The sequence below is a fragment of the Oncorhynchus gorbuscha genome, linkage group LG18 (assembly GCF_021184085.1).
Source record: "Oncorhynchus gorbuscha isolate QuinsamMale2020 ecotype Even-year linkage group LG18, OgorEven_v1.0, whole genome shotgun sequence".
NCBI classification, from domain to species: domain Eukaryota; kingdom Metazoa; phylum Chordata; class Actinopteri; order Salmoniformes; family Salmonidae; genus Oncorhynchus; species Oncorhynchus gorbuscha.
Genome location: NC_060190.1, coordinates 64,238,942 through 64,295,338, shown reverse-complemented (window position 1 = coordinate 64,295,338; position 56,397 = coordinate 64,238,942). Strand labels below are relative to the sequence as shown.

Below are 56,397 nucleotides of genomic sequence, written 5' to 3'. Positions count from 1 at the left end.
TTTTTAAAATAAAGGGTTAAATACACCCCAGCTTAGACTCTTATGGATTAAACATGGTAAACATGTTTCAATGCGTCTCTTCCCAAACTTAGACAGCATTTACACAGGTAGCCCAATTCTAATATTTGGGCTGTCCCAGCCTTGATTGTGTTGGTATCGATGATAGCATGGTTTTAGGTTTCTAAAACAACATTTTGTAAAAAATTGATCTCGTGCTGTGTTGAGCGTGCTCAACTGAAGTAATGTTTTCTCAGTCCTGGATACTTGTAAATATGGAAATAATTGTATTGTAGGGCAACTTTATGGGTATATAAGTGTTTCAAAGTAATGCAGTTTGAATCTTCACACATCGTTCTCTCGTAAAGGTCTTAACACTGTACAAAAACAATTTAATCCACATTTATATCAAATTTGTCATACTCAAATGTAATAGAAAGGTCTAAATGTTTTCCTTTTGATATCTAAAGTTCACATGTCATTTTGCACTTACATCTATCAGTATTGGAGTTGTTTGTAACTGTGTTTGTCATGGTTGCGTTTGATTATCTGATCAATCAATAATGAATCTAAACAAGTTGACTCACACAAGCGAACAGATGGTTGGTGAGGTTGCAGAAATGTTTGTTTCCTATGATCTATTTTTCATAATATGTAGTCTACTGTCAACTCCTGTAGTTGTATTATAGGCTACTATTTTAAGAGTAGAAGCATGTGACGTGAATATGCATCACCATAGAAGAATCATACACTCGGGTTGTCTTATTCTCATGTCCAAAATGTTAAGAGGTACAGGATTTTTCTACTGAAACCTGATAATGTTCTGTGTGGATAACAAAATGTGTGAGAATCATTTTTTTTACTAATGTAAACAAACTAAAAATATTAAATTATATGAACAGTTTGTAAAATTGCCTGTGCATTTGCAATGTGTGATTGAAAAATATTAAATGTATGTTGTCTTTTTATTGACTTAATCGGTTGGTGAGCTATTGATTTTGTGATAAATCAAAGATGGGCCAGATTAGGAATTTTGATTGTGGTTTGTTTCTTGATGAGGGCCAATGAAAAACGGACACAATGCTTATGTGAACCTGCCCCTTTTTGTGTTGAGGGGCAGTCACATGAGCCCGGTAACGTTTGAAAGGCACTGAAATATAATGTGAATGTAAATGTATAATATTTGCACAGATTTTACCCGATCATTTGATCTACATTTTTTGTTTTGTTATTCTGGCCCGCATTTCCGACATGTCCAACAACCCTCTGGTTCTGATATCAGAACGCGTTCATTCATTTGCAGCATTTAGGTGTAACCAATTATACGAATAGGGGTAACGACACTAGCTGTCAGATTTGGCATTTCATAAAACAGCGTCTGAGGATATATGATTTTAAAATGTTATTTTATTGTAATATATTTGGGAAATAATACCTTGTGTGATAGGTGGTTGTTTAATAATAACACATACCAAGTCTGAAAATGCAATTACCACCCCATATCTTTGAAATTGTAGTCTCCAAGGCTTGGAACCCGGAAACAATTGCGGCTCTTAGGTGACGATACATTAGACGACAAGAGTGAGCCAATGATCTATCTATACATCATTGGAGTGGACATGGCCCAGCCTCGTAAGTATAAAGCGTTTTTTTTCTTCTAAATACGATCTAAGTAAACTTCTTATTACTGGTTGCTACGCATATGTAGTAATATAGTCTAGCGCTGATTTTGATATTGCCAAAGTCTACAAATGGTGCGTGCAAGTATGTAACGCCTGGACTCCAGGCTGGAGTGACAGGACCAATGTGGAAGCTAACGTTAGCTAGGATGTCGTAGACTCGTAGATAACTAGATATTGCTATACATGTACCTTGCATGTACATTATTACCATGAATTGGATTGTATACAAGTGTACGCTGTCTGTATTATGATTCCCAACGTTAGTTTTCCACAACGTTGTGTAAAATCTATCGCTCACGTTAGCTAGCTTTCTAGCTGGTTCCTCTAGTTAAGAAATGGGAGTGTTCTGCATCGGTTACTGTGCAATGGTTGCATGATCAAGACTACAAACAAGTCTACACTTCTAAAATGGGAAGTCAAATAGTTGAAATCTTCCCCCTCCTACTGACCTGGCTGTAACCATCATGCATGTGTCCCCACAGGTGTGTTCTGCTTGGTCCTTCTCACCGTGGCTCTCGGGGCTCAGGCTCTGACCCCATCCCATCACCTCTCCCTGTCAGACGTGGAGAGACTTAAAGGCCTCCTGAGCCAACCCTTCACAGACCTGGCATCAGCATACTACTCCATCGTTGGTTTGAGCAAGCTTGGAGCCTCAGTTGCTGATGAAAATGTAAGAAAATGAGCTTCTAATTATTGAAGGAAAGAGGCTTGACTGTTGTATCCAAAACGTGTAGCCTATGGCATGTTTAGTTACCTTAGGCTATTCACTTCTATAATCACCACAATGTTTACCTATGTGTTTTACTGTACAGCTTGTTGCCTTATTAAATCCTTGTATTTTTTATTTTGCAGGATGCCTGTCAGTTTCTGAAGGCCCAATTGGACCCCATGAGTGTCGACTCCCTCTTCTTCGCTGCTGAGGCCAGTCAGGCCATCTCAGACTGTGAAGTAAGTAGTCCTATAGAGACCTTACTTATGTATGACAAAAAAGCAGGTTATTTGCTCTTCCAGTAACATAAATGGTGGCTTGCATGGAATTAAGACAACATTTATGATGGTGGTTTTGGATGCTCTGCCAGTGATGTCCTTGCTTAGCTCTGTGTTCTCCCTCTTTATGAATGACTTATTTAGATGCCAGTATCCAACGAGACCCGTGACATCCTTCTGGCAGCAGTCAGCGAGGACTCTACAGTAACACAGATCTTCAGAGCTGTCAGCGCCCTCAGTTCCCTGGGGCTTCCTCTGGCTTCACAGGAAGTCGTCGCTGCCCTCGTCGCCCGTATTGCCAAGGAGGACAACGTCTTGGCGTGAGTAATACCCGCTGGCCTGGCAGATAGAACAGACTTGCTGCTGAATCGTTTCTTTGATCATTTGGGTTTTTGAACTTCATTGTTACTTTGTCCTTTCTAACAAACTTCGCTTTTGAACAGATAACGCATTGGACTTGACACTGTTTTGTCATAGTAAAGTGACTGTTTTTTTTCTTCTCTCTGTACAGGATCACTACTGCACTCCAGACTGCCACCCGTCTCTCCCAGCAGGCTGAGCTTGGAGGAATCCTGGAGGAGATTGAGGTGAGTTTCACAAGTTCACTAGGTGGTGCTGTGCTACAGGTTTTGTCAGATGAATTACTTTGCAAAGTTGCAAATTTCCCACATGTAAACTGGTTTCTCAAGCAGAGATGTTGTATTTGAACCTTTCTCTCCTTCGTAAGGATCTGGCAGCACGATTGGATGATTTGGGTGGAGTGTACCTCCAGTTTGAGGAGGGACTTGAGGCGACCGCCCTCTTTGTGGCAGCAGCCTACACACTGTCAGACCATGCGGACACTGAGCCTCCTCTGAAAGAGGTAACCTGCTGTCACCATTTATGTGGGTGGTAGAAGGGATGCAGGTTGCATGAGGCGGTGTGACTTTTTCCCGATCATGTGTTCTGTATTAGATCTCTGGAATGGAACTCCAGAGTATCTTGCATACTTTCTCATGTTTATTTTATATTTCTCGTGTCTTTTTTTGTTCTACTTGACTTTTACATAACAAATAGTACTACTGATATCGATTACTGCATTGTTGGGAAAGAGCAAGTAAGAAAGGTTTTTCAGTGTACTTGTGCACGTGACAATAAAAGTTGAAACCCCAGCTATCTTATCAGATTACTATAAATGTGAGCTTTTATCCCCACAGGACCAGGTGATCCAGCTGGTGAACTCTGTGTTCAGTAAGAAGTCCTGGGATTCCCGGTCTGAGGCGTTCAGTGTAGCCTGTGCTGCTGCAGCTCTCTCCAGCAACCGCTTCCACGTGCCAGTCATCGTCAGTACCCAGGGGCCTGCAACAGTCTCCCACAGCCAGCCAATCCTGCATGTATGCTCTCCTCTACTACTCCAGTGTTTATCATCCAGTGACATTTTTTACGTTTATGATTTAGGTGTCATCAATTGGAAACACGTTTGAAGGATGTCACATGAATAGTGTTTCTTACTTGAGCCCTAACCTTGTTGACATGAACCCTAGTGGACCTTGTTCAGTGCCCTTGCCTGTCCACCACTGGGTAATGGTCTCCACCCCATTTTCTTTTCACTGACCCTTTATCTGCCTCCTTGTCTTTACCCACAGCTTCTGGTGACAGACATCCTTTCCAATCCTCTTGCCTCAGCCAATCTGCTGGTGGAATCTGCACAAGCTGTTGCCTCTAAGAGTGTTGTACTCAGCCAGGCACCTTTCTCCCTCAGAAAGTAAGTATGATAGACAGACCGATTTTGAATTTGTCTGGGCAATAATTTTGTGTAGATTAATATTGAGTGTTATAGAATTCAAGCTTTAATTAAAGTGTTGCAGTCAAGTAAATATCTCTGCTGTTCATGCATGTTATTTGTATGTCAGCGCTGTAGTGTTTAATCATTATTTCCAACTGATTTACAGTGGCATTTTTGAACTTAACTTCATGGCTAGCCAGCCAGCCAGTGGATATTACCAGTTTACTGTGGCTGTCACCGGGGACAGCCGATTGGTTGCCAATCAGGTTGAGGTGAGCTCGTCTTTTATTCAAGAGAAATTTATTGGGAATCATTTGGTACCCACATAGATGTAACATAATCTTCTATATAGTATTTGGTAGTTTAGTATTTTCTTAAATGGGGGCATGGTACACACAATGCCAAGTAAAGAAGGTCTGTTATTTTGAGAACCATCAATTAGTCTAAATGTTGTTGGAAGTTAAGTCAGAGTTGCCTCTTTGGGATAGGTCAGAAGGTTAGCAGTTCATTGTGCTTGCCAAGGAAGGTTATTCCTACAAAGTAGCCTTTTCCATTAGCGTACATAACTTTTTATGTTACTTGACCAGGTATGAATACTATTAACCTCTAGCATTTACTTTAGCTTTCTCTGACTCACCATACATGTGACAATCACTCCGCTTCATTCGAATTTCTTCATATGAGTTCCATTTTATTCCTTAATTTCTCTCGCTCTCCACCTGCCTTCAGCTGAAAGTGAAGGTGTCCACTGAGGTAGCCGTCACTAATATGGACCTGTCTGTAGTGGATAAGGACCAGAGCATCGGCACCAAGACATCCAGGTCAGAGAGCCCAACCATGTATATGAAGGCATTTTAATACTGCCCTTGTGAGACCCATAACACAGAGGTTGTCCTTACTTTAGATGTATTTTGTGTGGCTATGGGTATGTCATTTTCAGGGTGGACTATCCCTTCAAGGCCAAGGGCTCCTTTACTGCAGACAGCCATCAGAACTTTGCCATGAATTTCCAGTTAGTGGATGCCAACACTGGAGTAGAGCTCACTCCCCACCAGGTATTTAGCTTTTTCTGTGTTAACAGTTTTATGTTCATGCTCTCATTCTGTCAACATTGCATTGTGCTACACCTCTTGAGGGTATTTTGTTTTTCTTTACAGACCTTTGTGAGGTTTCACAATCAGAAAACTGGCCAGGAGGTTGTGTTTGTTGCTGAGCCGGACAGTAAGAACCTTTATAAGTTTGAGCTGGACACAGCAGAGAGGAAGTCTGAGTTTGACTCCATGTCTGGGACCTATGTCCTCCACCTCATCGTGGGAGATGCCACCTTGGAGAACCCCATTCTGTGGAACGTGGCTGATGTTGTCCTGAAGTTCCTTGATGAGGAGGCCCCAGCAGCCATCCAGTCCAAGACCCTTTACATGCCCAAACCAGATATTCAGGTTAACAACAAGCCCAACACTTGCATATAATTGAACATTGTGATGAGTTATGTAACATTTTGTTTCGCTACTCTTGAGCCTACTAGTCATAGCTTGAAATGACTAATGAAGATGAGATAAATCTAACTCGGGTGCATAGTCGCTGATAGATAAACTAGTTAAGTGATAATGCCCGAGAAGCTGGTGTTTTGATATATTGGCAAACTGTGCCAATAATATATATATACTCCAAACACCGGCTTCGAGGGCATTATCACTTTGATACAACATATTAAAATACTGATTGACATATTTTCATTAACATTATTTTGATGAATTTATTCATAATATTTTATCCCTCCACAAGATTTAGTCCCAACACAAATCTAGGGTTGCTACCCAAGCCGGCTGGTCATTTGTTCTATCGGTTCGGTTGCTAGAGACGCGACCCAGTCCTTCTGTATCTATGGACGCAAGCCAGTTGTTTGTTCTAAATGTTCTATTTCCACACTGGCTGGCAATGTAATTATCCATTACTTGCTAGCTAGCAAACCAGGGCTAACTTAGTCACGTCAAAAAAACAGAATAACAGAGTAGCCGCATTTGTTTAAGCTGTTTCTAGTGACATTTATCTGGACACATCCATAAAAATGAGCTAATGAGGCGCGCATAGAAAATGTGCTCACTCATCAGGACAATTGTTTAGAGGAGCTAGTCAACAACACAGCTAACACAATAACTTTGAACTGAAACTGGAATGACTGCAAACTAGCTGCACATTGTTTAGTTTGATCTTTTTGCAATTGACATTTCTTTGTGTATATCTCCATAAAAATGATGCTGATTCATGATTGACTGGCTGAGAAAAGCTGTCTTCCTGTCTCTCATCCCGACTCCCGACACATTCATTACTATGGGACAGCTGGAGATCGATTTTGAATATTGAAACAATGTTGGAAATGTCGGAGAGACAGACGGCAAGGTTTATACAAAGCTTGGTTTTTGAAAGCTAAATGTTAGTCTAAAAGAAATGTGAGATAATGTTTAGATGCTTTTTACAGTGGAGATCAAGTTTATAAATTGCTTGGCTGGGCAATTGCGTAGTCAAATGGAACAGAGTAAATAGGCATTTTAACTTCATAGATTTAGCTGGTGGTAACTTGTGGAATAGACACTGGCTGCTATGCAGTTTTAACCAATCAGCATTCAGGATTAGACCCACCCGTTGTATAATAAATGGATAAATAACTGGACTTGAATGATGTTCTCCTCCTCTGTAGCACTTGTTCCGGGAGCCTGAGAAGAAGCCACCCACGGTGGTGTCTAACACCTTCACAGCCCTCGTCCTCTCTCCGTTCCTCCTGCTGCTTATTCTGGTGAGGCTCGCTTTACTTCTCTATGTTTGGAATTGTTCAATGGTAACCTTTTAGAAAGGGTTCAAATCTGCCTCTATTCAGTCTGAATGTTTTGTATTTACCCAGGCTTAGAATAAAGCCTTGGTACATCCTGAATGAGCCTAGGTTTTTGATTTAACTGAAAATTTGTAAGTCGCTCTGGATAAGAGCGTCTGCTAAATGACTTAAATGTAAATGTAAACACTGATTTTAATTTGAAATTGCAATAGCAATGCTGTATGACATAAAATGTATTTTCTATGACATTTACAGTTTTGAGTGACGACATTGTCCTTGCTGTGTAAGGCTTTGATCACTGCATTGTGTGCTACCTGGACAATCTATTTTCAGACCCTTTGTACTGTTGTGGTTTTTGTACTGTTGTGGTATAGTTTATTCGTCTCTCTCCCTCTCTTTTCAGTGGTTCAAACTCGGGGCCAACATCTCAAACTTCAGCCTCTCCCCCAGCTCTGTGCTCTTCCATGTGGGCCACGCATGTGAGTACTGAGCAATGATGTAGTTCTGAGTCTAGGGTTACAATGGAAACTACTGGCATTGTCACTCCACGGATACAGTGCCTAAAAGTATTTACACCCCTTAACTTTTTCCACATTTTGTTGTTACAAGGTGGGATTCAAATTGATTAAATTGACATTTTTGGTCAACGATCTACAAAAATGAATCCGCAATGTGAAAGGAAAAATTAGATACTTTTTTAATGAATAATAGAGCGCAAATATATCTTGATTAGATAAGTATTCACTCCCAGAGACAATACATGTTTGAAACGCATTTGGCAGTGATTACAGCTGAGAGTCTTTTTGTGTAAGTCTCTTAAGCAATTTACACACCTGGATTGTACAATATTTGCCCTTTTTTATTATTAAAAAAACTTCTTCAAGCTCTGTCAAGTTGGTTTTTGATCGTTGCTAGGAAGCCATTTTCATATCTTGCTCTAATTTTAAGTCAAAACTAACTATTCACTTGGGAAAGTTCAATGTTGTCTTGGTAAGCAACTCCAGTGTAGATTTTGCCTTGTGTTTTACATTATTGTCCTGCTGAGAGGTGAATTCGTCTCCCAGTGTCTGTTGGAAATAACATTTTCCTCTAGGATCCTTAGTCCTTGCCAATGACAAGTATACCCATAACATGGTGCAGTTACCACCATGCTTTAAAATTTTAAGAGTGGTACTCAGGGATGTTTTGTGTTGGATTTGCCCAAAACCATAACTCATTGTATTCAGGACAAAAAAATGTATTTCTTTGCCCAATTTTCTTTACAGTATTACTTAAGTGCCTTGTTGCGAACAGGATGCATGTTTTTGGAATATGTTCTAATCTGTACATGCTTCCTTCTCTTCACTTTGTCATTTAGGTTAGTATTGTGGAGTAACTGCAGTGTTGTTCCACCCTCAGTTTTCTCATATCACAACCATTAAACTCTAACGGTTTTAAAATCACCATTGGCCACATGGTGAAATCCCTGAGCAGTTTCCTTCCTCTATATAATAATAATGAATGACACAAGACATTTCAGCTTTTAATTGTTTATTCATTTTGAAAATGTTCAACGAACATTTCCACTTTCACATTATGGGGGATTGTGACAATCTTAATTAAAACCATTTATATTATTCAAGCTGTAACGCAACAATGTGTAAACAGTCAAGGGGGCTGAACTTTTTGAAGGCTGTGTATCTTTTTCCTAGTTGATCACCTTTACTCTTCTTGTTGTTTCAGGCATGCTGGGTCTGATGTACGTCTATTGGACTCACCTCAACATGTTCCAGACCCTCAAGTACCTGGCTATCATTGGCAGTCTTACCTTCCTGGCTGGAAACCGCATGTTGGCCCAGAAAGCAGTGAAGAGGTATGGCCAGAGCTCTACGCTGACCTTTTTTACAAGGAGCACGTGTGAAAATTAGAAAAATGTAGGCGCACAGTAAGAAATTTAGGAGCACAATTAAACATGTTTCAGGTACTTAAGCTAGAATCCTTCATTTCTCTAGGCACACTGGTGCTCATAAATAAAAAATGCCAGTCTGTGCAGCCAACTATTTCGGCGCATATGCAAGTAAAATGGTCGCACTGTAGAGCCCGAGGTTAGGTATGGCTCCTGTTAGCGATCGCAACACAGACTGTCAGTTTCTCTCTAGAGAGCTGTCTAACACATGTAGAAAGTTTGATGTCTTTTTAATATGACAAGGACTCTGGGGGGTTTAATATGACAAGGACTCTGGGGGGGTTAATATGACAAGGACTCTGGGGGGGGGTTAATATGACAAGGACTCTGGGGGTTAATATGACAAGGACTCTGGGGGGGGTTTAATATGACAAGGACTCTGGGGGGGGGTTAATATGACAAGGACTCTGGGGGGGGGGTTAATATGACAAGGACTCTGGGGGGGGGTTAATATGACAAGGACTCTGGGGGGGTTTAATATGACAAGGACTCTGGGGGGGGTTTAATATGACAAGGACTCTGGGGGGGGGTTAATATGACAAGGACTCTGGGGTGGGGTGTTAATATGACAAGGACTCTGGGGGGGTTTAATATGACAAGGACTCTGGGGGTTTAATATGACAAGGACTCTGGGGGGGTTAATATGACAAGGACTCTGGGGAGGGGTTAATATGACAAGGGGGGTTTAATATGACAAGGACTCTGGGGGGTTTAATATGACAAGGACTCTGGGGGGGGGTTAATATGACAAGGACTCTGGGGGGGTTAATATGACAAGGACTCTGGGAGGGGGTTAATATGACAAGGACTCTGGGGAGGGGGTTAATATGACAAGGACTCTGGGGAGGGGTTAATATGACAAGGACTCTGGGGGGGGGTTTAATATGACAAGGACTCTGGGGGGGGTTTAATATGACAAGGACTCTGGGGGGGGGGGTTTAATATGACAAGGACTCTGGGGGGGGGGTTAATATGACAAGGACTCTGGGGGGGTTAATATGACAAGGACTCTGGGGGGGGGTTAATATGACAAGGACTCTGGGGGGGTTAATATGACAAGGACTCTGGGGGGGTTAATATGACAAGGACTCTGGGGGGGTTTAATATGACAAGGACTCTGGGGAGGGGGGTTTAATATGACAAGGACTCTGGGGGGACTCTGGGGGGGGGTTTAATATGACAAGGACTCTGGGGGGGGGAGGGGGTTAATATGACAAGGACTCTGGGGGGGGGTTAATATGACAAGGACTCTGGGGGGGGGTTTAATATGACAAGGACTCTGGGGGGGGGGTTTAATATGACAAGGACTCTGGGGGGGGTTTAATATGACAAGGACTCTGGGGGGGGGTTTAATATGACAAGGACTCTGGGGGGGGGGTTAATATGACAAGGACTCTGGGGGGGGGTTAATATGACAAGGACTCTATGACAAGGGGGGGGTTAATATGACAAGGACTCTGGGGGGGTTAATATGACAAGGACTCTGGGGGGGTTTAATATGACAAGGACTCTGGGGGGGGTTTAATATGACAAGGACTCTGGGGAGGGGGTAATATGACAAGGACTCTGGGGAGGGGGTTAATATGACAAGGACTCTGGGGGGGGTTTAATATGACAAGGACTCTGGGGGGGTTTAATATGACAAGGACTCTGGGGGGGGGTTTAATATGACAAGGACTCTCTGGGGGGGGGGGGGTTAATATGACAAGGACTCTGGGGGGGGTTAATATGACAAGGACTCTGGGGGGACTTTTAATATGACAGGGACTCTGGGGGGGGGGTTTAATATGACAAGGACTCTGACAAGGGGGGGTTTAATATGACAAGGACTCTGGGGGGGTTAATATGACAAGGACTCTGGGGGGGGGTTTTAATATGACAAGGACTCTGGGGGGGGGTTTAATATGACAAGGACTCTGGGGGGGGGGGTTTAATATGACAAGGACTCTGGGGAGGGGGTTAATATGACAAGGACTCTGGGGGAGGGGGGTTAATATGACAAGGACTCTGGGGGGGGGTTTAATATGACAAGGACTCTGGGGGGGGGACTTTTAATATGACAGGGACTCTGGGGGACTTTTAATATGGGGGGACTTTTAATATGACAGGGACTCTGGGGGTTTAATATGACAAGGGGGGGGGTTAATATGACAAGGACTCTGGGGGGTTTAATATGACAAGGACTCTGGGGGGTTTTAATATGACAAGGACTCTGGGGGGACTTTTAATATGACAAGGACTCTGGGGGGTTTAATATGACAAGGACTCTGGGGGGGGACTTTTAATATGACAGGGACTCTGGGGGGGGGTTTAATATGACAAAGACTCTGGGGGGGGGACTTTTAATATGACAGGGACTCTGGGGGGGTTAATATGACAAGGACTCTGACAGGGGGGGGGGGGGGGGTTTTTTAATATGACAGGGACTCTGGGGGGGGGTTAATATGACAAGGACTCTGGGGGGGTTTAATATGACAAGGACTCTGGGGGGTTTTAATATGACAAGGACTCTGGGGGGGGGTTTAATATGACAAGGACTCTGGGGGGGGGGGGGGGTTTAATATGACAGGGACTCTGGGGGGGGGTTTAATATGACAAGGACTCTGGGGGGGTTTAATATGACAAGGACTCTGGGGGGGTTTAATATGACAAGGACTCTGGGGGGGGTTAATATGACAAGGACTCTGGGGGTTTTAATATGACAAGGACTCTGGGGGGTTTTGACAAGGATATGACAAGGACTCTGGGGGGGGGTTTAATATGACAAGGACTCTGGGGAGGGGGGTTAATATGACAAGGACTCTGGGGAGGGGGTTAATATGACAAGGACTCTGGGGGGGGGGGGACTCTGGGGGGGGTTAATATGACAAGGACTCTGGGGGGGGGTTTAATATGACAAGGACTCTGGGGGGGGGGACTTTTAATATGACAGGGACTCTGGGGGGGGGGGGTTTAATATGACAAGGACTCTGGGGGGGTTTAATATGACAAGGACTCTGGGGGGGGGGGGACTTTTAATATGACAGGGACTCTGGGGGGGGGGGGGACTTTTAATATGACAAGGACTCTGGGGGGGTTAATATGAAGGGGGGGGGTTAATATGACAAGGACTCTGGGGGGGGTTTTAATATGACAAGGACTCTGGGGGTTTTTAATATGACAAGGACTCTGGGGGGGTTTTAATATGACAAGGGGGGGGTTTAATATGACAAGGACTCTGGGGAGGGGGTTAATATGACAAGGACTCTGGGGGGTTAATATGACAAGGACTCTGGGGGGGGGGGGGTTAATATGACAAGGACTCTGGGGGTTTAATATGACAAGGACTCTGGGGGGTTTAATATGACAAGGGGGGGTTAATATGACAAGGACTCTGGGGGGGTTAATATGACAAGGACTCTGGGGGGTTTTAATATGACAAGGACTCTGACAAGGGGGGTTTAATATGACAAGGACTCTGGGGGGTTTAATATGACAAGGACTCTGGGGGGTTTAATATGACAAGGACTCTGGGGGGGGGGTTTAATATGACAGGGACTCTGGGGGGGTTTAATATGACAAGGGGGGGGGTTTAATATGACAAGGACTCTGGGGGGTTTAATATGACAAGGACTCTGGGGGGGGTTTAATATGACAAGGACTCTGGGGGGGGGTTAATATGACAAGGACTCTGGGGGGGTTTTAATATGACAAGGACTCTGGGGGGACTTTTAATATGACAAGGACTCTGGGGGGGTTTAATATGACAAGGACTCTGGGGGGGGGTTAATATGACAAGGACTCTGGGGATGACAAGGGGGGGGGTTAATATGACAAGGACTCTGGGGGAGGGGGGTTAATATGACAAGGACTCTGGGGGGGGGGGGGTTTAATATGACAAGGACTCTGGGGGGGGTTAATATGACAAGGACTCTGGGGGGGGGACTTTTAATATGACAGGGACTCTGGGGGGGTTTAATATGACAAGGACTCTGGGGGGTTTAATATGACAAGGACTCTGGGGGGGTTAATATGACAAGGACTCTGGGGGTTTTAATATGACAAGGACTCTGGGGGGGTTTAATATGACAAGGACTCTGGGGGGGTTTAATATGACAAGGACTCTGGGGGGGGGGGTTAATATGACAAGGACTCTGGGGGGGGGGAGGGGGTTTAATATGGGGGTTAATATGACAAGGACTCTGGGGACTTTTAATATGACAAGGACTCTGGGGGGGGGGTTAATATGACAAGGACTCTGGGGGGGGTTTAATATGACAAGGGGGGGGTTTAATATGACAAGGACTCTGGGGGGGGAGGGGGTTAATATGACAAGGACTCTGGGGGGGTTTTAATATGACAAGGACTCTGGGGGGGGGGTTTAATATGACAAGGACTCTGGGGGGGGGACTCTTTAATATGACAAGGACTCTGGGGGTTTAATATGGGGGGGGTTTAATATGACAAGGACTCTGACAAGGGGGGGTTTAATATGACAAGGACTCTGGGGGGGGGGGGGGGGTTTAATATGACAAGGACTCTGGGGGGTTTAATATGACAAGGACTCTGGGGGGGTTAATATGACAAGGACTCTGGGGGGGGACTTTTAATATGACAAGGACTCTGGGGGGGGGGGGGGGTTTAATATGACAAGGACTCTGGGGGGGGGAGGGGGGGTTAATATGACAAGGACTCTGGGGAGGGGGGGTTAATATGACAAGGACTCTGGGGAGGGGAGGGGAGGGGGTTAATATGACAAGGACTCTGGGGGGGGGGGTTAATATGACAAGGACTCTGGGGGGTTTTAATATGACAAGGACTCTGGGGGGGGTTTAATATGACAAGGACTATGGGGGGTTTAATATTTACATTTACATTTAAGTCATTTAGCAGACGCTCTTTTCCAGAGCGACTTACAAATTGGTGCATTCACCTTATGACATCCAGTGGAACAGCCACTTTACAATAGTGCATCTAAATATTTTAAGGGGGAGGGGGGTGAGAAGGATTACTTTATCCTATCCTAAGTATTCCTTAAAGAGGTGGGGTTTCAGGTGTCTCCGGAAGGTGGTGATTGACTCCGCTGTCCTGGCGTCGTGAGGGAGTTTGTTCCACCATTGGGGAGCCAGAGCAGCGAACAGTTTTGACTGGGCTGAGCGGGAACTGTACTTCCTCAGTGGTAGGGAGACGAGCAGGCCAGAGGTGGATGAACGCAGTGCCCTTATTTTGGTGTAGGGCCTGATCAGAGCCTGGAGGTACTGAGGTGCCGTTCCCCTCACAGCTCCGTAGGCAAGCACCATGGTCTTGTAGCGGATGCGAGCTTCAACTGGAAGCCAGTGGAGAGAGCGGAGGAGCGGGGTGACGTGAGAGAACTTGGGAAGGTTGAACACTAGACGGGCTGCGGCGTTCTGGATGAGTTGTAGGGGTTTAATGGCACAGGCAGGGAGCCCAGCCAACAGCGAGTTGCAGTAATCCAGACGGGAGATGACAAGTGCCTGGATTAGGACCTGCGCCGCTTCCTGTGTGAGGCAGGGTCGTACTCTGCGGATAATATGACAGGGACTCTGGGGGGGGGGGGGGCTTTTAATATGACAGGGACTCTGGGGGGGGGGCTTTTAATATGACAGGGACTCGGGGGGGGGGGGGGCTTTTAATATGACAGGGACTCTGGGGGGGGGCTTTTAATATGACAGGGACTCTGGGGGGGCTTTTAATATGACAGGGACTCTGGGGGTGCTTTTAATATGACAGGGACTCTGGGGGCTTTTGGACCTCTTTGTTGGTTGTCAGAGATGTGTCTGACTACTATTCACTCAGGGCCCTTGAGAGGGTGTGTAAGAGCCTATGGTGGCGCACTGCCCCCTTGGTGTGTGTCACCTGTGACCCCCCCCCGGCCGTGCCAGTCTAGCAGAATAGTGGAGACTCCACTGTAGAGCGTATAACTACTGGGACCATGAGGGCCTGGCCAGATTGCACCGTGTGGGTGATTCCCCTCATACCTTCTCTCCAAAGGCCATAGAGACAGAGGTGATATGTGTCACTGGCTGAAGACATTAGTCTAATTGGCCAATTTTACTGTGGAATTACTGCACCTTGTTCATGCCATTTTCTAACCGAGTCCTTTCAACCATTTGCTAGTCTAATGATTCTTCTGGTTGATGTGGTGTCAGTGGATTTAATTTTGACTTGTTTCTGCTTGCCTGACTTGCTTTTCTTTCTTTAGCCACGGTCTCTTATAGTCACTGCCTGTCTCCTTAACTCTCCTGTGTACTCCTTGCTACATTTCTCTTTTTCAGGATTGCTGCAGAGCAAAGTAGTAGGTTGGCAAAGTATAGGAGCCTGCGGTAAAGGCCCGTTTTCTAATAACAAAGGGCCAGTCTTCCAGGCTGAAGTAAGGGCATCTCTATGGACTGCATCCCAGTGCATCCCCATTGCCCTGTATAATGCATGGCTGTGTGGTGCAGTCAGGACTCGCTCTCTATCTAGTGTTCTGTCCAGCATCTTGCTCATCCCACCACAAAATCATCTGCTCACCTTTTACAGCTGGGACTATAAACCAAAAATAATCGACATCAACCATACCGATCACTCATCGCAGACATTTTGCTGATGTCTTTCATTACGATAAGTAGCCTATACTAGAGAGATTTGAAATGAGTTTGCTAATATGGGTTATTTGTTAATGGGACAATTGATGGCTAAAACCATCAAACTAGTAGTAGTTTAAAGGAAAATACAAATAAAATAAGCTATGGTGCACATTGTTATTAACCTAGAGCTCTATTTATCTTTATTGCAGTATGGATTTGACCTTTAACATCCTGTCTGTCACCATTTTATTCATCTTCATATTGCCTGCCATTGTACATAATTATTCTCAGATGCAACATGTGTGGTGTCATTATTGGCTGAGCTCAGAATTAACCTATGTCATCCGGATTGTTCTGCAGTTCATGTTCGGTTGCTGAGAAAGTCCTGTACACTTCATCTTTATGCTGTAAAGAAATGCATGAGGAAGTTTAACACATCAGATGTGTTAAACATGTATCCAGGACTTGTCATTCAGTTAAAAGGCTTTAAATTAGATGATTATTTTAAAGCTTACAACAAACATTCTAATGTATGTATTTTCTTCTCTTTCAGACTTGCAAGTAAATGACAAGATTGAAGAAGATTTAAAGATGCTTAGTTTTTGGTTTTCAAGGATTCGTTTGACACATCGTCAATCATCAGACTGTCAGAGGTTATGCCATGAATCCAATGGACAATTTGAAATGCAGTTTCACCTTTCTTTTTCAACTTGAAAATAATAAATGTTATAATCCAAGGTGTTGGTAGAGGGTCCGGACAGACTCTGACACAATACTCTTACTGAGGACTGGAAAGAACCATCCTTGCACTTCATTTTTCTGTAACTTTGTTTGGCCTTTTTTTTTCATATTTACATTTTTTCCACAACTGGCTTGGTTGGATATCATTTATGGTTTCATAATGTAATTGGGATGGATATTTCTTTTCTGCGTTCCACGTTCTCTGTGGCCGTCTTACTATGGCTATGTATCAAAAGGTGCATCAGGAAGTAAGCCATTGATTTTTTTTTACAAGTCCTTTTGATGAAGTTTGATGGTGGCTTCACTGACATGTTCATCATAAGTCTAATGTATGCTTGTCTTCTCAAGGAATTACATGAGCTATTTTCCCCTTACAATAAAGACCTAACCCCCTCTAGAACAACATTTTGATGGGTAATTCAATAAAATCACATGTTTTTGTAATGAAATAAATAAAGAAATGGGGATTCAGTGTACTGCTTTTTCTTCTGGGTGCAATACACCCTTTGTAGTGTTGTAATATATATTTTTAAAGTACTTAATTTAAATTTGTATTTATTTCACCTTTATTTAACCAGGTAGGCTAGTTGAGAACAAGTTCTCATTTGCAACTGCGACCTGGCCAAGATAAAGCATAGCAGTGTGAACAGACAACACAGAGTTACACATGGAGTAAACAATTGACAAGTCAATAACACAGTAGAAAAATAATTCTATATACATTGTGTGTAAAAGGCATAAAGAGGTAGGCGAATAATTACAATTTTGCAGATTGAGGCCCTCACCTCCCTGTAGGCAGTCTCGTCGTTGTTGGTAATCAAGCCTACCACTGTTGTGTCGTCCCCAAACTTGATTGAGTTGGAGGCCTGCGTGGCCATGCAGTCGTGGGTGAACAGGGACTACAGGAGAGGGCTCAGAATGCACCCTTGTGGGGCCCCAATTTTGCAGATTGATAACACTGGAGTGAGAAATGATCAGATGGTCATGTACAGGTAGAGATATTGGTGTGCAAAAGAGCAGAAAAGTAAATGAATAAAAACAGTATGGGAATGAGGTAGGTAATATTGGGTGGGCTATTTACCGATAGACTGTACAGCTGCAGCGATCGGTTAGCTGCTCAGATAGCAGATGTTTGAAATTGTTGAGGGAGATAAAATTCTCCAACTTCAGCAATTTTTGCAATTCGTTCCAGTCACAGGCAGCAGAGAACCGGAATGAAAGGCGGCCAAATGAGGTGTTGGCTTTAGGGATGATCAGTGAGATACACCTGCTGGAGCGCGTGCTACGGGTGGGTGTTGCTATCGTGACCAATGAACTGAGATAAGCTGGAGCTTTACCTAGCATGGACTTGTTTATGACCTGGAGCCAGTGGGTCTGGCGACGAATATGTAGCGAGGGCCAGCTGACTAGAGCATACAGGTCGCAGTGGTGGGTGGTATAAGGTGCTTTTGTAACAAAACGGATGGCACTGTGATAAACTGCATCCAGTTTGCTGAGTAGTGTTGGAAACTATTTTGTAGATGACATCGCCGAAGTCGAGGATCGGTAGGATAGTCAGTTTTACTAGGGTAAGTTTGGCGGCGTGAGTGAAGAAGGCTTTGTTGCGGAATAGAAAGCCGACTCTAGATTTGATTTTCGATTGGAGATGTTTGATATGGGTCTGGAAGGAAAGTTTACAGTCTAGCCAGACACCTAGGTACTTATAGATGTCCACATATTCTAGGTCAGAACCATCCAGGGCGGTGATGCTAGTCGGGCGTGCGGGTGCAGGCAGCGAACGGTTGAAAAGCATGCATTTGGTTTTACTAGCGTTTAAGAGCAGTTGGAGGCCATGGAAGGAGTGTTGTATGGCATTGAAGCTCGTTTGGAGGTTAGATAGCACAGTGTCCAAGGACGGGCCGGAAGTATACAGAATGGTGTCGTCTGCGTAGAGGTGGATAAGGGAATTGCCCGCAGCAAGAGCAACATCCTTGATATATACAGAGGAAAGAGTCGGCCCGAGAATTGAACCCTGTAGCACCCCCATAAAGACTGCCAGAGGACCGGACAGCATGCCCTCCGATTTGACACTCTGAACTCTGTCTGCAAAGTAGTTGGTGAACCAGGCAAGGCAGTCATCAGGAAAACCGAGGCTACTGAGTGTGCCGATAAGTGTGCCGATAAGCTGTTGGCCCGAGGTTGGAGTAGCCAGGAGGAAGGCATGGCCAGCCGTTGAGAAATGCTTGTTGAAGTTTTCGATAATCATGGATTTATCGGTGGTGACCGTGTTACTAGCCTCAGTGCAGTGGGCAGCTTGGAGGAGGTGCTCTTGTTCTCCAATGACTTCACAGTGTCCCAGAACGTTTGGGAGTTCTGCTACAGGATGCAAATTTCTGCCTGAAGAAGCTGGCCTTTGCTTTCCTGACTGACTGCGTGTATTGGTTCCTGACTTCCCTGAACAGTTGCATATCGTGGGGACTATTCAATGCTATTGCAGTCCACCACAGGATGTTTTTGTGCTGGTCGAAGGCAGTCAGGTCTGGAGTGAACCAAGGGCTATATCTGTTCTTAGTTCTGCATTTTTTGAATGGAGCATGCTTATCTAAAATGGTGAGGAAGTTACTTTTAAAGAATGACCAGGTATCTATCCTCAACTGACGTGATGATGTCAATATCCTTCCAGGATACCAGGGCCAGGTCGATTAGAAAGGCCTGCTCACAGAAGTGTTTTAGGGAGCGTTTGACAGTGATGAGGGGTGGTCGTTTGACTGGGGATCCTTAGCGGATACAGGCAATGAGGCAGTGATCGCTGAGATCCTGGTTGAAGACAGCGGAGGTGTATTTGGAGGGCCAGTTGGTCAGGATGACGTCTATGAGGGTGCCCTTGTTTACAGATTTAGGGTTGTACCTGGTGGGTTCCTTGATGATTTGTGTCATTTTGAGGGCATCTGGCTTAGATTGTAGGACTGCCGGGGTGTTAAGCATATCCCAGTTTAGGTCACCTAACAGAACAAACTCTGAAGCTAGATGGGGGGCGATCAATTCACAAATGGTGTCCAGGGCACAGCTGGGAGCTGAGGGGTGTCGGTAGCAGGCGGCAACAGTGAGAGACTTATTTCTGGAGAGAGTAATTTTTTAAATGAGTAGTTCGAACTGTTTGGGTATAGACCTGGAAAGTATGCATTACTTTGCAGGCTATCTCTGCAGTAGACTGCAACTCCTCCCTCTTTGGCAGTTCTATCTTGACGGAAAATGTTATAGTTGGGTATGAAAATCTCAGAATTTTTGGTGGCCTTCCTGAGCCAGGATTCAGACACGGCAAGGACATCAGGGTTAGCAGAGTGTGCTAAAGCAGTGAGTAAAACCAACTTAGGGAGCAGGCTTCTGATGTTGACATGCATGAAACCAAGGCTTTTTCGATCACAGAAGTCAACAAATGAGGGTGCCTGGGGACACGCAGGGCCTGGGTTTACCTCCACATCACCCGCGGAACAGAGGAGGAGTAGTATGAGGGTGCGGCTAAAGGCTATCAAAACTGGTCACCTTGAGCGTTGGAGACAAAGAATAAAAGGAGCAGATTTCTGGGCATGGTAGAATATATTCAGGGCATAATGCGCAGACAGGGGTATGGTGGGGTGCGGGTACAGTGGAGGTAAGCCCAGGCACTGGGTGATGATAAGAGAGGTTGTATCTCTGGACATGCTGGTTGTAATGGGTGAGGTCACCGCATGTGTGGGAGGTGGGACAAAGGAGGTATCAGGGGTATGAAGAGTGGAACTAGGGGCTCCATTGTAAACTAAAACAATGATAACTAACCTGAACAACAGTATGCAAGGCATATTGACATTTGAGAAAGACATACAGCAAGGCATACAGTAATCACAGGTGTTGAATTGGGAGAGCTAGCTAAAACAGTAGGTGTGACAACAACAGCTAATCAGCTAGCACAAAAACAGCAGATAAAATGGTTTTGACTAGGCAGAGAGGGTCGGATTAACCACACACAGAGCCTGAGTCCATAATAGTGCTTATGCAATAAATGTATTGGACGAAGGAAACAAACTCTGCTTTGTGAAAACTGTGCGGTTACGTTCTTCAGTACAATTGTGTTTGGCAGAGTAGTGTATGAACTGAGCAATGTGTTCATTTGAACTCTAAGCATTGATAGGAAAACAGCTTTTTTTTCTCCTCCAAAATAAATAAAGTATCGTGGTGACATTCTTTCAGGTAATTTGAAGAGTGATGTTTAGGGTCAGAGAACCAGATTATACTTTGTCCTCACTTACATTCGCTACGTAGAAGTCTGGACGAGAACCGTAAGTAGGAATGTCAGTCAAATCCTAAAATGCATTTCCATGTGACAACACACTTCACAGATGACAAATTGGTAATGTACACTCCCCTATGTATTTATTTGGACAGTGAAGCTAAAACTTTTAATTTGGCTCTATACTCCAGCATTTTGTATTTGAGAAAATGATTTGTGAGGCGACAGTACATAATGTCACCTTTTATTTGAGGGTATTTTTAATCTGTTTTACCATTTAGAAATTAAAGCACTTGATGTATCAAGTCAATTTGTCAAAGGTTTAGTATTGGTCCAATTTTCCTAGCATGCAATGACTACATCAAGCTTGTGACTCTACACACTTGTTGGATGCATTTGCAGTTTGTTTTGGTTGTGTTTCAGATTATTTTGGGCCTAATAGAAATTAATGTTAAATAATGTATTTTGTCATTTTGTAGTCACTTTTATTGTAAATAAGAATGAACACTTCTGAACACTTCCACATTAATTTGGATGCTACCATGAGTATGCATAATCATGAACAAATTGTGAATAATGAGTGAAAAATTAGAGGCATAAATATCATACCTCCCCTGTTATTGGTAATGTTACCAAATACTAAACTTTGACTAAATTGACTATAAGTACTATAAGTGAATGTGTCCAAATATGTACGACACCTTAAAATGGGGGACGAGATACATAAAGTGCATTCATTTCTAAACGGTAAAACAGATATGCATGAAAATACCCTCAAATAAAAGGTGACACTTTACTATAGCTTCATATAAAAACAATTAAGTTTGCTCTCAAATCCAAAATGCTGTAGTATAGAGCCAAATTAAAAGTTTTAGCTTCACTGTCCAAATAAATACGTACGGGAGTGTAAGTACGTGTCTGCCTTTGAATGCTTACAAATAGCTTGTTTTAACTTGACTTCTGTAAATCATGAGATTTTCAAACTGTGTTCTGAGTGGGAACGGAACATCGGCTTCTTGACATTGTTTTGCTGTCCCTTGTAACTCTGTTTTGTCTGAACGGATGTGAGATCCGATTTGTAGGTGCCCTTTCAAATGTCTGACTGGCACTTCACTTTATGGCTCCCAGCTTCTTCTCTGGGTTTAAAAGACTGAAAACAAAGAGAGAAAGAATGTACTATGTTCTGTATAAACATTTGTAGTGCTTCTATACTTATGAAGCATTTTTATTCTGGTGGAGTTGTACAAATAAATACAGTATCATAACCACTACCATACACTGGCCATGTTATAATTCTTGTCTGCAATGGCTTCCCTCCCTTGTCTCCTCGCTACCATAAAAAAAGTGATCAGTTTATTCAGATGTAATGAAGGGGCCTTGAATGGAATGAGACAAGTAAAGGAAACAAATGTAAAAGTTATTGGGACACTACGGAAAGAGCCTTCCCTTACAACCGTAGTACAACAATGACAGAATATGGGACAGAAAACGGACTTTGGAAATGTTGCAAGAATTGTTCTAAAAAAGAGAAGTGTGCAGCATCTCTCACAATGCGCATTGTACGTTGTGTGTGCAACTCTTATAGCTATTTTAGCATTTACGACACACTCGCACGACTTTACTTGCTTGACATAGGTCACGCCATCGACTGTGCATCAGATTGCTATATCATGTAGTTAGTTGATATGTTAAATACCTATCGAGGCGCTGTAGTCGAGGAGGAACTCAACCTTGAACTCTTCTGTGTGTTTGCCAGTACTGTACCTCACTGGCCGTGTTCAAGAACATAAAACGTGATTTAAGTTTAGGATCACTTTATTGGTCAATTACACACAAAGTCCAACCAACATGTTACTTCAGGTTTAACCCAACCCCTCTGAAAGACACATACATGTTTTGGAGAGGTGCAGGGAGCTGCCACACTGGGCACCTGCGGAGCTGTTGTTGTGGGGGGTTATGTGCATTGCTCAAGGGCAGGCAATGGCATCTAGGATCTGATACCAGCAACCCTCTGGTTGCCAGCTCACTTCGTGCCAGAGTTTTCTTATTGACCAAGGACTCGAACTGGCAACCTCGCCGCTCTAACTGGTAGGTTACCTGCCACCCTATTCATAGGTAAATAGTGTCTGACTGACTGATCTGCAAATAATATTGAGTAGTTATTTATGATGCAAGGTGATTTGTGAATCAGTTAGTCTCGACTTGCCTTTAAATTCTGCACCCCCATGTTGTCATCAGTCAAAATGTTGAATGGATTGCCCACTGCTGTTTATCTATGCGATTACATCAGTGTTAAAATGTTAGCACCCCCCCCTCAGGCCACAGTGCAGCACCCCTAGATGGAGAGCATGTTGTTGGTGCCTTGGGGACACCTTACAACTCTTCAGTGATCACCTTGACGTTCCCATTGACTATGAGCTCTATGGTTTCCCAGTCAAAAATGTTCCCTCTGGACATACGTTTCCCAACATGCAAAGTCTCTATCATGGCATCGGAGAGCACGTAGTCCCACATGTTGACGTCTGTGATCTCTCCGATGAAACTCTGCTTGCTGTCAAAGTCCTTCAGGAAAGAGTCTGGATCCTGTCCCAGGATGACCTTCCCTCCATTCTGCACTTTGTGTCCTGGTTTATACACCTTCCTAATGCTCCTCTTCCCATCTACATGGAACGCCGCCATACCTGACTTCGAGTCCCAGGTGAGACAAAGGTGGGTCTGGAAGGTGTTGAACTCAGGTAGGTGGAAGAAGACCCCGTCCCCACTCAAATACAGACCGTACCTTCCGTCAGCTTCTCTCCACACGTTGAGCTCGTCGTAGTACAGTGTACGGTAGGCGAACAAGATGATCTCACGGTTGCCCTTTGCCAGTTCTGTGGCCACCCGCATGCACAGGGTGAAGGCTCCCATGTCAAGATCTTTCTGAGGGACCAGCTCCACGTAGCTGTTGTCAGTTTCCATTGGGAACACCAAGGATCTTCTCATAGGCCTCTCTACAGAGAGACAGAGAGAAGAATCATGCAGGCCTGGGTTCAAATGAAATCTTTGTGGCAGATGGCCAGGGTTTGCACTTTCAAGAGTTTCTATTGGTTCCATTGCGACAGTCAAGCTCAATCCAACACAGCTAAAGTATTTGAAATGATTTCAAATAGTATTTGAAACTAGGTGTGGAGTCATGTGACAGTGACACAGACTTGAGGGGTCAATTCCATATGTCATTCAGTCGATTCAGGAAGTGTAGTGACATTAATTGCTCGAAGCAAATTAAAACAACCTATTTTCAATTCAGGAACATTGGACTAGAAGAGTAAAATGTCCCCCCGTTGTGTGAATATTGTGTGAATATGAATATAAATGGACCAGATTTGTGGTTTAGGAACTGTATTAGTACCCGTCCTAGACTGTTCCCTGTTCTGGGAAGCTTTATAGCACCACATTTGGTTAAGCTCACACCTAAATTCTCTAAATAATTATCAAAATAGATTTGATTTTAAGCGCTTTTCAAAACACCAAAGTCACTTTACAATAGTGACACAGAAATGAATAAATAACACAAGTGATTGACTATCTACAAATTCTACCACAGAGGTGAAGTTCAGACTACCTGCAGAAGCTAAGGAGAGAGAGACACCAAAGATGAGAAGAGTTGCCAGCAGCCCCATTTTATCCCACGGAGCCTATGAAGATAAATACATTAAATACATGATAAATATACATACATACATACATACATACATACATACATACATACATACATACATACATACATACATACATACATACATACATACATACATACATACATACATACATACATACATACATACATACATACATACATACATACATACATACATACATACATACATACATACATACATACATACATACATACATACATACATACATACATACATACATACATACATACATACATAAATATAATATAAATTCATTACAGCAGAGACAGTTTTAGATGTCTTTTTGTCACTACAATGTCCTATTATTACAATACCCACATGGTCAGATGAAGCAGATGCTAAACTACAGGACAGTTTTGCTAGCACAGACTGGAATATGTTCAGGGATTCTTCCGATGGCGTTGAGGAGTACACCACATCAGTCACTGGCTTCATCAATAAGTGCATCGATGATGCTGCTGCTACTCTCTGTAATTATCTGTGCATAGTCACTTTAATAACTCTATCTACATGTACATATTACCTCAATTACCTTGACTAACCAGTGTCCCCGCACATTGACTCTGTACTGGTACCCCCTGTATATAGCCTCGCTATTGTTATTTTACTACTGCTCTTGACTTATTTGTTTCTTTTATTTCTTATTGTTATTTGTTTTAGGTATTTTTTAAACTGCATTGTTGGTTAAGGGCTTGTAGGTAAGCATTTTACAGTAAATTCTACACCGATTGTATTCGGCGCATGTGACAAATAACATTTGATTTGAACGTAAATGACGCCTTCAGGTTTTAACCACTAATTATGAGGTATTAGGTAATGCAGGAAAATGATTTGTCTACATACCATTGTTGATCCGCCTTATCAAATGCCTACCTAGTGTGCCTCTCAAACTGTAGAGTATATATACACTCACCCAAACTCTTAGAAAACCATTTCAAAACGTGACACTGATAACCCAAACCCTGAATTCCATGTTATTGATTATGCGTGTTGTGAAATGCGTTGTGAAACTTAGTCTAGCTAAAAGCAAACAACAGACCCAGTGTCTGTGGCATATTACAGTTTATAAAGTTTTTTAAATCTCTAGTACTATTTTCAAAAGTATATGGGTCATTTGAAAACTCTTAGTACAAAACCCCCAACTGGTAATATTTGTATCGAGGTCAATCTTACATTCAAAACCTTTCACTGTGCATTCATTTGGTTTGTAGACATCTTTCATCACACAACTATTGATCCAAAAGATGCACTGAATGTACAAAACAGCGTATATAAGTTGAGTTGCACCCCCTCTTGCCCAATCTCAGTTCCCTGAGGGCATGGACTCTACAAGGTGTCCAAAGTGTTCCACATGCAAACACGCACACCCACACACACACATGCTCCTTCGTGACCCCTCTTTCAAGGTCACTGAGATCTCTTCTTCTAGCCATGGTAGTCAAAATAATGGGCAACTGGGCATTTTATGGGATGTTAATTTCTTAATGAACTCAGGAACCATACTCGTGTGGAATCACCTGCTTTCAAAATACTTTGTATCCCCCTTTTACACAAGTGTTTCCTTTAGTTTAGCCCCTGGCCACCTCCTCTAATTACCTGGCTCCATCTGCACCTTTCTTTAAGAAACTCAATATCTTGTCTATTTAAAATATTAACGTACGCCAATTATCAACTTTCATCTACAAATACTCATACCTCCCAGACAGTTGACCTAAACCAATATATTATTCCATCTTAATTATGAAATCCATCTATCTAACACAAGACACTGCAATAACCTTCACCCTCCCCACGGTGTGGGATAAAAATCCAGCTCTTTGGTAATTTTCCAGTACCCATGTTGAAGAGTCTCTGGTCGCCTAGTAATTTTCCAGTACCCATGTTGAAGAGTCTCTGGTCGCCTAGTAATTTTCCAGTACCCATGTTGAAGAGTCTCTGGTCGCCTAGTAATTTTCCAATACCCATGTTGAAGAGTCTCCAGTCGCCTAGTAATTTTCCAGTTCCCAAAGTATTTAGTTTGGAAGTAGGAAGAAGAAGCAGTATAAGACAGTGCAGGAGTGGTCCAACATAGAGGTAAACATTAGACATAAAGAAACAGAACTAAGTGGTGTATATGTGAATTCGCTAAGTCGAGCCAACAAAGACCAGACTGTTTGGAGCCAGATAGAATCTAGTCAAGGCAACCACAGGGTACATGGGTTCATCTTTTCCAAGTGACACAGATCTGAACTGGTGTGGGACAGTGACTAGGCATTTTTACCAACCAATACAGAAGTCACAAACTATGTACAGTGGGGCAAAAAAGTATTTAGTCAGCCACCAATTGTGCAAGTTCTCCAACTTAAAAAGATGATAGAGGCCTGTAATTTTCATCATAGGTACACTTCAACTATGACAGACAAAATTAGAAGAAAAAGAAAATCCAGAAAATCACAGACAGACAGACAGACAGACAGACAGACAGACAGACAGACAGACAGACAGACAGACAGACAGACAGACAGACAGACAGACAGACAGACAGACAGACAGACAGACAGACAGACAGACAGACAGACAGACAGACACATAATCAAATAAGGTTTTTCTTCTATACTGTACAATTATAATTAATATGATTTGTTTAACAGATTGACATTTTTGTTTTTACTTATTTGTGGTGTGGTTTTCATACAAGCCCTTCAGGACTTGCTTTTGGGCTTCCAACCTCACCTGCACAACATTTGTAAAAAAAAATGTTTATGTGTGCTGTTTTGTCTTTCACATATTTTCTTTGCTGCAAATAAATAAAACCAAAAACCTTCTCATAAGTGCTTTTGTTGCTATACAGTAGTGAATAATTTAATAATAACATTAAGGTTTACAGAACTTTCAAATTCTATACATTCTATCCATCAAATGATCTGTCATGTGCTCCCTCCCATCTTTCATCTCAGATCAGGAAGGCATGCTGATGCGATCTTCACCAACAGCTACAGGAAGGTTCTAGGCCAAATCTCAGCCAGGAAGTTCCTTCAGATCATCCTGGAAAAACAGCTACGGGGAGTAGTGCATGTTTAGGACACACTTTATTTGGATAATCCAGATGCTCTACAGATGGTCATACCATCAACAACCTATCTGTTGATATGCAACTGCCTGCTAAGGTTAAGGTTAGGTTTTGAATACAGGTTAGGGTAAGGGTTAAGGTTAGGGTCAGTGTTAGGGCTAGGGTTAGGATAAGAGTTAGGTTTAGGGTTAGGATAAGAGATAAGGTTAGGATTAGGGCTACACTCTAAAAAATGAAGGGTTCAACAAGGGTTCTTCTAAGTTCTTTGAAGAACCTTAGGGTTCTTGGCACTGAAAATGGCCCCCAAAAGGTTATTCCAAGTACCCCATAGGAGGTGGGGTTCATCGAGGAACCTCCTTAGTTGGTAGGGGTTCTTGCAGGAACCTAACTGCCCAACTGAAACACGTGTATTTGAATATTAAAGGACAGAAGATGCAGTCACTTAACTGAAAAATTTAAAGAGCTCCTCAATTTAAGGTTTTTACATTACATTTAAGTCATTTAGCAGACGCTCTTATCCAGAGCGATATAACAAATTGGTGCATTCACCTTATGACGTCCAGTAGAACAGTCACTTTACAATAGTATGATCTAAATGTATATTTTTTATGATGATACCATCTATCTTTTCATATTTGTGCCAATCTTTCTAAAACAAAAAATGGACACAATTCAATAGATACCAATCAACAAAGAGGTAGGAATATGTAGGCTATAAGAATATGTTGAAGACTAGCTTTATTAGGTGCAGATGACTGCTCACTTTTGTGTTTGTGTCTGAAGGTATGCAGACATGGAGACAAACAATGGTATGTCAATTGGTACTGGTATGTTATACAGATCCCATTTACCATTCTCCTTCCTTACCTCATCAATGAATATCCCATAGGCCTCTAGATTACAATGTATGTGTCTGAAAACCATTATCAAAACAGTTTTTTTCATTCACCACAAAAACCTATGTATTTCTTTAACTAGGCAAGTCAGTTAACAACAAATTCTTATTGGCAATGACAGCCAAGGAACAGTGGGTTAACTGCCTTGTAGAACAACAGATTTTTAACTTGTCAGCTCAGGAATTTGATCTAGCAACCTTTCGGTTACTGGCCCAATGCTCTAACCACTAGGCATGTATAGTTGATACAGATAACAATCTAAATATTATCTTCATGTATAGTTGATATAGATAACAATCTAAATATTATCTTCATGTATAGTTGATATAGATAACAATCTAAATATTATCTTCATGTATAGTTGATATAGATAACAATCTAAATATTATCTTCATGTATAGTTGATACAGATAACAATCTAAATAAATATTACCTGCCACCCCAAAAGCATGAATACTACCGTGTGCATATTTTGTCAATCATCTGTATAACTACTACTTTTTGGATTCACAGACTTCACCCTCCCTACACCTCTGATGAATGTAACAGGAAACCTGTTAGATCACCATGCACTGCAAAACATTTCTGTTTCTAGACGGCTTGGAGATGAGAAAGAGAGAGTAAAGAATGAATGTGAACCACCAATGAGGGCCTTGTCTAAATGTATAGTTGATACAGATAACAATCTAAATATTATCTTCATGTATAGTTGATATAGATAACAATCTAAATATTATCTTCATGTATAGTTGATACAGATAACAATCTAAATATTATCTTCATGTATAGTTGATATAGATAACAATCTAAATATTATCTTCATGTATAGTTGATACAGATAACAATCTAAATATTATCTTCATGTGATAGATAACAATCTAAATATTATCTTTGATATAGATAACAATCTAAATATTATCTTCATGTATAGTTGATATAGATAACAATCTAAATATTATCTTCATGTATAGTTGATATAGATAACAATCTAAATATTATCTTCATGTATAGTTGATACAGATAACAATCTAAATATTATCTTCATGTATAGTTGATACAGATAACAATCTAAATATTATCTTCATGTATAGTTGATACAGATAACAATCTAAATATTATCTTCATGTATAGTTGATATAGATAACAATCTAAATATTATCTTCATGTATAGTTGATATAGATAACAATCTAAATATTATCTTCATGTATAGTTGATACAGATAACAATCTAAATATTATCTTCATGTATAGTTGATATAGATAACAATCTAAATATTATCTTCATGTATAGTTGATACAGATAACAATCTAAATATTATCTTCATGTATAGTTGATATAGATAACAATCTAAATATTATCTTCATGTATAGTTGATACAGATAACAATCTAAATATTATCTTCATGTATAGTTGATACAGATAACAATCTAAATATTATCTTCATGTATAGATAACAATCTAAATATTATCTTTGATCAGATAACAATCTAAATATTATCTTCATGTATAGTTGATACAGATAACAATCTAAATATTATCTTCATGTATAGTTGATACAGATAACAATCTAAATATTATCTTCATGTATAGTTGATATAGATAACAATCTAAATATTATCTTCATGTATAGTTGATACAGATAACAATCTAAATATTATCTTCATGTATAGATAACAATCTAAATATTATCTTCATTGATGATAGATAACAATCTAAATATTATCTTCATGTATAGTTGATATAGATAACAATCTAAATATTATCTTCATGTATAGTTGATACAGATAACAATCTAAATATTATCTTCATGTATAGTTGATACAGATAACAATCTAAATATTATCTTCATGTATAGTTGATACAGATAACAATCTAAATATTATCTTCATGTATAGTTGATACAGATAACAATCTAAATATTATCTTCATGTATAGTTGATACAGATAACAATCTAAATATTATCTTCATGTATAGTTGATATAGATAACAATCTAAATATTATCTTCATGTATAGTTGATACAGATAACAATCTAAATATTATCTTCATGTATAGTTGATATAGATAACAATCTAAATATTATCTTTGATACAGATAACAATCTAAATATTATCTTCATGTATAGTTGATGTGTAGTTGATACAGATAACAATCTAAATATTATCTTCATAGTTGATAGATAACAATCTAAATATTATCTTCATGTATAGTTGATAGATAACAATCTAAATATTATCTTCATGTGATAGTTGATATAGATAACAATCTAAATATTATCTTCATGTATAGTTGATACAGATAACAATCTAAATATTATCTTCATGTATAGTTGATATAGATAACAATCTAAATATTATCTTCATGTATAGTTGATACAGATAACAATCTAAATATTATCTTCATGTATAGTTGATACAGATAACAATCTAAATATTATCTTCATGTATAGTTGATACAGATAACAATCTAAATATTATCTTCATGTATAGTTGATATAGATAACAATCTAAATATTATCTTCATGTATAGTTGATACAGATAACAATCTAAATATTATCTTCATGTATAGTTGATACAGATAACAATCTAAATATTATCTTCATAACAATCTAAATATTATCTTCATGTATAGTTGATATAGATAACAATCTAAATATTATCTTCATGTATAGTTGATACAGATAACAATCTAAATATTATCTTCATGTATAGTTGATACAGATAACAATCTAAATATTATCTTCATGTATAGTTGATATAGATAACAATCTAAATATTATCTTCATGTATAGTTGATTAGTTGATATAGATAACAATCTAAATATTATCTTCATGTATAGTTGATACAGATAACAATCTAAATATTATCTTCATGTATAGTTGATACAGATAACAATCTAAATATTATCTTCATGTATAGTTGATATAGATAACAATCTAAATATTATCTTCATGTATAGTTGATACAGATAACAATCTAAATATTATCTTCATGTATAGTTGATACAGATAACAATCTAAATATTATCTTCATGTGTAGTTGATATAGATAACAATCTAAATATTATCTTCATGTATAGTTGATACAGATAACAATCTAAATATTATCTTCATGTATAGTTGATATAGATAACAATCTAAATATTATCTTCATGTATAGTTGATACAGATAACAATCTAAATATTATCTTCATGTATATAGATAACAATCTAAATATTTCATGTATAGTTGATACAGATAACAATCTAAATATTATCTTCATGTGTAGTTGATATAGATAACAATCTAAATATTATCTTCATGTATAGTTGATACAGATAACAATCTAAATATTATCTTCATGTGTAGTTGATACAGATAACAATCTAAATATTATCTTCATGTATAGTTGATACAGATAACAATCTAAATATTATCTTCATGTGTAGTTGATACAGATAACAATCTAAATATTATCTTCATGTATAGTTTTTGTTGTTGTTGCAATTCTGATAAACTGTAATCAAATCAAATCAAATGTTATTTGTCACATACACATGGTTAGCAGATGTTAATGCGAGTGTAGCGAAATGCTGGTGTTTCTAGTTCCGACAATGCAGAAATAACCAACGTGTAATCTAACCTAACAATTTCACAACAACTACCTTATACACACAAGTGTAAAGGAATGAAGAATATGTACATACAAATATATGAATGAGTGATGGTACAGAACGGCATAGGCAAGATGCAGTATCGGGTACAGTATATACATATGAGATGAGTAATGTAGGGTATGTAAACATTATATGAAGTGGCATTGCTTAAAGTGGCTGGTGATCAATTTTTCATCAATTTTCACATTATTGAAGTGGCTAGAGTTGAGTCAGTATGTTGGCAGCAGCCACTCAATGTTAGTGGTGGCTGTTTAACAGTCTGATGGCCTTGAGATAGAAGCTTTTTTTCAGTCTCTCGGACCCTGCTTTGATGCACCTGTACTGACCTCGCCTTCTGGATGATAGCGGGGTGAACAGGCAGTGGCTCAGGTGGTTGTTGTCCTTGATGATCTTTATGGCCTCCCTGTGACATCGGGTGGTGTAGGTGTCCTGGAGGGCAGGTAGTTTGCCTGCAGACCTCACTATCCGTTGTGCAGACCTCACTACCGTCTGGAGAGCCTTACGGTTCTGGCCGGAGCAGTTGCCGTACCAGGCGATGATACAGCCCGACAGGATGTTCTCAATTGTGCATCTGTAAAAGTTTGTGAGTGCTTTTGGTGACAAGCCAAATTTCTTCAGCTTCCTGAGGTTGAAGAGGCGCTGCTGCACCTTCTTCACCACTCTCTCTGTGTGGGTGGACCAATTCAGTTTGTCTGTGATGTGTACGCCGAGCAACTTAAAACTTACTACCCTCTCCACTACTGTCCCGTCGATGTGGATAGCAGCTCCCTCTGCTGTTTCCTGAAGTTCACGATCATCTCCTTTGTTTTGTTGATGTTGGGTGTGAGGTTATTTTCCTGACATCACACTCCGAAGGCCCTCACCTCCTCCCTGTAGGCCGTCTCGTCGTTGTTGGTAATCAAGCCTACCACTGTAGGGGGCGGTAAAGCAAATTGGAGTGGGTCTAGGGTGTCAGGTAGGGTGGAGGTGATATGGTCCTTGACTAGTCTCTCAAAGTACTTCATGATGATGGAAGTGAGTGCAACGGGGTGGTAGTCGTTTAGCTCAGTTACCTTAGCTTTCTTGGGAACAGGAAAAATGGTGGCCCTCTTGAAGCATGTGGGAACAGCAGACTGGGATAAGGGTTGATTGAATATGTTCGTAAACACACTTTGACAGGGTTACGCTATCAATTAATGACATCATCATAACCATAACCAAATGGTGTTATTGACACACACAAAAACATTACAATCTTAAACAAACCTTCTGGATTAATCCTTTGTGTGTTGATTCTATTGGGTTCCCCTGCAGTCATTGATGTTAGTTCAGGTCATCATCTCAGTCCTTCCCTGTGTGAGGGGTGAAGCCACTGAACTGAGGAAAGATGCTGGAAAAGCTTTGTTCCAGTGACATCCGCCTTTGATTGTTAAAATATACATTTTTTCTTTCTCTCTCTCCTTCCCTCCATCTCCCCCCTCTCTTTCTCTCTCTCTCTCTTTCTCTTTATTTTTTTTCTCTCTCACTGTTTTCTCTCTCTCTCTCTTGCTCTCTTTTCTCTCTTTCTTTCTCTCTTTTTCTCTCTCTCTCTCTTAAATATGTATAGACTGTAGATATGGATCTTCATGGTAAAATGTTTCTATAGTTTCATTCCACGACGATGGCACGTTCACTGTGGGCCAATGTATAGTACAATGTATAGTACAATGTATAGTACAGTGGAACCTTTTGTGAAGGAAGAGGTTCAAGACAAACCACAATGTTGGACGTCCTTGAGGACGTATTTGAAAGACGGATAGTTATTTACACACAATCAGTTCTTATTATAGCTCACCGACCTGATACGAGAAGAAAATCAACGTGGTCTTTTGATAATTGTTTGGGTTTCTGCTGGTCAGAGGGAGCAGGCCACATGAATGGGGACAAGAGCTGTGACTTGTTTTGCTCTCAAGAAAAGGATGATTACTGTGGTAGCGGTAAATGTGAAAGTGGATCAACTGCAGGTGTCACGCTTTGGTCATTGTATTTTGTGTTTTCGTTATATATTTGTTCAGGCCAGGGTGTGACATGGGTTTATTGTGTTGTCGTATTGGGGTTTTTGTAGGCATTGGGATTGTGGTTGATGAGGGGTGTGTCTAGTATAGGCTTGGCTGCCTGAGGCGGTTCTCAATCAGAGTCAGGTGATTCTCGTTATCTCTGATTGGGAACCGTATTTAGGTAGCCGGGGTTTCACTGTGTATTTCGTGGGTGATTGTTCCTGTCTCTGTGGAGTGTTCACCAGATAGGCTGTAATTAGGTTTCACGTTCCGTTTGTTCTTTTTGTATTTAAATAGTTATTTCATGTATCGCTTTTCTTCATTAAAGAGCATGAGTAACCACCACGCTGCATTTTGGTCCGACTCTCTTTCGACAAACGAAGAACGCCGTTACAGAATCACCCACCACACACGGACCGAGTGGCGTGGTTACAGGCAGCGACAGCAGGAGCAGCGAAGGGAGGACGTTATGGACAGCAGAAGCATGGAGTATATGCCTGGGATTTGCTGGAGCAGTGCGAAGAGGGCTATAGGAGAATGGAGTTGGAGAGTCAATCACGACGGCGCAGAGGAAAGCCCGTGAGTCAGCCCCAAAAATGTATTGGGAGGGGGCTCAGAGGGAGAGTGGCTGAGTCAGGAGACAGACCTGAGCCAACTCTCCTTGTTAATCGTGAGGAGCCAAGGAGGAGACCAGAGCCGGTGTTAGAGGTGAGCGAAGCAGAGACTGTGAAGGAGTTAATGGGGAAAGTGGAGTGGAGAGTAATGAGGGAGTTGCTAGCTTGGTGCTTAAGGTACAAGATTCGTCCGACGGAGCGTGTCTGGGATTTGATGGCACCTGGGTCAGCACTCCATACTCATCCTGAGGTGCGTGTTAGTCGGCTGGTGAAAAATGTGCCAGCCTCACGCACTAGGCCTCCTGTGTACCGACCTAGCCTTGCACGTCCTGTGCCAGTCCTGCTCTCAGGCTCTCCAGTACACCTTCACATACCAGTCCTCCGGTAGCAGCTCCCCGCACCAGGCTTCCTGTGTGTGTCCTCGGCCCAGTACCACCAGTGCCAGCACCACGCATCAGGCCTACAGTGCGCCTCGCCTCTCCTGCGTTGCCGGAGCCTCCCGCCTGTTCAGCGCTATCAGAGCCTTTCTCCTCTCCTGCGCTACCGGAGTCTCCCACCTGTTCAGCGCTTCTAGAGCCTTCCTCCTCTACAGCGCTGCCGGAGCCTCCTGCCTGTTCGGAGCAGCCTGAGCTGCCAGTCTGCATGAAGCAGCCAGAGCTGCCAGTCTGCAAGGAGCTGCCAGTCTGCAAGGAGCTGTCAGTCTGCAAGGAGGTTAGCACTCAAGGTACTAAACGACATCATAACCGCCATCGATAAAAGACAGTATTGTGCAGCCATCTTCATCGACCTTGCCAAGGCTTTCGACTCTGTCAATCACCATATTCTTATCGGCAGACTCAGTAGCCTCGGTTTTTCGGATGACTGCCTTGCCTGGTTCACCAATTACTTTGCAGACAGAGGTCAGTGTGTCAAATCGGAGGGCATGTTGTCCGGTCCTCTGGCAGTCTCTATGGGGGTGCCACAGGGTTCAATTCTCGGGCCGACTCTTTTCTCTGTATATATCAATGATGTTGCTCTTGCTGCGGGCGATTCCCTGATCCACCTCTACGCAGACGACACCATTGTATACATTTTCGGCCCGTCATTGGACACTGTGCTATCTAACCTCCAATCGAGCTTCAATGCCATACAACACTCCTTCTGTGGCCTCCAACTGCTCTTAAACGCTAGTAAAACCAAATGCATGCTTTTCAACCGATCGCTGCCTGCACCCGCATGCCCGACTAGCATCACCACACTGGATGGTTCCGACATTGAATATGTGGACACCTATAAGTACCTAGGTGTCTGGCTAGACTGCAAACTCTCCTTCCAGACCCATATCAAACATCTCCAATCGAAAATCAAATCAAGAATCGGCTTTCTATTCCGCAACAAAGCCTCCTTCACTCACGCTGCCAAGCTTACTCTAGTAAAACTGACTATCCTACCGATCCTCGACTTCGGTCGACGTCATCTACATAATTGCTTCCAACACTCTACTCAGCAAACTGGATGCAGTTTATCACAGTGCCATCCGTTTTGTCACTAAAGCACGTTATACTACCCACCACCGCGACTTGTATGCTCTAGTCGGCTGGCCCTCACTACATATTCGTCGCCAGACCCACTGGCTTCAGGTCATCTACAAGGCCATGCTAAGCAAAGCTCCTCCTTATCTCAGCTCACTGGTCACGATGGCAACACCCATCCGTAGCACGCGCTCCAGCAGGTGTATCTCATTGATCATCCCTAAAGCCAACACCTCATTCGGCCGCCTTTCGCTCCAGTACTCTGCTGCCTGTGACTGGAACGAATTGCAAAAATCGCTGAAGTTGGAGACTTTTATCTCCCTCACCAACTTCAAACATCAGCTAGCTGAGCAGCTAACCGATCGCTGCAGCTGTACATAATCTATTGGTAAATAGCACACCCATTTTCACCTACCTCATCCCCACAGTTTTTATTTATTTACTTTTCTGCTCTTTTGCACACCAATATCTCTACCTGTACATGATCATCTGATCATTTATCACTCCAGTGTTAATCTGCAATATTGTAATTATTCGCCTACCTCCTCATGCCTTTTGCACACATTGTATATAGACTCCCCTTTTTTCTCTGTGTTATTGACTTGTTAATTGTTTACTCCATGTGTAACTCTGTGTTGTCTGTTCACACTGCTATGCTTTATCTTGGCCAGGTCGCAGTTGCAAATGAGAACCTGTTCTCAACTAGCCTACCTGGTTAAATAAAGGTGAAAAAAATAAATAAAAAAATAAAATAAAGGAGCTGTCAGTCTGCAAGGAGCTGTCAGCCTGCATGGAGCAGCCAGAGCTGTCAGTCTGCAAGGAGCTGTCAGCCTGCATGGAGCAGCCAGAGCTGTCAGTCTGCAAGGAGCTGTCAGCCTGCATGGAGCAGCCAGAGCTGTCAGTCTGCAAGGAGCTGCCAGTCTGCAAGGTGCTGCCAGCCTGCATGGAGCAGCCAAAGCTGTCAGTCTGCATGGGGCAGCCTGAGCTGTCAGTCTGCATGGAGCAGCCAAAGCTGTCAAGTCTGCATGGAGCAGTCTGAGCTGTCAGTCTGCATGGAGCACCCTGAGTTGTCAGTCTGCATGGAGCAGCCAGAGCTGTCAGTCTGCAAGGAGCTGTCAGCCTGCATGAAGCAGCCAGAGCTGTCAGTCTGCAAGGAGCTGTCAGCCTGCATGGAGCAGCCAGAGCTGTCAGTCTGCAAGGAGCTGCCAGTCTGCAAGGTGCTGCCAGCCTGCATGGAGCAGCCAAAGCTGTCAGTCTGCATGGAGCAGCCTGAGCTGTCAGTCTGCATGGAGCAGCCAAAGCTGTCAGTCTGCATGGAGCAGTCTGAGCTGTCAGTCTGCATGGAGCACCCTGAGCTGTCAGTCTGCATGGAGCAGCCAGAGCTGTCAGTCTGCAAGGAGCTGCCAGTCTGCAAGGTGCTGCCAGCCTGCATGGAGCAGCCAAAGCTGTCAGTCTGCATGGAGCAGCCTGAGATGTCAGTCTGCATGGAGCAGCCAAAGCTGTCAGTCTGCATGGAGCAGTCTGAGCTGTCAGTCTGCATGGAGCACCCTGAGCTGTCAGTCTGCATGGAGCAGCCTGAGCTGTCAGTCTGCATGGAGCAGCCAAAGCTGTCAGTCTGCATGGAGCAGTCTGAGCTGTCAGTCTGCATGGAGCACCCTGAGCTGTCAGTCTGCATGGAGCAGCCAGAGCTGCCAGTCTGCATAGAGCAGCTAGATCCGCCAGTCAGCCATGATCTTCTAGATCTGCCAGTCAACCAGATTCTTCCAGATCTGCCAGTCAACCAGTCTCTTCCAGATCTGCCAGTCAACCAGAATCTTCCAGATCCGCCAGCCAGCCAGGATCTACCGGAGCCTACTACCTGCCTGAGCTTCATCTCAGTACTGGGCTTCCCCTCAGTCCCGAGCTGCCCCTCAGTCCCGAGCTGCCCCTCAGTCCCGAGCTGCCCCTCAGTCCCTAGCTGCCCCTCAGTCCCGAGCTGCCCCTCAGTTCAGTGGGGTTCTGGGTGAGGACTATTAGGCCATGGTCGGCGGCGAGGGTGGATTATCCCAGGACGCGAAGGGGAGGAACTATGACATTAATGGAGTGGGGTCCACGTCCCGAGCCGGAACCGCCACCATGGACAGACGCCCACCCGGACCCTCCCTAATGTTGTGAGGTGCGTCCGGGAGTCCACACCTTAGGGGGGGGGGGGGGGGGGTTCTGTCACGCCTTGGTCATTGTATTTTGTGTTTTCGTTATATATTTGTTCAGGCCAGGGTGTGACATGGGCTTGTTGTGTTTGGTATTGGGGTTTTGTAGGCATTGGGATTGCGGCTGAGTAGGGGTGTAGCTTAGGTTGGCTGCCTGAGGCGGTTCTCAATCAGAGTCAGGTGATTCTCGTTGTCTCTGATTGGGAACCATATTTAGGTAGCCGGGGTTTCACTTTGTATTTTGTGGGTGATTGTTCCTGTCTCTGTGTCGTGTTCACCAGATAGGCTGTATTAGGTTTCACGTTCCGTTTGTTGTTTTTGTATTTATTTAGTTATTTCATGTATCGTCATTCTCTTCATTAAAGAACATGAGTAACAACCATGCTGCATTTCGGTCCGACTCTCTTTCGACGAACGAACGCCGTTACAGCAGGGGAAGATTCCTGGTGTTTGTGATGCTCGGTAGGAAACTGGTCTGTCTGCCCAATATAAAGCATCAAAACCGGCAGAGGAATAAAAATGGCATAAATAGGAAAGTATACCAGTTTAATTTGAGGAACATGATATTGACAACTGTGCCATACAGATTGCAAAATAGTTGGGAAGAGATTTTTGAGTTGATATATAAAACAACACAAGATTCAAGACTTCGTGCTTTTCAGCTAAAATTATTAAATAGAATTCTTTCCACCAACATATGAATATTTGGGGCATAAAATAATCGAAGCTCTGCAGATTTTGTTGTGACGATACAGAATCAATAGACCATTTACTTTGGTGTTGCCCTCAGGTAGCCTGTTTCTAGTCTCAGGTTCAGGAATGGCTGAAAATGCATAGCATAGGTCTTAAATTGACCCTAGAAATAGTACTGTTAGGAGATCTGGAGAGACCAGGTCTAATACTCTTAGTAAAAGTATTTATCTTCAACACGCAATCTGTAGATTCTATTCGATTAGATAGATTGAAATTGTACGTTAAACATCACAGCATAGTTGAAAGATATGTGTTGCGTAGAAACACGAAGTGGATGGCCAGCAGAGAGAGGTGGGATGGGCGGAGGGAAGCTGAGGGTTGGGATGTGGAATTGGAGACAAGTGGGAGTGGAGTGATGGTCAAAGATAAAAGTAAAAAATAAAACAAGTAAAAATCAAACATAAAAGTACATTTGAACGACACTAAGTGGCAGTGTTTTTACAACTAATGCTGGTTTTTCCTGAGGCTGATGCCGTGCAGGTGTTTACACATGCATATACACACACGCTCATTCAAATAAACACATACAAGAACACACACATACATGTAATAGTGCCAGACATGCACACAAACATATACAGTTGGCATTGCTGTAATGATTTCAGTTGTACTTAATGTCCTTTGTTTTAAATGTATTGTTTTGTTTAATTTATATATATATATATATTTGCATTGTTGTTTGCTGTTTTCTTCTGTCTTTTCCATTTTTCTCTTTAATTCATTCTCTTGGTTGTTGGTGCATAGGGGGGATCTTGGGGTGGGGGTTCATTCTATTGGTTGTTGGTGCATAGGGGGATCTTGGGGTGGGGGTTCATTCTCTTGGTTGTTGGTGCATAGGGGGATCTTGGGGTGGGGGTTCATTCTCTTGGTTGTTGGTGCATAGGGGGCCATCTTGGGGTGGGGGTTCATTGTCTTGGTTGTTGGTGCATAGGGGGATCTTGGGGTGGGGGTTCATTCTCTTGGTTGTTGGTGCATAGGGGGATCTTGGGGTGGGGGTTCATTCTCTTGGTTGTTGGTGCATAGGGGGATCTTGGGGTGGGGGTTCATTCTCTTGGTTGTTGGTGCATAGGGGGATCTTGGGGTGGGGGTTCATTCTCTTGGTTGTTGGTGCATAGGGGGATCTTGGGGTAGGGGTTCATTCTCTTGGTTGTTGGTGCATTGGGGGATCTTGGGGTGGGGGTTCATTCTCTTGGTTGTTGGTGCATAGGGGGATCTTGGGGTAGGGGTTCATTCTCTTGGTTGTTGGTGCATAGGGGGATCTTGGGGTGGGGGTTCATTCTCTTGGTTGTTGGTGCATTGGGGGACCTTGGGGTGGGGGTTCATTCTCTTGGTTGTTGGTGCATTGGGGGACCTTGGGGTGGGGGTTCATTCTCTTGGTTGTTGGTGCATTGGGGGATCTTGGGGTGGGGGTTCATTCTCTTGGTTGTTGGTGCATAGGGGGATCTTGGGGTGGGGGTTCATTCTCTTGGTTGTTGGTGCATTGGGGGATCTTGGGGTGGGGGTTCATTCTCTTGGTTTTTGGTGCTTAGGGGGATCTTGGGGTGGGGGTTCATTCTCTTGGTTGTTGGGGCATTGGGGGATCTTGGGGTGGGGGTTCATTCTCTTGGTTGTTGGTGCATAGGGGGATCTTGGGGTGGGGGTTAATTCTCTTGGTTGTTGGTGCATAGGGGGATCTTGGGGTGGGGGTTCATTCTCTTTGTTTTTGGTGCATAGGGGGGGATCTTGGGGTGGGGAATGGAATGAATTGTATTTTTTACTAGCTGTCAAATGGTTGAGGGACAGCTATTGGGGAACTGTGGGGGGGATCTTGGAGGGTTCGGGTTCATGTTTTTGGCCTGGTGGTAAATTGGTCAACATGCCCTTGAGCAGGGCATTGAACCTGGATGCTTGTGTGTGTCGCTCTGAATGGGAATCTGTTGGATGACTGGTATGATGTAGTTGTTGAGCGGCTTCACTGCAGGTATATTGTATGTTTCGAATATTCAATAAATAATAATAAAAAAATACTTCCTCTCTCGCGCTCTCTCAATTATACTCTATGAAAGGAACCATATTTACATGTACATACTACCTCAATCAGCCAGACTAACCAATGTCTGTATATAGCCTCGCTACTTTTATAGCCTCGCTACTGTATATAGCCTCGCTACTTTTATAGACTCGCTACTGTATACAGCCTCGCTACTGTATAGAGCCTCGCTACTTTTATAGCCTCGCTACTGTATATAGCCTCGCTACTTTTATAGCATCGCTACTGTATATAGCCTCGCTACTGTATAGAGCCTCGCTACTGTATAGAGCCTCGCTACTTTTATAGCCTCGCTACTGTATATAGCCTCGCTACTTTTATAGACTCGCTACTGTATATAGCCTCGCTACTGTATAGAGCCTCGCTACTGTATAGAGCCTCGCTACTTTTATAGCCTCGCTACTGTATATAGCCTCGCTACTTTTATAGACTCGCTACTGTATACAGCCTCGCTACTGTATAGAGCCTCGCTACTTTTATAGCCTCGCTACTGTATATAGCCTCGCTACTTTTATAGCCTCGCTACTGTATATAGCCTCGCTACTTTTATAGACTCGCTACTGTATACAGCCTCGCTACTGTATAGAGCCTCGCTACTTTTATAGCCTCGCTACTGTATATAGCCTCGCTACTGTATATAGCCTCGCTACTGTATATAGCCTCGCTACTTTTATAGACTCGCTACTGTATATAGCCTCGCTACTTTTATAGCATCGCTACTGTTTTTCACTGTCTTTTTACTGTTGTTTTTATTTCTTTACTTACCTATTGTTCACCTAATACCTTTTTTGCACTATTGGTTAGAGCCTGTAAGTAAGCATTTCACTGTAAGGTCTAATACACCTGTTGTATTCGGCGCATATGACAAACTTTGATTTGATTCAAATGTTTAATTTCATGTCCATTTCAGGTGCTTATAATTGCTTATGAGTGCTTTTATAGGGATTATGAGACACCATCATCACTGGGGCACCATGTTCAGACCTGCTCTGCACTGTGACTGACTGGCCTGTCTCGAATACAGATAACATCAGCCAACTCAGAGAGCCTGAGAGGCCACGCCCTCAGCCACACCTCTCTGAGTGACACAGCTACACATTTATCTGACCATCACCATGACGGACAACTGGCTTCAGTCTGACCCATCAACACAGTGTCTAGTCCTCTGGTCCTCTGTCCTCTGTACCTTGAAGTTGAGTGTGGAGTGGACATCCTTTGTGGCACCACGGTGCTGAGCAGTGCTTTGTTGGCTTTTTGTAGGCATAGCTCGTTATAATGCCAGCAGTTGATGGACAAAGATGTTACCTCAAACCAGAGACAACAGACTGAAGGCTGAAGAAGACTGTTGTCGAATAAAATAAAGCTTTACTGATATTTGTTTATTTATACAAATGTATTCAATATAAATGACAACACTGAATAGTAGTGGAATACTGAAAAGATTGGAAGATACAGTATTTCATTTCAGAATGTGGTGCATTGTTTGAGAGTATATATGTACAGTATAATAGATTTGATTTGCAAACATTAATTACATGTCTCATTGGTTTGATTTGATTTATGATTTGATGCATGATCAATCATCGATTAATGATGACTTGCACTGGGATTTACATGGCACTTATCCTGTGAACTGAACGTCTGTCCCAATCAGCATGTAGTCCTGGAGACAGAAGAGCAACAGTAGTTTGTCAAATATAGGACACACACTGGCTACAGTATAAGAGCTATTGGACATGAGAAGAGATGTAGGAAGCAATGCGCTCTTAGATATCTGATTGTACCTTCAGGACTTGCAGTTGAGTGTTGATAAGGTTCATATTTCCAATAGTGGGCAGGGGAAAACCCTTCTCTAGGCGAGCTATAAGATACAAACACATGGTTTTCCAGTGGTCAATCAGTGCAGAAACAATGAATATAAATAAACATGGAAATAAAGCACTCACCATTGACCTTAGGTATCACAACCACTTTCAGAACCATCAGGAAGATGTTGTCAAGGGATTGAACCTGTTTGATATAATTTCATTGTTTAGGTTCAGTGGTTCAGTGTCAGCAAGTTATATGCATGTCATAAGCTCTGAAAATATAATTCTTACCTGAAACTGTCCCACATAACTAGTTCCCAATGTCATCTCAATTCTGTGAAAAGCAGACAGTATTAATTTACTTTGGTCAGTGTTTGAAGGGCTTTTTTCCCCTTTTGCACCAATCATACTCACTTGTTCAGAGTGATAGCCCCAGCCAGCTTCACCCCAGTCACGTTCATTTGAGCGCTGACACTACCCTCCTGCAGAGATAGAGAAAGCTTGTAGAGTTAATTATGACTCTCACAGTCTAAGCTACAGTATTCTACTTCCTGAGTGACTGACAGACTGACTGACCATGTTGAGGACAAAGAGGGGAGAGAGCGTGGTGTTGGGCTGGATGGCGTAGGCCGTCACTGTGCCGCTGGCCTGGACTGTCATGTTGTTGGGCTCAAGAGAGATGGTGGGCTCCTTCACCGTCTTCACCAGCAGTTTCATCATCATTCCAGGAAAACGCTTCGCTATCTGAAACAACACACATCATCTTTCTTTAATCCTGAGAAGAATGTTCACTTTATCTTCTCTTAGATACAAACACAGAGTAAATGTGTTTGAACAAAAGGCTAATTTCCATCTCTGGATGGACACTAAAGCCAAACTAATTTCATAGATAGTTTTTTCTAAACAAATGAAGTCATATGATATGGAGGTAGAATAGTGAACTGGTCTGGTGTATCACCTCTGGAATGAAGACTCCAAACGTTCCAGTGTTCAGACGGATGGGAGAGCTAGGAGGGATCTGTCGGGGGAAAACAGTTATGTTTAACCTCACCCCTGAGGCAGATGGGACTATGTTAAACCTCACTCCCTGTAGATGGGAATCAGATTCAGACTCACCATATCATCTGTGACATATAGGCTGAGTGCTCCAGCATTGTTGTACACAAAGCCTGCAGAGTTGGGGGTGAAGGAAGAGACCCCGATGTAGAACATGTTGTTGTCCTGAGGAGGCAGGGAGAAGGGCGTGGGAGAGAACGGAGGCTCCTGGTGCTTAACAATGTTGTAGAACTCACCCTGCAGAGAGAGAAAGAGAGAGAGAGAGACAGAGAGAGAGAGAGGAAGACAGAGAGAGAGGGAGAATTGACATTCACCTTACTGAGCCCATATGTTTGTAGCGTTGAAAGGTCAATTGGGAGTCTGAAGTTTTTACCTTCAAGCTGAATTCAATGGAGGACTTTGAAATGGTGGGTGATGTCACCATGGAATATTCAATTTCAGCATACTGGTCCACTTTGGCTAGAACTTCAAGATGGCAGAAAATACATATTTAGGATCCATTTAGTAGCCTATGAATACACCATCATTTGTCACTTTAATAACATAAAGAAAATATTGATTTTACCAGGCAAGTCAGTTAAGAACAAATTCTTATTTTCAATGACAGCCTAGGAACAGTGGGTTAACTGCCTTGTTCAGGGAAAGAACGGCAGTTTTCTTTTACCTTGGGGATTTAACCTTGCAACCCTTCGGTTACTAGTCCAACTCTCTAACCACTAGGCTACCTGCCGCCCCCGAAATAACTCTACCTCAACATTGACTCTGTACTGGTACTCTCCTGTATATAGTCTTGCTATTGTTATTTTGCTGCTGCTCTTTAATTACTTGTTACTTTTTATTTCTTATTCTTTTTAAAAACTGCATTGTTGGTTAGGGGCTCATAAGTAAGCATTTCACTGTATGGTCTCCACCTGTTGTAGTCGGCACATGTGACTAATAAAATTTGATTTGATTGATAACAAATATGTTCATGAGGATAAGTGCGCTAAAGGCCCAGTGCAGTCAAAATGATGTTTTTTCCTGTGTTTTGTATTATATCTTACAACAGTTGATGAAATAACACTATTAAAACACTAATAAAAGTGTTATTTCCTGAAAATACAATCCACACAGGACCTTCTAATCAGCAGGTTTGCATGGGCGGGAGAATTGGCTTTCCATTGTGACATCGCCATGCTGTAAATTGGTTAATAGACCAATAACAAAGCGAGTTCCAAACCTCTCTGCCAATAACAGCTTGTTTTCAGTTTTCCCCTCCCACCTCAGACCACTCCCAGACAGTCCAAGCAAAATTCTTGCTTGAGAAATAATTGTTTTGCTTAAAAGCTATTTTTGTTCAATTTAATATAAATATATTACAATAATGTACTTCATTGTTACCCTGAAATAATTGGATATAAAACTGGCTACATTTGGCCTTTAAATTTGTTTTACCGTTGAACGTTTTGAGGTGTGGGTTCATGTCAGTAATAACATCAGCCACTAGGGGGCAGATCTGTAATATTAAACAGAGGAATTGTTATTGTCAAGAGAACCGAACAAGATTAATTTGAGTTTGAAGTCTGGCATTACACTGTCCCTCACCTGTTTCTGCAGAGCACTGCGCAGGGCCTTGTCAATGTAGGACTTGAAAAGATTGTAAAGCCAGCTGGAAAACAGGAACCAAAGCATTTGAGGAAACAAGTAAATCCACATTGCAATCATTTTTTAACATTGTGGTTTGATGATTCCTAAATCTATAACATGTGTTCTCACAACATTTTAAGTACAGCATAGTGTTAAGTGCCTCTATATACTCCATATACCTGGCCCCACCATGGAACTTGATGCTGGCGCTGCCCACGTTGGCCACACAGTTGACAGTGCTGACCGTTGGCCTGCCAGTTTCATCACTCTTGATTGCAATATCGGCAGTGATAGTGAGTCCATTTACCGTCAGGTCGAAGGAGCCACGGTCTTGTCTAGATTGTTAACAAGAAAATAATGTTGTTTGAGTCCTTTGGGGTATGGATAGGCAGATCCGAGAGAAACTTGTGCAGTGTTTTAGTCTTGTTCAATCCTGGTCCTGGGGATGCACCGGGTGTTCAGACCCTCCCTCATTAACTCACATGAACCTGAAGTATCGGACCCTCCAGTTCCCGTGCAGGTTGATGAAGGCATTAGTAATAGCCAGCCTGACTCCAGTACCTGGCACCAGTACCAAAGCAGACTTGGGAAGTCCCAGATTCACTATCGTCATTCTGGAGGTTAGAACACAGTACATAGTTGGTAGGATAGTGGCATGTTGTGAACACAACAGCATTGGTAGGTAAACACAGTTGATAATCAACAAGTGATGACATGAGATAAGCAGACAATTAACCATGTGTTTGACTGCAATGTATTTTTTTTGGGGGAAAAGACATTGTTCTCCCTTACCCTGTCAAACTGTACTTGACCTTCCCAATGGGAGGCACTTTCTCTGTTCCAGAGAGATCTGGGACCTTAATGGTCTTAAGTTTCTGTTGCAGAGATGCCATCCCAATCTGTTTACCTGTGGACAAAACAGAGCAAGGCATTGAGGCAGAATGGGCTGTGAAGAGTATAGTACATTTATTTGCCATTATTATGATCATAATGCACAGCCTCATCTTGATCTAAAACCATGTAATGTTATTGCCCTTGCCTCAAACATACCATATTCAATGCCCTTGTCTGTGAGTTTGACCTTGACTCCAGGGCTGGCAGCCAGAGTTAAGGAGATTACAGCCAACAGAGCCAACAAACAGCATGGAGACATTTTGACTGCAGTCACCTGTAGGGAAGATGACCAAACAATAATAATTCTACATTACAATACAGGTGTATTGTTTATTGTCTAATGAATAGAATTGGGAACAATCATATCTTATGACTTTTAGGCTTCCGTTTTCATGGGAGGAACATTAAGGTTGAACAGTTTCTTGTGTAAAGCCTTATTTTCCACTGCACTGATTTTCTCTCTAGACACGTGCACTGATTTTCTCTCTAGACACGTGCACTGATTTTCTCTCTAGACACGTGCACTGATTTTCTCTAGACACGTGCACTGATTTTCTCTCTAGACACGTGCACTGATTTTCTCTCTAGACACGTGCACTGATTTTCTCTCTAGACACGTGCACTGTAGTATAATCACAGCCGTATATATCCCCCCCAAGCAGACACATCGATGGCTCTGAACGAACTTTATTTAACTCTTTGCAAACTGGAAAACATTTATCCGGAGGCTGCATTCATTGTAGCTGAGGATTTTAACAAAGCCAATCTGAAAACAAGACTCCCTAAATTTTATCAGCATATCGATTGCGCAACCAGGGGTGGTAAAACCTTGGATCATTGTTACTCTAACTTCCGCGACGCATATAAGGCCCTGCCCCGCCCTCCTTTCGGAAAAGCTGACCACGACTCCATTTTGCTGATCCCTGCCTACAGGCAGAAATTAAAACAAGAGGCTCCCACGCTGAGGTCTGTCCAACGCTGGTCAGACCAAGCTGACTCTACACTCCAAGAATGCTTCCATCACGCGGACTGGGACATGTTTCGTATTGCGTCAGATGGGAATATTGACGAATACGCTGATTCGGTGTGCGAGTTCATTAGAACGTGCGTCGAAGATGTCGTTCCCATAGCAACGATAAAAACATTCCCAAACCAGAAACCGTGGATTGATGGCAGCATTCGCGTGAAACTGAAAGCGCGAACCACTGCTTTTAATCAGGGCAAGGTGTCTGGCAACATGACTGAATACAAACAGTGCAGCTATTCCCTCCGCAAGGCTATTAAACAAGCTAAGCGTCAGTACAGAGACAAAGTGGAATCTCAATTCAATGGCTCAGACACAAGAGGCATGTGGCAGGGTCTACAGTCAATCACGGACTACAAGATGAAATCCAGCCCAGTCACGGACCAGGATGTCTTGCTCCCAGGCAGACTAAATAACTTCGAGGACAATACAGTGCCACTGACACGGCCTGCAACGGAAACATGCGGTCTCTCCTTCACTGCAGCCGAGGTGAGTAAGACATTTAAACGTGTTAACCCTCGCAAGGCTGCAGGCCCAGACGGCATCCCCAGCCGCGCCCTCAGAGCATGCGCAGACCAGCTGGCCGGTGTGTTTACGGACATATTCAATCAATCCCTATACCAGTCTGCTGTTCCCACATGCTTCAAGAGGGCCACCATTGTTCCTGTTCCCAAGAAAGCTAAGGTAACTGAGCTAAACGACTACCGCCCCGTAGCACTCACTTCCGTCATCATGAAGTGCTTTGAGAGACTAGTCAAGGACCATATCACCTCCACCCTACCTGACACCCTAGACCCACTCCAATTTGCTTACCGCCCAAATAGGTCCACAGACGATGCAATCTCAACCACACTGCACACTGCCCTAACCCACCTGGACAAGAGGAATACCTATGTGAGAATGCTGTTCATCGACTACAGCTCGGCATTCAACACCATAGTACCCTCCAAGCTCGTCATCAAGCTCGAGACCCTGGGTCTCGACCCCGCCCTGTGCAACTGGGTACTGGACTTCCTGACGGGCCGCCCCCAGGTGGTGAGGGTAGGCAACAACATCTCCTCCCCGCTGATCCTCAACACGGGGGCCCCACAAGGGTGCGTTCTGAGCCCTCTCCTGTACTCCCTGTTCACCCGCGACTGCGTGGCCACTCACGCCTCCAACTCAATCATCAAGTTTGCGGACGACACAACAGTGGTAGGCTTGATTACCAACAACGACGAGACGGCCTACAGGGAGGAGGTGAGGGCCCTCGGAGTGTGGTGTCAGGAAAATAACCTCACACTCAAAGTCAACAAAACTAAGGAGATGATTGTGGACTTCAGGAAACAGCAGGGGGAACACCCCCCTATCCACATCGATGGAACAGTAGTGGAGAGGGTAGCTAGCTTTAAGTTGCTCGGCGTACACATCACAGACAAACTGAATTGGTCCACTCACACAGATAGAGTGGTGAAGAAGGTGCAGCAGTGCCTCTTCAACCTCAGGAAGCTGAAGAAATTTGGCTTGTCACCAAAAGCACTCACAAACTTTTACAGATGCACAATTGAGAACATCCTGTTGGGCTGTATCATCGCCTGGTACGGCAACTGCTCCGCCCTCAACCGTAAGGCTCTCCAAAGGGTAGTGAGGACTGCACAACGCATCACCGGGGCAAACTACCTGCCCTCCAGGACACCTACACCACCCGTTGTTTCAGGAAGGCCATAAAGATCATCAAGGACATCAACCACCCGAACCACTGCCTGTTCACCCCGCTATCATCCAGAAGGCGAGGTCAGTACAGGTGCATCAAAGCTGGGACCGAGAGACTGAAAAACAGCTTCTATCTCAAGGCCATCAGACTGTTAAACAGCCACCACTAACATTGAGTGGCTGCTGCCAACACACTGTCATTGACACTGACCCAACTCCAGCCATTTTAATAATGGGAATTTATGGGAAATGATGTAAATATATCACTAGCCACTTTAAACAATGCTACCTTATATAATGTTACTTACCCTACATTATTCATCTCATATGCATATGTATATACTGTACTCTACATCATCGACTGCATCCTTATGTAACACATGTATCACTAGCCACTTTAACTATGCCACTTTGTTTACTTTGCCTACACACTCATCTCATATGTATATACTGTACTCGATACCATCTACTGTATGCTGCTCTGTACCATCACTCATTCATATATCCTTATGTACATGTTCCTTATCCCCTTACACTGTGTATAAGACAGTAGTTTTGGAATTGTTAGTTAGATTACTTGTTGGTTATCACTGCATTGTCGGAACTAGAAGCACAAGCATTTCGCTACACTCGCATTTAACATCTGCTAACCATGTGTATGTGACAAATACAATTTGATTTGATTTGATTTAATATTGACCTACGTCTGACTTGGTTTCTTTTGACCAATAATGAAACCATATTTTGCCACAATCTTACAAATGAGCAGGGGAATTTCTAGAATGGACAAATACTTCCTGTTTTGTTGCATGCAGCTTCCCTTATACCATCAACACTTTGTGACACAAAGTCCCATATTTGAAATCCTTTTTACGGAGTATTGGCACCTTCTTGGGTTCACAGACATGTGACTGGTGTGTTTCTCAAGGAACTCTGTATCCAGTGATAGACAAAGTACCCCATTGTCATACTTGAGTAAAGTATAGATACCTTAATAGAAAATGACTCAAGTAAAAGTGAAGTCACCCGGTAAAATACTACTTGAGTAAAAATCTAAAAGTATTTGGTTTTAAATATACTTAAGTATCAAAAGTAAAAGTATAAATACTTTCCAATTCCTTATATTAAGCAAGGCAGACGACACCATTTTCTTGTTTTAAAATGTACAGATAGCCAGGGTGAGGCACACTGCAACACTTAGACATCATTTACAAACAAAGCATTTGTGTTTAGTAAGTCCACCAGATCAGAGGCAGTAGAGATGACCATGTGTTTGCTTGATAAGTGTATGAATTGGACCATTTTCCTGTCCTGCTAAGCATTGAAAATATAAAGAGTACTTTTGGGTGTCAGGGAAAATGTATGTAGTACATTATTTGTTTTAGGAATGTAGTGAAGTAAAATGAAAAGTAGTCAAAAATAGATATAGTAAAGTACAGATACCCCAAAAAACTATTGAAGTAGTACTTTAAAGTATTTTTATTTAAGTACTTTACACCACTGTCTGTATCTATAGAAAGTTAGCTGTTTGTTGATTGCTTCCCCATTGGAATCAGTTTTCTGTGTTTGTTTTTTTTACCTCGCTTGAGCAAATGAAGAATGTTTAAAACTGCTAATGGAGAATGTTTAAAACCGCTAATCATATAGACAGTTTCTCAACTACCCAGGGACAAAGATAGCACTTTTGAAATACTGTATAATTTCCACACTGTATGTCCATGTCAACCCACCATCTAGGCTGCTTACTTAGTGGAGATTGAGGAGTGACAGCTTTCATAAAATTACCCTACAATACATTTCCCCGAATACCTGCAAAACACTTCCACCTACAGTATGTACATATTAGCACAAATGATAAAATGGGGTTCTCACCTAAACCTGACACACTTCTGTAAAAGAGAGAACTTTTAAATTGACAGAGAGAAACAGGCCTGTCTATTTTGTACGACTCTGTAGTTACCTACCTCATGTACTGGTAAGAAAGTGGATCTCTTCTGTTGTTGTCGCTTGCTATCTGGCGGCAGGGCAGAGTGAAAGGAGAAGAGATTCACATGGCCTTTGATTCACTTCTCTGAACCAGGAAGAGCTGCTTGAGAAATGGGCTGACTGATACCCATTATGTAAATAATGCAGAGAGCATGGAGCAAACATTGTGCAAAGAAGAACAATCTAAGCTATTCCCTTAGTTATGTCTGCAAATCTAATAGATTCATATTTTCAGACTCCCATATCATTCAGAGAAGGATTTGTTCAGGACATGCAGTATGTTTATTAGTGCCATTGAGAACTAGGTCACAAGGTTTGATACAAATCCAACCAATAATTGCAGTAATAAAGTAATGTCTTGTAGAGTGTATAATTCGGTCATAAGCTCCTATCAAGAACATAATAATTACTGTGGTCTGGCTTCTTGAAGCCAAACTTGTCCTGAGGAGGCAGGGAGAAGGGCGTGGAGGAGAACGGAGGCTCCTGGTGCTTCCCAATGTTGTAGAACTCACCCTGCACACACAGAGGGAGGGGGAGGGAGGGAGGGAGGGAGGGAGGGACGGGGACGGACGGACGGACGGACGGACGGACGGACGGACGGACGGACGGACGGACGGACGGACGGACAGACAGACAGACAGACAGACAGACAGACAGACAGACAGACAGACAGACAGACAGACAGACAGACAGACAGACAGACAGACAGACAGACAGACAGACAGACAGACAGACAGACAGACAGACAGACAGACAGACAGAGACATACAGACAGAGATACAGACAGAGATACAGACAGAGGATAGGAGGGAGACAGACAGACAGACAGACAGACAGACAGACAGACAGACAGACAGACAGACAGACAGACAGACAGACAGACAGACAGACAGACAGACAGACAGACAGACAGACAGACAGACAGACAGACAGACAGAGATACAGAAGACAGACAGATACAGACAGATACAGACACAGACAGAGATACAGAGACAGATACAAACAGATACAGACAGAGACAGACAGACAGACAGAGAGAGAGATACAGACAGACAGAGATACAAACAGAGATACAGACAGAGACACAGACAGAGATACAGACAGAGATACAGACAGAGATACAGACAGACAGACAGACGGAAGGAGGGAGGGAGGGAGGGAGGGAGGGAGGGAGGGAGGAAAAGATGAAAGGAGAGAGCGAGGGAGAGAGAGGTGGAAAGAGAAAGGGAGAGAGAGCGAGAGAGATTTTACCTCTAGCCTCTTGCCTTAGTGACTCCACATCTGAAATGAGGATAGAATAGGAGTCAGAAATCTGGAGTTCTTACCTTCAGACTGAATTCAATGGATGATTTCAAAACATAATATTCAATTTCAGCATCCTTGTCCTCTTTGACTAGAACTTCAAGTTTGCAGAAAATATTAAATATTTAGGATCCATTTAGTAGCCTATGAATAACACAATAATAATCACATACAGTATGTCCATTAAGCTAAATTCTGTAAATCTTGTTATTGATATAAAACTGGCTGCATTTGGCCTTTAAATCTTGTTTTATCATTGAACGTTTTGAGGTGTGGGTTCATGTCTGTAATAGCGTCAGCCACTAGGAGGCAGGTCTGTAAAAATGAACAGAGGGATTCTTATTGTCACAAGAACAGAACGAGATTATCCTGTTGAGTTATACTATGTGAACTGAACATATAAATATCAAGTTTAATAAAATATAAAACATGTTTTCATTAAAGATTGTTTGGGGAGAGTACTAATGTTAATGTCACCACTACAACAATGAAATACTTAAATACATGTAATTTTGTCCTTGAAAGCAATGATTGAAATACTGAACAATTCAATTAATTTCCATGGAGGACTGCTCCTCCTGAGGAGTACCAATATGGCGGCCGGTGGCTTCAAAGCCTCTCATTGGCCAATACATAGCGTCAGCAGATAAAAAGTAATTACTTGGTGCAAAACCACGCTTATAAGTAGCCTAGCAACATTCAAATCCACACTGATTGGTCAGTCAGTTTCTTCCAAGCGATTCCAAGACGAAACCACGCCCCAAAGCATTTTGAAAGCATATTATCAAGCTTAACTAGCTAACTATTATAGAGATTTGGAAGCGTTGTCTTACCTCAAGGCACCGGGTTGGAAGCATCTATCGCTGTATCGTTTGCAGCATCCATGCTTACTAAAATCAAGTTTTTCAAGCAAGCTTTGCAAGCCAGTTTTTCTAAAATCAAGTTACGTAAACCAGTAATCAGCAGTTACCACTCGTGAATTATACTTGTACTTAATCCAGTAATAATGGGCCAAATTTAAAAGGTAAAACATCTTTAAAAAAATGTCAATAACTTCAGACATATCACATTTTAGCCTGTCTTTGCACCTGGATGAGGCTCTTTGACTATCAAATCAACGCTTTCACGCTGCTTTCGGGCGTGGTTTCGACTTGGAAGCGCTTGGAAGAAATGCTGACAAATCAGTGCAGCTTTGAATGTTGCTAGGTTAGTCGTGGGCTGGGTTTTGCATCAAGTTTGGCGTGTATAGGTAGGATGCATCCAGGGTTTATACACGCCATTGGTCTGGCCTTTGTGGCCACAGCTGAAATTCCCATTGGCCGTTTACGATTTCGCAGGAAATTTGGCCTTGTGCTCTTAGAGGGATACATATAGAGGCATGACCACTTGCCTTTCGTGAGGAACTCAGTCACCTCAGATCAAACATGGAGGACATTACGGGGAGGACACAAAAAGTTGAACCTAGGACTATACCTTATCGCGGCGTGATGTAACACTGCTGTCATGTCTGTCGTACCGGGGTACGGATGTACAAGTCTACTGTTGGCGCCCATTCAAATTATCCCCAAGGTTACCATGTTAATTCACATTAATTCTCTTAAACTAAATACCATGAATGTTTTCTAATTTGCTGGGAATTTGGTTAATATCGTAATCAGTGTTAGTGTTTAAATACTGGAGAGTCGAGACCAAATCACGGGCGCTGGACAGAGTGGATTTAAGTTGTAACAAAAGGCAGTTTTAATGGTCAAAAGCTATCTTGTCCTGCAGTTTTACGTGCACGGATCTAGTTCATATAACTCGGTAAGGAGTCAGGTGAAAAAGAGAACTTATACAAAGGTTACATTCATTTTTATACATAGAATAAGGTAGGTAGAGTCTTGTCATGACGCCTTCTGAATGGTCCCGTAGGGTTGGAGGGTGTATGTGTTCATGCGATGGAATGTCTTTGTTTCCTGGGGTCGTAAGACAACAAAGCTGAGGGGATAGTGTTAGGGGGTAGTTTTATTGCTGGCTGTGTGAGCTAGTTCCGGTTTTAGCAGGGGTACGTAGATGACTTGAGTCAGGCGGTTTGGCTTGGCGCTGTATAATATATGAACTATGTATATGAATGTTTACATATATTTATATAACATCAGCCTACTGCATATCTCTTAAAAATAGACATTTTAGTTTACAGGTGTGCTATTAGCATGCAAACACTCATTTTGACAGACTGGTAGCGTAGTTAGCAATCGCTAGCATTCACTGGTTAAGTATTTTTTTGACTTGAGTGTAATGGAGTTGACTGGTGACTATGACATGAATACATATTAATTCACAACATTTGGATGGGAGATATAGTCCGGTTAACACAATGTGTGTTGTTATTGCTTGAAATTAGGCCAAATTGAACTGCTTTGAATGGGGAGAAATTGGTGCTTACCCCACTCTCTTGATTTTAGTTGTAAACCCCATTTGGCAGTGATAAACTATGTATAAAATGGGTCATATTTTTAGATAAAAAGTCAAAAAGGCTACTTTTTAAGATATTTACCTTTATATTTTTTATGTATATCAATATTATTCTTAATATAAATACTATACTAATTTTTCAGAACACACTGCAAGGTTTTAGATGACACCAACATGTGCAGCTTCTACAGACATCGTTGTAGTGTATTAAAGGGGCAATCAGCAGTTGAAGCAATAACAAAGTGAGTCCCTGCCCCTGTTTAGGTAAAAAGCTGAGGGACAGGGCTGGAGAAATGCAACCACTCTCAAATTCATAGACAAAGCTATCAAAATGATAGTTTAAACCATGTTTTGAGCCTATATAGTGTATGATTACATGAACTGTTTACAAACATTGGCGTAAAACAATCTTATATTTTGGGTTCTGGTGGGGTGCGACAGTTGAACGAAGCTCATGAGGCATTTATAAGTTATATTCTGCAAGAATCAATGGGTACATATCACAAGTCTAAAATGGATGTAGTAACTACAGATTGTCCCTTTAAAGAAGGCCTGGGAAAGTCCAAAATGTCACAAATGTAACAACTTTAAAAATTTACTTGGGAAACAATATAACTATTAGGTCTATGTGCTATGCTTTAGCCTAATAGATAATAGAATGAGTGATTTGTGAATATTGATCTTGACTTTCTTCTTACTTCACTGATGTGTCCACCAGGTACATCAGCACATTAAATGGGGTTCTTGATGACAATGGTAACAATACGTACTGTAAGATATTATTTCAGATTATCAGGCTTTAATTAGATGTAAATATCATACTAAACTTCAGTCAAAACAAATGGGTAAGGTAGTCCTCTGTAGCAGTACTTCCCAACCCCCGCTTTGGGGGACCAAAAGATTTTTCACATATTTTTGGTAGCCCTGAATTGGTGCATCTGGTGGTCCCTGAGGAAAATGTTGGGAAACTCTGCTTTGTCGCTCAGTTGGTAGAGCAGGGTGTCAAACTCATTCCATGGAGGGCCTAGTGTCTGCAGGTTTGTTTTTTCCCTTTCAATTAAGCCCTAGACAACCAGGTGAGGGGAGTTCATTAGTGACCTTAATTCATCAATCAAGGACAAGGGAGGAGCGAAAACCCGCAGACACTCCACCCTCCGTGGAATGAGTTTGACACGTGTGGTAGAGCATGGCTGTTGCAACGCCAGGATAGTGGGCATGACTGTAGGTTGCTTTGAATTAAAACGTCTCCTAAATGACATATTCTGTATACATGTAAAGTATATACAGGTTACTGCCAAAATAAAGAAAACTCCAACAGAAAGTGTCTTAATAGTGGTTTGGGCCACCATGAGCGACCAGAACTGTCATGTTTGTCATTTAT

The 56,397-nt window shown here is 42.4% G+C and overlaps 3 protein-coding genes across 4 annotated transcripts; 1 reads left to right on the top strand and 2 right to left on the bottom strand.

Annotated features, from left to right (window-relative positions):
• The first annotated feature begins 1,495 nt into the window (after positions 1 to 1,495).
• LOC124002994 (dolichyl-diphosphooligosaccharide--protein glycosyltransferase subunit 2-like) lies at positions 1,496 to 16,985 on the top strand. Its single transcript, XM_046310884.1, has 16 exons — positions 1,496 to 1,629; positions 2,162 to 2,349; positions 2,532 to 2,627; positions 2,811 to 2,986; positions 3,178 to 3,253; positions 3,394 to 3,528; positions 3,863 to 4,039; positions 4,292 to 4,410; positions 4,598 to 4,703; positions 5,161 to 5,252; positions 5,372 to 5,486; positions 5,589 to 5,870; positions 7,130 to 7,225; positions 7,665 to 7,740; positions 8,984 to 9,113; positions 16,329 to 16,985. Exons 1-16 carry the CDS (start codon positions 1,587 to 1,589, stop codon positions 16,342 to 16,344), a joined length of 1,923 nt encoding a protein of 640 aa, XP_046166840.1. The 5' UTR covers positions 1,496 to 1,586; the 3' UTR covers positions 16,345 to 16,985.
• Positions 16,986 to 22,559: 5,574 nt separating this feature from the next.
• On the bottom strand, positions 22,560 to 25,390 carry LOC124002995 (pentraxin fusion protein-like). The gene is made up of 3 exons (XM_046310885.1): positions 25,304 to 25,390; positions 24,364 to 24,436; positions 22,560 to 23,752 (listed from the first exon to the last, which is right to left on the bottom strand). The coding sequence occupies exons 1-3, from the start codon at positions 25,304 to 25,306 to the stop codon at positions 23,136 to 23,138; spliced, it is 693 nt and encodes a 230-aa protein (XP_046166841.1). The 5' UTR covers positions 25,307 to 25,390; the 3' UTR covers positions 22,560 to 23,135.
• A 17,129-nt stretch (positions 25,391 to 42,519) lies between these two features.
• LOC124003376 (bactericidal permeability-increasing protein-like) lies at positions 42,520 to 51,378 on the bottom strand. 2 transcript variants are annotated; one of them, XM_046311564.1, is made up of 16 exons: positions 51,239 to 51,378; positions 46,715 to 46,832; positions 46,457 to 46,571; positions 46,147 to 46,278; positions 45,844 to 45,999; positions 45,623 to 45,686; positions 45,473 to 45,533; positions 44,412 to 44,503; positions 44,099 to 44,275; positions 43,941 to 44,000; positions 43,559 to 43,726; positions 43,397 to 43,464; positions 43,274 to 43,316; positions 43,121 to 43,184; positions 42,959 to 43,035; positions 42,520 to 42,837 (listed from the first exon to the last, which is right to left on the bottom strand). In XM_046311564.1, the coding sequence occupies exons 2-16, from the start codon at positions 46,815 to 46,817 to the stop codon at positions 42,796 to 42,798; spliced, it is 1,422 nt and encodes a 473-aa protein (XP_046167520.1). In that variant the 5' UTR covers positions 46,818 to 46,832; positions 51,239 to 51,378; the 3' UTR covers positions 42,520 to 42,795. The 2 variants fall into 2 exon arrangements, with proteins under 2 accessions (XP_046167520.1, XP_046167521.1); XM_046311565.1 differs by lacking the exon at positions 46,715 to 46,832 and having other exon boundaries at positions 51,239 to 51,337.
• Positions 51,379 to 56,397: the final 5,019 nt, after the last annotated feature.

What these genes read in the sequence shown, in the direction of transcription:
- LOC124002995 (XM_046310885.1), bottom strand. An exon ending in TCTCTCCTTAGCTTCTGCAG is followed by an intron (nt 23,753 to 24,363) that starts GTAGTCTGAACT and finishes GTCTCTCTGTAG; the next exon opens with AGAGGCCTATGAGAAGATCC.
- LOC124002994 (XM_046310884.1), top strand. Translation starts at nt 1,587, where the DNA reads ATGATCTATCTATACATCATTGGAGTGGACATGGCCCAGCCTC. An exon ending in CCTCAGTTGCTGATGAAAAT is followed by an intron (nt 2,350 to 2,531) that starts GTAAGAAAATGA and finishes TTTATTTTGCAG; the next exon opens with GATGCCTGTCAGTTTCTGAA. An exon ending in TGCCCAAACCAGATATTCAG is followed by an intron (nt 5,871 to 7,129) that starts GTTAACAACAAG and finishes CCTCCTCTGTAG; the next exon opens with CACTTGTTCCGGGAGCCTGA.
- LOC124003376 (XM_046311564.1), bottom strand. Translation starts at nt 46,817, where the DNA reads ATGTCTCCATGCTGTTTGTTGGCTCTGTTGGCTGTAATCTCCTTAACT. An exon ending in AAGTTCCATGGTGGGGCCAG is followed by an intron (nt 45,687 to 45,843) that starts GTATATGGAGTA and finishes CCTGTTTTCCAG; the next exon opens with CTGGCTTTACAATCTTTTCA. An exon ending in CTCAACTGCAAGTCCTGAAG is followed by an intron (nt 42,838 to 42,958) that starts GTACAATCAGAT and finishes TTCTGTCTCCAG; the next exon opens with GACTACATGCTGATTGGGAC.